This window comes from Nothobranchius furzeri, chromosome 2 (genome assembly GCF_043380555.1).
Source record: "Nothobranchius furzeri strain GRZ-AD chromosome 2, NfurGRZ-RIMD1, whole genome shotgun sequence".
In the NCBI taxonomy this organism is placed as follows: Eukaryota; Metazoa; Chordata; class Actinopteri; order Cyprinodontiformes; family Nothobranchiidae; genus Nothobranchius; species Nothobranchius furzeri.
Genome location: NC_091742.1, coordinates 87,167,756 through 87,227,351, shown reverse-complemented (window position 1 = coordinate 87,227,351; position 59,596 = coordinate 87,167,756). Strand labels below are relative to the sequence as shown.

General features: G+C 41.3%; 1 protein-coding gene across 1 annotated transcript; it reads right to left on the bottom strand.

Moving 5' to 3' along the window:
• Positions 1-515: 515 nt before the first annotated feature.
• Positions 516-56,726, bottom strand: LOC107373187 (uncharacterized). The gene is made up of 22 exons (XM_070542348.1): positions 56,307-56,726; positions 55,307-55,669; positions 43,080-43,535; positions 42,156-42,375; positions 41,484-41,623; positions 35,135-35,200; positions 34,744-34,896; positions 34,092-34,152; positions 33,412-33,455; positions 32,269-32,322; positions 31,564-31,808; positions 31,283-31,367; positions 31,072-31,217; positions 30,764-30,785; positions 29,416-30,265; positions 27,856-27,895; positions 25,395-25,448; positions 15,989-16,120; positions 14,841-14,856; positions 14,360-14,545; positions 13,522-13,884; positions 516-2,903 (listed from the first exon to the last, which is right to left on the bottom strand). The coding sequence occupies exons 1-22, from the start codon at positions 56,476-56,478 to the stop codon at positions 1,585-1,587; spliced, it is 5,187 nt and encodes a 1,728-aa protein (XP_070398449.1). The 5' UTR covers positions 56,479-56,726; the 3' UTR covers positions 516-1,584.
• Positions 56,727-59,596: the final 2,870 nt, after the last annotated feature.

Sequence of the window (59,596 nt, the reverse complement as noted above, 5' to 3'; positions counted from 1 at the left end):
TTGAGATAATATTTGCTCTTTAATAAAGCTCTCAAGCTTGGCATGAAGAGAAAAAGGAGGTGAGCAGTGGGGTCACTGCGGTTATATACCACGAGGGGGCCCACTATTGGTGGGCGTACATTTAAGCTCTTCATGATTGGCTGATGCGGAGATCATCCTTCCAATAGCAGCTAGCTTAAGGGCTAAGACTAGACGAAATAGAACAGAACTCCGTTGGCATTGAACGTCCCCAAATAATTAAAAACCAGGAGGCCAAATGCAAAGTTTAGAGCAGCACATTTGCCCAGAGGCTCTCAGACTGAGCAAACTTGTGAGAATACACGTAATAGCCGCTTAGAGACGGAGCAACATGTCGCTAGCATAGCGGCTAATCGCTAGCATAGCAGTTTGGCCAGTTATATCGATAAAAAAGATATAAAGTCATCTTATATCTTGTTTAAAAATTATACCGATATTTAAAGAATATCGATATATCGCCCAGCCCTTCTTCGTATTAATTCAGACAGTCAGGTATATAGTTTATAAAATGAATTTAATTCTTATTCCTAAACTAATAATTTATACATGACAAGATATGAATAATGAGATGTGAGGTGGTGTGATGGAAGCTAGATGTTTTAGCTGAACCTTCTTTGTATCTGAGAGAACTCGTGAAATCTGGGTTGCAAAAGAATTTGTTGCGTATTTATAAAGGTCATCAGACGCAATTTGTCGTGTCTACAATACCCTTGTGGAGACCCCCAGCAGATCCAGACTGTCAGAAGTCGGGCAGACCTTGACCCCAAGGTATCCGAAGCCTATAGATTAGCTCCGATACGACATGTCCGGTCTTGAGATGTCTCCAGGTCACAACAGGAAGCTGGAATGCTTGTCAGCGTCCAAGGTGGATGTTTGGCTCTTAAAAGAGCCGTTTGGCTGTGTCAGCTTGTAGTGCGCAAAGAGGCTTTTGACTGTATGTCAAAAGAGATGTCTCGAAACTGCTCGTTACCAAATTGGCCAGTTCGAGAGTAAGCTAGAAACTGAAATTATGGGGAATACTTGTTTTAGTAAACCACAATGTTATGAGTTTTGGTCAAGTTTGGCAAATCAGAATTTGACACGTTTGAGTCTTTACCAACATCCCTCAGAAAGCCATTCCTTCTTCAGATACAAAGATGTTTTAACACTTTGTGAATGAGAATCTTTAAAACTGTTATGTAAGGTGATTTACAACCTTAATGACAATGATTCACTTGTTAAATCAAACACATACCGATTTGTGAAATAAATGGGTCATTGTAAGAACAATATTCCTTTTAAATTAATTGATTTAAGCACAGGTTATTCAGACATTTGATTTAAACATCTTGTTCATTCACACACACACACACACACACACACACACACACACACACACACACATTTAAAGGTAGTTTATAATTGTGAAAACACAGATAGTATTTCATGGTTGTTAAAACATACAAACTTCAGTAACCAAATCTGACCACAGGATGTCACTGTTATTCAATACTTACATAGTTTACCTTTAAATAAAATGCTTGGCTGAATCTCGCTCTACGGACCAAACCTAGAAAAGATTTCTCACTAGTGTTGAGTTTTCATGTGTGCTGTCAAGTTACCACTCTGAGAGAAACATTTCCCACAGGTTTCACATTTAAATGGTTTCTCACCTGTGTGAGTTCTAATGTGTTCTGTCAAGGAACTATTCCGTGAGAAACATTTATAACAAGTTTCACATCTAAATGGTTTCTCACCTGTGTGAGTTCTCATGTGTGTTGTCAAGTCACCACTCTGTGAGAAATATTTATAACAAGTTTCACATCTATATGGTTTCTCACGTGTATGAATTCTCATGTGTGTTGTCAAGTGACTACTGTCAGTAAAACTTTGACCACAAGTTTTACAAGGATATGGTTTCTCACGTTTGTGAGTTCTCATGTGTTTAGTCAAGGTACTATTCAGTGAGAAGCATTTACCACAAGTTCCACATTTAAATGGTTTCTCACCTGTGTGAGTTCTCATGTGTGTTGTCAAGGTATTATTCAGTGAGAAACATTTACCACAAGTTTCACATTTAAATGGTTTCTCACCTGTGTGAGTTCTCATGTGATTAATCAAGGAACTATTCCGTAGGAAACATTTATAACAAGTTTCACATCTAAATGGTTTCTCACCTGTGTGAGTTCTCATGTGTACTGTCAAAGTACTATTCAGTGAGAAACATTTACCACAAGTTTCACAACTAAATGGTTTCTCACCTGTGTGAGTTCTCCTGTGTTTAGTCAAAGTACTATTCAGTGAGAAACATTTACCACAAGTTTCACAACTAAATGGTTTCTCACCTGTGTGAGTTCTCATGTGTGTTGTCAAGATACTATTCAGTGAGAAACATTTACCACAAGTACCACATCTAAATGGTTTCTCACCTGTGTGAGTTCTTATTTGATGACTTAAAGAACAGATTTTAAATGATCTCGTACCTCTGTGAACTCTCTTGGGTTTCTTTAGTTTCTGACTGTCTACACTGTCTCTGTGATCTTTGGTTTGCTGCTGTCTTTTATTTTGTATCAGTTCTTCACTGTTGTTTGGTTCTGAGTTTTTATTCCTGCATCCATCATGATCTCGGTGCCCAGCTTCAGTAGAACTCTGACTCAAGGGTTGGTTCCTGTTTGGTTCACAGCAGACTGCTTCTTCAGGAGAAGTCACCATGAAGGTAACATTTTCCTGCTTCAGAATGAACTGCCCTTCATGCTGATGGATACAGAGTTCCTGCTGTTCCTCTTTGATCAGTGGAGGTTCTGGTTCCTTCGGGTCCAATCTGGAGGTTTTCTCCTGGTTAGAGAGCTGCTGGTCAGTCAGAACCTCCTTTTCCCAGACATGATGCTGTGGAAGTTCTGGACAGGCTAAAAGACAAAAGAAATGTTGATTATTTTAAAAGTTTGGATCATCAATTGACAAAACAATGAATCATGATCAGTAGCATGAGTTTCATAGTTAACTCACAATTAACCACATTTATCATGTTTCTAATGCTTTTAAGCTACAGGAGCAGACAATTATACCTCCTTATGAAACTGTGGAATCCTGTTGTGATCACCGGATCAAATATGTGAGAGAAAATTACGTCATAAAAGGGGCATTATTTAATTGCCCATTTGTGTTTTGTCAACACTTAACTTCTCAGTGGCCTAGTGGTATGTAGTGATGGGAACTCTGGCTATTTTACAGCTGGTTTTCAAAGGACACAACTCAGAGTAACTCAGATTGTCTGTGAAGGTTCTCAGTCATCCAGGTCATTGTAGTCTAATGAGCTTTGAAAGAAAAGCGTCTGGACTTCTTTGAGTTGCTTGAAGACGTTTCATGAGCCAAGGTGTGAGCGTGGGTGTGGGTCCTATTCAGCCAGAGTTTCGGGTGAGCTCATTGTGAAGCCTGGCCCCACCCTATCATGTGAATTCCTGAGGTCAGATGGCCCAGGATATGCGTGGGTGTTGAGGCATCTGGGAAGGGATCTCAAAACTGGATTATAGATGGCAGACAGTTGGTGTCGTAAACCACCGCCTCTGCTCAAAGGTGGTTGCTCACAGTGGACATAAATGGCTTCCTTTACTCCTCTTTCAAACCATGTGTCCTCTCTGTCCAAAATGTGAACGTTGGCATCCTCGAAAGAGTGACCTTTGTCCTTTAGATGCAAATGAACTGCTGAGTCCTGTCCCGTGGAGGTGGCTCTTCTATGTTGTGCCATGCGCTTGTGAAGTGGCTGTTTGGTTTCTCCGATGTAGAGGTCTGGGCATTCCTTGCTGCACTGTACAGCATACACCACATTGTTCAGTTTGTGTTTAGGAGTTTTGTCTTTCGGCTGAACCAGTTTCTGTCTGAGTGTGTTGCTGGGCCTGAAGTACACTGGTATCTTGTGTTTGGAGAAAACCCTCCTGAGTTTCTCTGATACACCGGCTACATAGGGGATGACAAGGTTGTTGCGTCTGTCTTTCTTATCCTCCCTCGCTAGTGTCTGGTCTTCTTTTCAGTGCATCTTTGCTGACTTTATAAACGCCCAATTAGGATAGCCGCATGTTTTAAGTGATTCCTTTATATGTGTGTGTTCCTTCTTTTTCCCTTCCGGCTTAGAGGGAACATGTTCTGCCCGGTGGTGTAAGGTCTTGATTACTCCAAGTTTGTGTTCCAGAGGGTGATGTGAGTCGAAGAGGAGGTACTGGTCCGTGTGTGTGGGCTTCCGGTACACTTCAATGTTGAGGTTGCCATTTTCTTCAAAGTGCACAGCGCAGTCCAGGAAAGGCAAGCAGTTGTCCTTTATGTTTTCCCCGGTGAACTTGATGTTTTTGTCCACGGCGTTGATGTGCGTAGTGATGGATTTCACTTCTTGTGTTTTGATTTTGACCCAGGTGTCATCCACATATCTCAGATATAACTCAGATTATTGCAGCTCAGCCTGACCACATTTTCCAAGATCACAGGTAGGTATTTTCCCTCTACTTTTTCCCAATTTTAGTCTCTGCTCTGTCGAGGTTCCTAGCAAGGCTGAGTTGGGACATCATCACAACAGTGGCCGCTTATTGGCTAGGGTGTAGAGTCACTGGTTGCTCCGGAGTTTTCTGCCTGCTGCTTCACTGCCTGCAGCCATTTCCTTGTTTAGAGTCAGACAAAAAGCCATAAACTCAGCAGAATGCCCAACAACACTACCATTTTTGTGCCGAATTGTGTTTCTGTGGAGCATACAGTTTACCCATACACCGTTTACTGATCACCTCATGCTATTTTTGTCATGCCGTGATTTAAGCTAAGATAATAAAAGCTAGAGATTTGGATATTACTACTTTAGTGGTGGGCTGAGGATGAGAGACTATGCATCGGTGGTGGGCTTCAGCAGGTTAAAATTCTCTCTCTCTCTCTCTCTCTCTCTCTCTCTCTCTCTCTCTCTCTCCTCTCTCTCCTCTCTCTCTCTCTCTCTCTCAATAAAAAGTTGTGTCTGGTTCTAGTATTTCATATTTCCTAGTTACTGCATGAGTTCAGATGTATTAATTCATGCACTAAAATATTAATGTTCTGATTTTTCTGAAAAACTTGTTCTGCAATAGTTCCTTTACTATTGTGATCACAACTATTGAATCTCAATTCTGAGAATGCTTGTACATATTTTTCAAATAAACAATAGACATAGCAACTTCTGATCAATCCATATCAGTTTCAGATTTAAAATAATGCACTAATATAAACCACACCCACTTCCAATTAAACCACACCCACATCCGGGTTATGCCACTCCCACTCCGAGTAGATACAGATAATTTAGATGGTTGAACAGATACAGATACAAATAGTGGTGCACTCACTCATCCCTAAAAATAAACATCTAAAATGTAGCGTTAAGGATTGGCTACATATGTACTATATGATCAACAAGATGTGATAATTCCATATAACTATGAAATATCATCTGATTGATATTTGAATGTTTAATCAGAAGACTTTAGTTTATTTTACTTATTCAGGGACCATAAACACACTTCATGTTAATTCAGACAGAGGCAAGTATATAGTTTATAAAAAGGAATTTATTTCTATTTTCCTAAACTAATGATTATAACAAGGTATGAATGAAATGATGGAATGTAATAGATGGAGTGACTGAATGTAATGGATGAAATGATGGAATGGAAGTTAGATGTTTTAGCAAAACCTTTCTTAAGTATCAGAGAGATTGTGGAGTCTGGGGTGTAAAATCAATTTGGCTGTATGCTTTTATAAGCTAGAGATTTATTTATAAAACCATCCAACGCAATTTGTGCCGAGCCTACGCACCCTTGTGTGGTGATTCCCATGCGATCCAGGGGGTCAAGTGGTTGGGATGGACACTGCCGGTGGAGTGAACTTCTGGGTACCAGGAACCTGTAGATTAGCTCTGATACGACTCGTCTAGTCTGAGATATCTCCAGGTGACAACAGGAAGCTGGAATGCTTGTTTTGCTTTTGAGTCTGTTAGGTGGCTCTTAAAAAAGCCGTTGTGTCTGTAATCACTCGCAAGCGTTGCAGAGAGGCTTTGACCTTGAGGTCAAAAGAGAGGATGGTTTCAAAATGCTTGTTCACCGGTTTGGCCGGACCAGGAGGCAGCTAGAAACTGAATTAGATCAGGAAATAATTCTGTTTTATTAACTCCTTCGTTGATAAATTTGGCAAATCAGAATTTGACACGTTTGAAGGCATTATCAAAATGCCTCAGAATGTCACTCCTTCCCTCAGATACAAAGAGGGCAGGGTCCGAAATTAACACTTGCCACTCGCCAAATGCGAGTAAATTGCTCCATTTGGCGAGGAAATTTTTGAGCTCTACCTGCCACCTGGCGAGTAAATGTTTGCACCAAATTAGTTATGTTTATCAGTCATCTTCCACGGATTTCTGATACTCCTCCCGCCTGCATGCAGCGTACACAAACGTAAGCGAAACGTGAACGCCGCATCCAACGTCATTTCCACCTATCCCATTCAATCAGTTTATCAAGTTAGCCGTTAGCTTCGTGTTAAAACTAGCGGTGAAATGTGGCGGTTTTTAACTGGAGTCAGCCAGCCTTCCAAAAGAAAACTCGTCGAACTGGAAGAAAAACCTTTTTTTTCTGTGTTTAAAAAAGAACGAAAGCATGGAAGAAAAACCACCAGGACCAGTGGCAACCAGAAGATTTTGTGAAAAGTGGCAAACCGGAGACGGCGGAGTCGTGAGACAATGGCTACATTATGATGGCCACGTAGCGTTGCTGCCTTTCACAGACAACTGTCCCTCGGCATTCTTCAAATATCCAAAAAAAATGCCCATACTTCCGACTGTGTCTTCTTTGAGGGATAATAAATGTCCCAAGTGCTGCCGTCTCCTCCTGCCATTATTTCAGCTTTAGCTTAAAGAAAGTTTTGGTCGTAAACAACAAAGTGTGCATGTGCCGCCGGCAACTTCCAACAGATGATACGGTGGCTGGTAAGGGTCACCGCGCCTACAACGCAGCCGCGGTAATCCACCGAGATATTTTTTTAAACAAGACGGTTATTATTGTTGTCAACTTTTTTACCGGGGTTTACCGCTACACCGGTTACCGTGACAACCCTAGCCCTGACACACTTTCAGATATTTTCATGGTGCAGCTGTGTTCTCCAGAGATCAAGGACTAGGACCCAAATGAGGCTGTAATGCTTTGGCACAAAGACAGTGTCAGAAGCAGGAGGCCAGACTTAATGGACAGAGAAAACAAGGAGTCTGACTAGATTTCAATGAAAGAGTTCATAAAAACATCTCTAAAAATAAATAAATAAATAGTAAAAATGACAAAAGAGTTGTTTTCCTTATTAATTGATGTTTTAATTATTTTGTCACTCTGTTTGGAATCAACACAATATAGAATTACATGCTTTAGGTAGATCTAAATCATTTAGAATTTTGGCCGGTAAAAAATATGCTTGGCCGGTAGATTTTCATCATCTACCGGCCAACTTGGCCGGTGAGTAAAAAATTTAATTTCGGACCCTGAAAGAGGGGTTGTATTAGTATGACAACTCATATTAGTATGGTGTTCCTAATAATCCTTTAGGTGAGTGTATGTGTATAGTAGGGCTGCAACTAACGATTATTTTCATAATCGATTAATCTGTCGATTATTTTTTCGATTAATCGATTAATCGGTTTGTTACTGTTTAGCTATTTAACCTATACAAGTGATGGATGCATTTCAGTTAAGAAAAAAAAAAACATAAGAGAATTGTGCAGTTGACTGCAATCTATTTTATTGCACATGAACACAGTCAGCAGTAGAAAATGAGCTAAACAGTGCAAAATATCAGTCCAGAATAATTTTTTAGCATTAGCTGGAAGCCTGCTCCTTCCACCATGGATAGTGGCCTCATGTCTTTTACCAGCATGTTTAGAATAGAGTTTGTAAGTGGTATGAATTGCTGGGGGGTGAGTGTCTTGTTCCCCATGTAGTTGTCCATCGTTGCTTGTTTTTTTCTGCATAAGAAACACAAATAGACTGAAATAAGTACACATATAAAATAAAGCAGCACACACAACACTAAATCAATGTTAAATTATTTGAATTAATTAACAATATACAGTGATCATTTATTTTGAGGGTTACGTTCTACAAAATAGCCCGCAACAGGAGATATTAAGAAAAAAAGTCTAATTTTTTTACTATTAAAAAGCTCAGAGTAAGAAGCTCATGAGGTTTTTACTTTGAGTCGGGAGTGTTTAAATTAGCTAGAGAAATGTGAAAAATGTTTATTTTGTGTAATACTGTTTAAGAAACATGATAAAAATGTGTTGTGAGGCGTTTTACAGCGTTAGACAGTAAAACAGCCTTTTAATAGTAAAAAAATGACTTTTTCTGAATTTCTCCTGTATTTAAAAATTGAAAGCGTACAACTATGCTGTGTTATATTCACCTGGACACAGCTCGTCTGTATATTTTTCACCGCAGAGTTGTCCTTTTTTGAATGAGGAACATAGTTATGGGTTTGTGCCGTTTTTCTCTTAACTAGAACATTCTTATAAACAGACGTGCTAAATTTGGCAAGCGCATGATTCACAACACGGAGGAGATTCACGATTGCATCTAGTCAATCAGAAGTAGAACACCGTAGACTGACGCGACAAAAAAACATGTTTAACATCCACTATAACGAACTCAGCTAAAACACTAAGTCCAGCTTGTTTATTTTCTGTTACTTACCGGGCTGGCTCTTCCAAATGACGGCTCACTTGACCGCGGTGCTCTTCCTCAGCCCCCACGTTTTCGTCTCAAATGTTCACTTAGGGACGTCGTGCTTCCGTGCCATGCTAGATGGTTTTTGCATATTTTGCCTTTTCAATGCATCTAGTGAAGTGCTCCCATACTCGTGAGGTTTTTGTCCGGGGTTTCTCTAAAATTTTGTCGCTTCTATTTTTCTTCCGTATTTCCTCGTTCCGCCATCTCTCACAGCAAGATGAGCGTCAGTAACGTGATACGTCATGAAAACCGAGGGCACTCATTGGCTCATTTCTTCTTCTACGGCTCCACTGGTAGATCAGTGGCTCATTACTGCCACACACTGGCGGCAAATTTAACAGCTTGTAACCGATGTCAGATTGTGGTAAAAATAGACTTTATGCGGTAAAATATGATTATTAAACAACTAATCGATGACTAAAAAAGTTGTTAACTATTTTAATAATCGATTATAATCGATTAAATCGATTAGTTGTTTCAGCTCTAGTGTATAGCATGAAGCTAAAATGAAGCTAAGCTATGGGGTTCAATAACTTGAGTTTATAAATCATATGGTGCTGATTAGCTTGCGGTTAGCCAAGAGTTAACAGATATGAAGTGATTGCTGCAGATTTGAGAATTTTTCATCATCCGCTCATTCCAATCACTTCTGATAGTTTGCAACCAAAGACATCTTGTGTTTACCTTGAAAGGAGTGTGTGTCAATGGAATTCTGTAGAACTTGGTTGTTTTGTTGTTTTTATCAAAACGATTTAACAACCAACAGCACAACAAGACACGATTGTGGCTCTTTCTGCATCCAACATGCGCACTAGCAGGAGGTAACATGGACTAGAGGGCTGCGTTGGGCGAGAGGGGGCGGTGTGAATTTTGCTGTAGGCGGGAACGGTCTGCTAAAAGAAACAGTGCGGGATCGGAATGAGTATGATGGAGTCGGCAACTGATGTTGAAAAGAAGCTGAAACAAGGTTTTTATGACACAAAAACCAAGCAAGGCAAGTCAGACAATTGGAGGAGTTTCTCAATTGTTTGTGATGAAGCTGGAAACGAACTGGACTTCATCAGTTGTGATAAATGTCCAAAAATACTAGTCTACAATGGACACAAATCCAGCACCTCTGGCTTGAGGTGGCACAACTGCACTGTTCTCCCCGGTCAAAGTAAGCTGCTTTTCAAGGATAAACCACTTCTCCCTGCACACATTAAACAAGAGACTGCTGAGAAATGTGTGGAAGTGTGCCGCGCAGACATACGGCCATATGATTTCATTGCCGAGAAAGGCTTTTTTGACATAGCGCAACAGGGCAAATTTGATGTAAAAGATATTTTTACCTCATCCAACCACTGTATCCAGACATGTCGAGGGGCGAGCAAAAGCACTGCAGGCGTCAGTGGCAGTGGAGATAAGGCCCATCACTGAAACATACGGATGCGCCATCACAACAGATATATGGACGGAGGATTATCATAAAACGTCATTTATATCCGGCACCATCCATTGTGCAAACGACTTCAACCTAGTTTCCAGGGTGTTATTTGCGGCTCCCTTCGAGAGTGGTGTGTCAAAAACAGGGGAGGATATCAGGAAACTACTGTTCCAGAAACTCCATGAGTTTGGAATAGATGCGACACTTCTGTCTGGCCGTGTTGTGTTTGTCACTGACCGTGAAGCCAACTTAGTTGCTGGCCTGTGTAGATACACGAGGCTGAACTGCAACGCGCACATCCTGAACATCACTCTGTCTAGTGCATTTTCACCAGGCAAGTTGGCTGAAACTGCGGAGCTGTCTGAACTGTTGACCAATGCAAAAAAACTGGTGAAATATTTGAAACATTCAGTTCTGCAAAACAACTTTAAAAAATCTTTCAAGCAGTCAGTCGAGACCTGATGGAATTCAAATGATGACATGCTGGATTCCATACTTCAACAGCATGAGGAAATCTCCACATTACTGCTGAGGAATAACCAATATCAAAGGATTGTGCAGATCAATGGAAACACTTTGAAAACAGTAGTTGTGTTCCTTAAGTTATTTAAGGATGCTACCAATGACCTAGAATCCGACAACTCCACTCCCAGCACATCACTTCCACTGCTGTGGTCCGTGAGACTCATTGAACACTGCCAAGCTGCAGCCCACGAGCCCTTGCTCTCCAAAGTCGCCAATGTGTGTGCCTCATGTCTGGAAGAACTTATGGGCACCATGCTTAGTTCTTTTTTAAAACACAGAGCAGTGTTGTTTACCTGTTTTCCCGCTATGTTTCGTTTGCGGCTGCAAACTTCCTCAGGCTGACGCTGATGGTGGCGTCACTTCCTTCTCCGTTTATCCGCGGGCAGCAGAGGACGTTGTCGCCCTCTACTGCCCGCTCTCCCCTCTCCGACGATGCAGTCCCATGAGCGGTCCAACGTGTAAACTCCATCGTCCCTGTTCATGGTCCCACATCCACGTCTCCTTATCTCCATTGCTTCTTTTATCCATCTTTTGTATTTTTGTTGTTCGGTGTTTATGATCCTTGTGTTGTCCCAGTCCATTATATGGTTTTCTCTTATGCAGTGATCTGTTACAGCTGATTTTTTTATTGTGCTTTCTGCTTCTTCTTTTGCTGCTCTTGTGTGTTTTCGACTTGCCTCTTTCTCGCACTCCTTTCTATGTTCTATTGTTCGTGTGTTGAGTTGGCGTCCGGTTTCTCCTATGTTTGTTTTATTGCATATTTTGCATGGGATTTCGTAAATGACTCCACATTTAAGTCCAATTGGTATCTTGTCTTTTGGGTGCACTAGTCTGTTTCTGACTGTTGTGTATGGTTTTGTTGGTGTGTTTATGTTGTGTTTCTTCATTGTTGCTCTTATTTTTTCCGTTATGCCTCTGATGTATGGTAAGGTTATCACTGGTTTTGGTTCTTGTCTTTCTGGGTTTCTGGTTCTTTGCTTTGGTTGTTCTTTTCTTTCTGTTGTTGTTTGTTGTTTTCCTTTGTTTATTGCCCATGTTGGGTATCCGCAGGTCTTTAAAGCGTATTGTATGTGTTTGTCCTCTTGTTTACAGTCTCTTTCTTCTGTTATTATGTTTGCTCGGTGATATAGTGTTCTGATTACTGACATTTTGTGTATGGTGGGGTGTTCTGATGTCCATAATAGATATTAGTCTGTGTGTATGTTGGTTTCCTATATGTGTTTATGTTTAGGGTCCCGTCGGTCTGCCTGGTTATTTTCATGTCCATAAATGCTATACTGCCTTCTGTTTCTGTCTCATATGTGAACTTTATGCTGCCCGTGTCGTCAATGTTATTCAAGTGTTGTGTTAGTGTTTCGGTTCGTCCTTTTGGTATGATTTCCAGTATGTAGTCTACGTAGCATTTCCATAGTTTTATATTGCAGTTTGGGGGAGAAGTGGCTATGGCTTTTTGCTCTAGGTCTTCCATGAAAAATTCGCACAGGGTGGCTGATAACGGGTTACCCATGTTACCATGTTATTGCTTCAGCACCAAAGTCGGTCGATGATGAAATTTCTGAATATCTCACCTGCTGGCTCTCTGACAACCCAGACCCAGACAATGTGCTTCAATGGTGGAAGTTCAACAAAGAGCACTTCCAAGTGCTCTCAAAGCTGGCACGTTTCATCTTCTGTATCCCTGCATCCAGTGCGCCTTCAGAGCGGGCATTCAGTGTCTGTGGGCACATCTTGGAAGAGAGACGCACAGGATTGGGACCGCAGTCGGTCAGCCACATTCTCTTCCTCCACAGTAATGTTCCAACCAGTGATTAATTAGTAAATTTAATTTTTGTTGGTTTTTATGTTATCTTTGTTATTTATTAGTGTTATTTGAGCCAGTCAATCTGTTGCTATTAGTTAATTAGGTGCCTGTGTTACTGAGTGGCTGCCTAAGTTTGAACGTTTTTATTATTTTTTTTTTTCAAACAGAGCACCTGCAACATATGGCAAAAAACTTTAAATCTGCAGTTTTTCATGTTTATATGGTACTTATTTTGCAAAGCGGCCCATTTTATGTACCATGTGATGGTGTTGATTTTTTATACACATGTATGAAAACGAAGTTATTAAAAGTTACTGCGCTGTGTTGTCTATATTGCGTCAATATTTCTCATTCAGGTCTCTCTTAGAAAAGTGACCTCGATCACTACCCGATTACAGAGAAGAATAGAATATGAAACTGCCTTGATTTCATTAACCCTTTAAGCACCACACAGTAGCTCCTTTATTTATCCTTTGATTTTTCAATTTAAGTAGCGAGGAGTTATTTGAAATCCCATGCGCTGAGGCGTCACCGGTGATCCTGGTGATGCCTCGGCGTTAAAGGGTTCAAAACTAAATGAAAACAAAGTGCGTCAATCCTGACCAATGTGTTAAAAGACGTGCAGGCCTGAGAAATGAAACAAAGATTCATGTGCTTTCTGTAAAGCCTATAAAATGACATGTTTTCTCCAGGACCAGAGAGGACACAAACTCAATCCATCTCTTTTATTGTGATGTAATAATTTTTCCGGGTTTTGCGGTTGCGGACAGGAGTGGACATGCACACTGTGGGTGCGGGCGGGAGTGTAACACACACGTTACGGTTGCGGGCGGTAATGGTCAGAAATTCAGCGGGAGCGGGCAGGAGCAGGATGAAGAAAACAGTCCCACGCAGGGCTCTAACATGGACCGATAAGCGGTCTATAAGCCTAAAAAGTGTTGTTTTTAAAAGTCCATTATCGTGATGTCACAGTAAGGAAAATGAGCATAGACCCCCGCTCTCCTCACCTGTTGACCCTGGAGGAGCAGCAGCTCTGTTCTCAGCCTCAGGAAACAGTGAAAAAAGGAGCTGGTGTCTGTCTGGTTCTGGTTCATCGTGGTCTCTTTCCTCATCAGCAGGAGTCACAAGGGAGGTAGCCGTCTCCTGCTTCAGTACAAACTGCTCTTCATCCTGACTGATGCTGAGCTCCTCTTGTTCTAGAATCTGTAAAGGTTCTGGCTCATCCTGCTCCACTTTCATCTGTGGAGGTTCTGGTTCCTCCTGTAAAGGTTCTGGTTGTTCCTGGTCCAAACTGGAGGTCCTCTCCTGGTTCCAGAGCTGCTGGTCAGTCAGAACCTCCTCATCTCTCCTGGCGTAATGCAGTGGGAGTTCTGGACAGACAAACGGACCAGACTAAGTAACAATAATAGAATTGAATAGACTTTATTGATCCAAGGGTGGGAAAATTTGCTTGTTACAGCAGCACCAACACTTAAGAGAATAATTAAAAGAAAAATATTAACAAAGGTACATGTATATACACATAGGCAGTAGTCTAGAATTGTAACCTTGACATGCTGTTAAGCTTCTTTGGGCTAGATAAAACTTAATGAAAGTTTAGTGGTATATGTTAGACTTAGACATGTAGGTGTTTCTTATTATCCTGTCATCAAAATGAACAAAAATATCTAGTGTGACCTCTAAGATCTATATTTATAAATCTCTCATATATATATATATATATATATATATATATATACTGCCTCGGTTGTGTCAAAAAGCTTCAGAACAGCAGACGGACCCAAGCAGACTGTCCTGAGATTGTGTCCTCAGTAGAACCACACGAGTCCCGCTGCTGTTTCATACCTATTCTGTGTAAGTTGATCTGTGGTTTCCAGCTGATCTCCAGCAGTCTGCGCTGACGATCGATCTCTTCCTCGTAGCGGACGATGGTTTGTTCAAACTCGGAGAATATTTCTGCAGCAGCAGCAGTTAGCCGCTCTCTAATAAACTCTCTCAGAGACTGAGCTGAAGACATCGCTGCCGCAGAGCCTCAGAGGTTCACCTCACACACCGAACAATAAGCTAACGCTGCTAGCAGCTTTGGTTCACGTAGAATCCAAGGAAGGTCCCGCCTTTCTCGCTTCTGATTGGCTAAAAATGCTCTCCACGTTTCCGCTTACCTACATCCGCAGTTCCTCGGAAAAACAGAATGCAAGTTTTTTTTAAACAAGTTTTATTTAACCAATGAAGCTTACAGGCTTACATAAGAATCAGTATTTACAGTTGAATTCTGAGCATGACAAAAAAAAAAGGCAGGTGTACAAACAGAAACAATAATATTAACCTAGCTCAATATCAACCTGCAGGAAATCATAACAAAAATAATTACATCAAACAACATTATTAGGGGTAAAGGAAACCCTCATCAAATTGTTCTAGAGCCAAATGGCTTTCATGGAACTACATAATTTAAGAGAATCCATAAAGGATGCAAGTTCTTTCAAAAAAACAATAAAGATCGGTTTGATATTGCCAAATTTACATTGGTGTATAAAGAATTTGGCGAAAATAATCAAATTATTGACAGTGAATTGCTGCATTTTATTTTCCAAACTAATACCATACTTGATGTCAGAAAAAGATAAGGAGCGTATAATGAAATTATTATGCGTTAACCACGAGTGAATACTATCCCAGAAGATGTATGGGGTGCCATTTGTAAAGTCAAACAGTCATAATCTAAGAGCAATATTTTTGGTCATATTATTTAGCATATCATATGAGAAAAAATTGGGAGTTCACTTTTTCGAAATCATATTTTCATGTTATTCATACATTTATAAAAGTTAAAGTTTCCAAATAAATATTAGCAAGCAAAATATTTAATTTGTAGTTAAATATTTATTTTGCAAACTAAATATTTAGGTCTGATCTAAATATTTAGTTTGTAAAATAAATATTTAATTCACTAACTAAATATTTAATTTACTAATTAAATATTTATTTTGGAACTAAATATTTAATTTGTAAATTAAATATTTATTTTTAGAAATAAATATTTAGATCCCAGCTAAATATTTATTTTGGAGCTAAACATTTAGTTAGCAAAATCAGTATTTGAGAAATAAATATTTAAGTCTGAATCAAAAAATATAAAATATAGTGTGGAGCTAAATAACATCGTGGAAAATAAATATTTAGCTGGCACATAAACATTTAGCTAATATGCAAATTGGCTTGCCAATAAGCAGAAGTTGGTTACCAAAATAAAAGCTGGATCTCGCTAACTTCTTTATAAACTCTTGCTCTGAACCAGAACTTGTTTTATCTCCGGTTCTATTCTTCTGAACATGGCCGACGTATTGGCTGAAGAACTGCCTTGGAGCTAAAAGAGTGGACAGCAGAAGCCCTTGTCCCATCGTGGCTAAATTTGAGCATTTTAAGTAGAAGGATCTTGTTAAAAGCCATGGAAAAGAGCTCAAAGGAAAAGACTTCAGCGTAAATGACCAGTTCCCTAAGGAAACCCTGGATCGGCACCAAGTCCTCTTTCTGCTGCGCAAAAAGTTTATCCAGGATGGGAAGAGGGCTGTCACCTCGGTAGATAAGCTTTACGTGGACAATAAGCTTTACAAGGAGCAAGGAGTGACAGACAGGCTGTATTAGCCCAGCATCAGGTCAGACATTTACTATTCCTATCAGGATTCACTGGGTTTGAGCATGTCAGGATAAAACAGCTGCTAAATCCGTTTTCTAGATGATGAGGTCACCTGTTCATCACCACCTCACACCCCATCATCTTTTCTTTTTTGTTCTTTCTTCTTTTTTAACCTGTATCTGTATTTTCCTTTCCTCTTTACCTGCTTCTGTACCTTTACACCTGTATGGCACAACCACACAACTTTCCAACACTGCGTCAGACTCGACACACGCACGCACACACACACACACACACACACACACACACACACACACACACACACAATATATACATTAAATCCACAGCACAATATCATAATTTATGCGTCAAATAATACAACCACACTGTTGGATCTTTATTATTATTATTATTAGTGTTATTTACTTTTCTGTTACTTATTAGCATACTATTTTATACATTTAGATACTTATTCCATCTTAGTCACGTGAAGGCATCATATTTTAGCTACTCACACACACATCTATGGGTGCACTAAAGTTTGTCTCATGAGCTGGCTCCATAGAGAAAAGATTAAAGATTTTTGATCAGCTAAAAAGAGTGCAAGCAGACGTAATATTATTACAAGAGACTCATAGATCTGCCACATCCACAGATGAAAGGCTGGAAAGTGGAGTGAAATGTTCTCTGCCTGCTATAACTCTAGGCAAAGAGGTGTAGCTATTTTAATACACAAAAACATCAATTTCACAGTATTGGACACAGTCTCTGATCCAGAGGGTAGATTTATAATGTTAAAAATATCTGTACAGAACCAAAGCTTATGTATTGTCAGCACATACTGTCCAAATATTGATGACCCTTCATTCTTTCATAATTTTTTCTCTTTACTCTCCGAACACATACACTGTCCACTTATACTTGGAGGCGATTTTAATTTTTTGATGAAATCTTTAACAGACAGGCTCAGTACAGCTGGGACTCAGCACAATTGGCAATCCACTAACATAGTTAAACAGTACATGAGTGATTATGGGCTTTGTGATGCATGGCAATCTCTTCATCCTAACCGTAGAGAGTATACTTTTTTCTCACACGTCCATCACTCTCATTCACGTTTGGATTATTTTCTAGTCAGCAGCTCATTGTTGGCTGACATTTCAGACACTGAGATGCACCTCATAGCTGTCAGCGACCATGCTCCGGTTTCTTTAACTCTGGTAAACAAGAAGACAATCCCACCAAACAAAAACTGGAGGTTTAATACATCACTGCTTAAAGACGAAGGTTTTATTGTTTTTGTTAAAAAAGGAGTGGGCTTTATATTTAGAATATAATGACCTGCCTGGAACATCAGCATCTATTCTCTGGGAGGCAGGAAAGGCAGTGATGAGAGGTAAAATAATCTCTTTCTCATCACATTAGAAAAAAACAAAAAACAAACGTATTCAGGAGTTAGAGGAAATCATTAAGTCTTTAGAGGCATCCACAGAAGAACAATTAATGAACAAATTACGTAAAGCTAAATTAGAACTTCATGGAATTATTGACAAAAAGACACAATTTTTAGCACAAAGACTACAAATAGAAAACATTCGACATAGTAATAAATCAGGTAAATTTTTGGCTAGCCAGTTAAAAATTAATAAAGAGAAAACTACCATATCTGATGTTAAAGACTCAACCGGGAATATAGTTTATGACCCTGAAAGCATGAACAACACTTTCAGAGACTTTTACCAAACTTTGTACTCACCACAGATAAACCCATCAGATAACGAGATCAATGAGTTCCTTGACAGGATAACACTTCCTAAATTATCAGACAGCCAAGTTACAGTCCTGGACTCGCCACTAACATCAGCGGAGCTCCAGGAAGCCCTTGAATCCATGACTAATAGGAAAGCTCCAGCTCCAGATGGGTTTCAGGCAGAGTTCTACAAAGAACTCTGGATCATTCTGGCTCCAACATTTTTCAGAATGGTGAGGGAAATCGAAGAGAGTGGCAGATTACAGCCAAACATGAACTCAGCCAATATTCGTCTCTTGTTAAAACCAGGCAAAGACCCTACATTTCCAACCAGCTATCGCCCAATTTCCCTTATTAATGTTGATCTCAAAATAATTTGTAAAGCCCTGGCAAAAAGATTAGAGATGGTAACCCCCTTCATAATACACTCTGACCAAACTGGTTTCATCAAGGGTAGACAGTCATCCACAAACTCAAGTAGATTACTTAATTTGATAGATTTCTCTTACAGTAGAAACATAGAAACTAGTATATTATCTCTAGATGCAGAAAAGGCTTTTGATAGAGTTAACTGGAAGTTCTTATTTGCAACTTTACATTATACAGTTCACCAACTGCACGTGTCAGGAAGAACGACCAAATGTCAGCTAGCTTCTGTCTTCAGAGGGGGACTAGGCAGGGATGCCCACTCTCCCCTCACTGTTTGCTATCTTTATTGAACCAATAGCAGTAGCAATTAGGCAAACAACAGGTATTAAAGGGATAAAGTGTAAGAAAATAGAACATAAGATCAATCTTTATGCAGATGATGTTTTACTCTTTCTCTGGAATTCTCAATCATCTCTCTCTCATTGAATAGAACTGATAAACTCGTTTTCAAAAGTTTCAGATTACTTTATAAACTGGTTAAAATCCACAGTTCTACCAATTAATTTCTCTTTTGTCAATTTACTTAATACACAATTGGAGTCAGGGAATATCACATACCTGGGAATTAATGTCTCTCCCAAGTTAGCAGATCTAACCAAACTAAACTACATCCCACTTTTAAAGAAAGTGGAAGATGATCTTGCAAGATGGAAATCCTTACCGATATCACTCATGGGGAGAGTTGCTACAATTAAAATGATGGTCTTACCCAGAATAAATTACTAATTTTCAATGATCCCAAACAAACCACCAGCTGACTGGTTTAAATCTCTGGACTCCTCAATTACCAAATTCCTTGGCAGGATCAACCTCCACGAATTAGCTTAAAAACGCTTCAGAAGACCAAAGACAGAGGAGGACTGGATCTACCCAACTTTCATTATTATTTTTTAGCCAACAGGCTGCAATATATACCAAGATGGTTGCAAGATAACCCACTAGATGAGTCTTGGTTAGACATAGGACAGACACTTTGCAATACGATAGAGCTTTCAGACTTACCATTTATTAGCTCAAGCATAAGAAAACAAGAAAGCTTCAAAAGTATTAGTATCAGCACCTCTCTGACAGCATGGTGGGAGTATTTTAAAATGACAGAGTCTTCACTAGTACCATGCAGACGCACACCTATCTGGAATAATCCTGATATTTTGCTAAATAATAAAATGATGAACCTTCCGGACTGGAAAAATAAAGGAATCCTATACCTGGAACACATATATGAAGGATTGGACTTCATCCCATTTAATAGAATAGTCTCCCAATTTGGAATGGATAAGAATAGCTTTTTAGAATATCACCAAACTAAATCTGTAGTCAAACAAAAATTTAAGCTCAATAAAATAGAATTACAAACACCACCAAGGGTATTAGACTTCTATAATCTCAAACCCCCCAAACTACTGTCTAAAGTATATAAGACACTGTCGAAAATAGACGATAGAATAGCAATCCCTATTGAAAAATGGGAGGTGGATCTATCAGTCAGCTTTGACCAGAACTTCTGGTCCCAAACTTGTTTAAAAACTTTTAAAATGATCAGACACTCCAATTTACAATTAATTCAGTACAAAATTCTACACAGAGTACACTATACAGGTCATCGGATGTTCAAGATGGGGTTTGTGTTGTCCGACACCTGTACACACTGCACAAACAACATTCCTGACAATTAAATTCATGCACTGTTGTACTGTCCACCTGTCCAGGAATTCTGGGGTAGAGTATGTTAAGACTAGGGCCCGACCGATATGCTTTTTTTGGGGGGGGGGCCGATACCGATACCGATATAAAACTGTTAACAAAGGCCGATAGCCGATATAATGGCCGATAAATCTCCCTCACAAAAAAATAAATACAAATGTTCTTAAGATTAAACCCTTCATTCTCTGCCTTTTTGATGCAAACTTATTTCTATATTACACACCAAAGAACTGTCTCAATAACTCACTAGGGTTTCCAAGTAATGCAAATAAGATTTATTTTGCGATCTCAGAAACAACAGAACACACAAACTACTACTGAAGATGAGCAGATGCTGCAGATGACATCACTGGATGGATCTTTAGTGAAGTAGGCCCACACCTTACTACGACCCTCTTTTTCCATCTGTAATAAAATAATCAGCATAAAAGTACAGTTATATATCTGTTGATACTAAGACAAAGTAAAATACATTAAATGTGGCATTTTTATACTTAAAAGTTTAAAAATTATCATGTAAATAAATGATATCAGACATTGTGGCTCAAAACCAATGGCTCTGTTTTTGTTTGGTTCCCCAGCTGTTATGGTTTTCTCATTTAGTATTCGTCTTCCGTTTGTTGTCAGGTTTTTTTCTAGTTATTCTTCTTTCCCTTTTAGGATTATTTCTTCTTTAAAATTATTTTCATTTATAGTTCCTCCTGTGTTCCCCTGCTGTCCTCTGCTCCCACTCATAGCTCCTCCTCATAACTAGTCCTCTGTCATCTCTCACTCCTCAGGGCATACGGTTCCGTTTCAGTCATACTCTGCTGGTTTCAGCATCCTATGATTTTTGGCATTAAAATACTTTTGAGTTTTACACTTTTGTGTTTTGATCCTTCCCAAAGCCGACAGTATTAGGAAAATAAAAATAAGATACGTTAAATGACTAGTATGTGGCAATGTATAAGCCTTATGTAAAATATAAGGCTGAAAAATACAATAGATGTATTCTATTGCAGAGAGGGATGTTTATTTTCTCGTATTACCGCCCCTACTCCTCTCCCAGCTAGGTAGAGGAGGGGGGACTCCCTACACAGCGTTTCATTGCTTTGTTGCCAACCCCCCCTCGCCCGTCCTCAGCAGCGAGAACGGTCGTGTGCCGCCGAAGCGCCGCGAAACGGGGACTCCTTCATTCGTCGCCCTTGTTATCCTATTCTATAGGCCACATGGGCCGCCGAAGCGCTGCACGCTCCGCCCGCACCGTGCAGCGAGTTTCGGCGTCTGCACTATTTTTTTCGCAAGCCGCGGGTGAACCGCGTGAGTTTGAAAAGACTGCTGAAGAAGAGCGGAGGAAATTGTCTGAGAATATTCCAGAATGTCTACCAGAAAAAGGCCAATGTTACTTACTTACTGCCCTGCATGACTAAAGGGGAAGCCGCGTGAGGTCTGCATAGAGCGTAATGCTGCGGCAGTTTTATTTTATTTTTTCAGGTTAACTTTTCAATACGAGGCCACGAGGCACACAATAAACTTAGGAAGCAAGTTGAGGGGAAACATACTTTTGCCATTGCTTATTTTACCGTTCAACTTACCACTGACACAACAAATATGCTTAAAACTGAAGACTTACCTCCTACTTCCTCATCACCGTCGTCTCTGCTTGACTCCGCTGCATGTGTGCTGTGACGGTGGCTCCACCCCCGAGGAGTGGAGCCCACAACATGAGTTCATAAAGCTGGCGCCATATGCTGGATAGGTAGCGCTATATCGGCCGTCTTTTTGGCCGATAGCCGATAGAGTTAATGACCCCTATATCGGCCGATAATATCGGCCGGCCGATATATCGGTCGGGCCCTAGTTAAGACCTGTCAAAGTCTCTGAAATGTCACATCCCAACTTCCCCCTCTCTTTGTTTACTGGGAAACCTGGACGATGTCCCAATTGAAACATCTTTGGTTCACGTGGTTCTGACTGCCATATGCATCGCTAATAGGGATGAGCGAGTACACCACTATCTGTATCTGTTCAACCAACTAAATTATCTGTATCTGTATCTGTACTCAGAATGGGCGTGGCATAACCCAGAAATGGGAGTTGTTTAACCGGAAGTGGGTGTGGTTTACATCAATATATTATTTTAAGTCTGAAATTGATATGGAATGATCAGAAGTTGCTATGTGTATTGTTTATTTGAAAACTATTTACAGAGCAGCCTCAGAATTGAGATTAAATATTTTTGATCACAATAGTAAAGAAACTATTACAGAACATGTGTTTCGATAAAATCAGGACATTAATATTTAAGTGCATGGATTAATACATCTGAACTCATGCAGTAGGAACTAGGAAATATGAAATGCTAGATCCAGACACAACTTTATATATATATATATATATATATATATATATATATATATATATATATATATATATATATATTTTTTTTTTTATTTGAATAAGCTGATTTTTTTCTTAACGTTCTTGGCATTTTGCCCCACACAAAGTTAAACAAAACAATGTTGATTAAGGTGTGTGTGTCTGAGAGAGACAGAGAGGGTGAGAGGGAGAAAGATGGACTTTTTTTTTTTTTTTTATAAACGACCGGAGCGGAGTTAGTGACTGACACAGTACGTCAGCTCTGTCTTGTCAAATGCACCATGTAAGTTACAAAAAAAGTAACTTTAAATATCAACCGAAAAAGAGGCGAGCTGAAGAAAACCTAGGGAAAACTGAAGAAACGCAAGCAACAGTGAAGTAATCACAGCGAGATCCGTTACTGTCTGTGTGTATGCGTGGATGAGCCGGACGGACTGCGCTCCCAGCCGGCTAGAGAATGTTGTGTGTAGGGAGAGGCGGGCGCTCTATGTGACTGGCCAATCACAGAGCGTGAAGACAGTCAGTTACCCAATGAGGATTTTCCTTCAGAACGATTGCAGATATTTACGAGGTTTACTCGTTTCATGCTCGTATTTGTCAAAAATGCTTTATCCGTACTGGATACTCGTCTGAAACGAGTATCCGGCTCATCCCTAATCGCTAAGAAAATCCTCTTGAATTGGAAAAATAGAGAAACTCTCTGCATTAACCAGTATAGAAATCTTTTGTTAGATCATATTACACTTGATTTAGCCTCTGCTTCCACTTCAAATCAATCTCTCTGGGCTCCTTTGATCAGTTCCATCACATAGCGATGATGGGGGGGGGGGGGGGGGGGGGGGGGGCATTGATGTTATCCTGCGGGATGATGTGGGTGGGGGTGTGGAGGGTCTGAGTTTGGAGTATCCGGATGTTCCCTGGGGGTGGGTTCACTGGGGATGTCTGGGACTGGGGGGCCTTTGCCCCCCTCTGGAGGTGCTTGGGTTGCCTCGGGGGGTGGACTACTGGCGGTTGTGAGTGGGGCCCCTTGGAGATCTTGGCGGCAGCCATGGGTCACTGCCTGGCAGCTGCATTGCCCCTGCGTGGGGGCCTGGGGGCTCGAGGTGTTGGGGTGGCTGGCCCCGTGTGGGGATCTGGGCGGGGCCTTGGGGGTCGGGTCCTGACATGCATGCAGCCGGGAAGAAGGCAGGAGCATGCGGCAGTGCCTGGCCTGGGTTCAGGGGCCTCGGGTAGACCTTGGCTCCTCTGCTGTCCCATCACAGGGGAGGGAGAGGTCCAGGAGTGGGAGGACCCAACCTTACCTGGATGTCCTATGTCTTATATATTCTGGAAGTTTTGCAAATGCAGGGATGGGCATAGATATTCTGCTGGGGTGGGGATGGGTTGGTGCCCTCACACTCCGTGAGGCTCTGTAATGTTGCTGCTTTGGGCCCTGGCAGGATGGGCTGGGGTCTCCATGCCCTGGGTGGCAATTTGACACAATTCATTATATCGAAATCGATTGCATTGAGACCCCCTTCCTCTATTGATTTGATGATGTCATTCCTTCTTATATAATGATTTCTGTTTCTTCATATGAAGTTAAAATTGTTTTGGTTAATTTCTTTAATAATATTTTGAGGAATTCTTAGAAAATAAGCCGTATAGATAATTCTTGACAATCCTTCCATCTTGGATAGAAGTAATCTACCAAAAATTGAGAGATCTCTTTGTAGCCATATGTTTAAAATACTTTTACTCTTTTTAATTAAGCTCTCAAAATTACATTTTACTCTCGTTTCTAAGTTTTTTGAGATTGTAATCCCCAAATATACAGTGTATTAAAATACAACTCTAGATAGTTACATCACTCTATTCCGTTACACAGGTATGCCATACAGAGTTGTTTGAGGATGATCATGAATGGCCATTAATTCACATTTATCTATGTTTAAATAAAGGTCAGAGGCTTCTGAAAAACAATTAACTACTTGTAAAGCAATTGGGATCTGCTTCTTATTTTTAAGGAGGAGAGTAGTATCGTCTGCCAGCTGAATTATAGCTAACGAATTACCAAAAACATCTAATTTCTCTATCTGACTATTCTTAATCATAATGCTGAGAATTTCCACGACCATGATAAAAAGAAGAGGGGAGGTTGGACACCCCTGTCGGATGCCTCTTTCAATGTTGAAACGTTTGCAGGTTCCAGATGGCAACAGTACAGTACTATTAATATCCCTGTATACGGTTTGAACAATTTCACACAACTTTGTTCCAAAGCCAAAATGGTGTAACGTGTCTAACATGAAGGAATGGTTGACTCGGTCAAAGGCTTTGCAGAAATCCAGAAAAGAACAAAGTCATCATCCTCAATTGTGTCCCTGTAATCTAACAAATATAGGACCAACCTAATGTTGTTATGTATGGAGCGACCCCTGATAAACCCAGATTGGGAATCGCTGATGATTTGTAAAATATGAATGCAAGTTATTGGGGCTAAAAAACGCTATTTTCTAATTCCGCTTGTTTTGTGCCATGGATTTCACCTATGATGTCCGGGAATAAAAAAAAAAAAAACACATTTTGATACCAAGAACTCGCTTATTTTCAAACGGGGAAAGGCCATGTTGAGTGAAAATAAGTCCAGGACTACAAATGCGCTTCACGAAAGTGACGTCATTGAACCAGACGCACGGAGAAAATTGTAGGTAAAGGGCTGTAAATTCAGCAAACTTCCCACGGGAGGAAAGAACCACCCAAAATCTGGTCATTTGGTAAATAGCAGCTACTTTTTTGTATTTTTATTTTTGAATTGGTAGTTAGCCTTATTTTGAAGGTTAAAACAGAAACATTGTTTTTTTTTTTTTTGCTGTTTTTTTATTTGGAAAATAGAACATTTACAAAATTGCAATAAATTGCAAAAGAGTACAGAAAAGTGAACGAAAGTGTTATAGTACAGATAAAAGTGACACAGGAGGATTAAGAATAGGATGGATAAAGCTGCAGACATATGTGCTCACGTGCAGCAACTTGACGCAAATGAGGACTCCTGTGGACATAAATGCGCACACATTCTGCACAACATGTGTTAGGAGTAAATTTACACTTACAGATCAGTCATCACTGTTTTATTCATACCATGAAAGAGTCACAACAACACTGGTGGCATCCATTTTTTCCTAGTTGGAAGCTGGAATGCAACTCAAGCCTATTATGTCAACACAAAAAGGCTCTCAAAACAATTGAGACTTGTAGATGTTTACACATATCTGTATAATTAATCCCGCTGGCTGAATGTTCTGTTAAATCTGTATGTATACTTCTTGTTCCCTTGATGTATACTTGCACTTTGTTAAATAATTAAGCTAATAAATAAATAAATAAATAAGCCTATTATTTCATTTCCTGCTCAGAAATTCCAAGTTCCAAGAACAACTGGAATGCACGATGAGTCTGTGCACAAAAATTTAGGTCACTAGGAACTGTGACATTTTTTTAAACAAATGCAAGAGAACTATTTTAATTTTTCTAGGTTTTTTAAATCTCAATTTTATTCATAGCTATACTATGTTAGCACGTTGAGGCATGAAAAAAATGTTTTAAGCTGATTTGTTTTTCAAATTAAGGAATGCAGCTTTAATGACCGCTAAGAGACGGAGCAAGCAAGTGGCTAATGCTAGCAGCTAGCCACTATAAATCGAGTGTGGTGTGCTTCTTGAGATTCATAATCATTTATGTCTGCATCTTAATGCATCGATTGTTAGATTATTTTCCTCAGCTCTACCGAGCACCCCAGCGAAACAAACCAACACACTGCCTTAAACTGGCTCTGTGTGTCTGTTGTGCCGACAGAAGCAGACTAGCACATAGCATGACTGGGTTGAAAAAAAAATGTGCCGGTAGACGCATCTAGAAATAACGGTGTCGGTACAAGATCTGCTCGGGTACAGGTTGTAGAATGCAAATAGACGGTTCTGCGGTTCCACCCTGATTTACAAATAAATTCTTTAAAAATCCTGCCATGTGAATTCATGTTTTTTTTCACATTCTGTCTCTCACAGTTGAAGTGTACCTATGATGTAAATTTCTGACCTCTGTCATCATTTTAAGTGGGAGAACTTGCACAATCGGTGGCTGACTAAATACTTTTTTGCCCCACTGTAAAAGGCTCTTTATACATTTATTTTGAAACTAATACGTATAAAGTATAACATTATCTCCCATGTCGCGTGGCGTTATGTGACCGCCATGAAGGCTACGGTCATGTGATGCAAGTCTGTTCCATTTATCAGTTTTCTTTGACCAACGAAGGACAGTGTCCTCGTAAGCAAGGAACCTGGCCTCGCAAGACATCGCCTCGCAAAGCCAGGCGCCTTGACATTGAGAAACACCCATCCATTTTCATCTGCTTATCCAGAGTCGGGTCGCGGGGGCAGTAGCCTAAGTCGAGAGGCCCAGACTTCCCTTTCCCCTGTCACTTGGGCCAGCTCTTCCGGGGGAATGCCAAGGTGTTCCCTGGCCAGGTGAGACATGGTCCCTCCAACGTGTCCTGGGTCTCCCTTTAGGCCTCCTCCCGGTTGGACGTGCCTGAAAAACCTCACCAGGGAGGCGTCCAGGAGCCATCTCAACTGGCGCCTCTTGATGTGGAGGAGCAGCGAATCTACTCCGAGCCCCTCCCGGATGACTGAGCTTCTCACCCTATCTCTAAGGGAGAGCCCAGCCACTCTGCGGAGAAAAATAATTTCAGCTGCTTGTATCCGCAATCTCGTTCTTTCGGTCACTACCCAAAGTTCATGACCATAGGTGAGGGTAGGAGCGTAGATTGACCGGTAAATCGAGAGCTTCGCCTTCTGGCTCAGCTCTCTTCACCACGACAGACCGGTACAACGCCCGCATCACTACAGATGCAGCCCCAATACGCCAATCAAGAAACACCCATGGTGTCTAACTCATTTGTGTGGACCAATAAGGAGGTAGTATTGCTAAAAACAAGCGCTTGGATGATTGATAACGCGAGCACAGCTTCAAGAGCATCCATTGTTGTTTTGTAAACACAGGTCACACATGGGCCGTCAGCATCAGACAGTGACGTGAAACATAAATCTCCAGTTATTTCTCTCCACACAGAAACGCCTAAAACAGACAAAACGCAAATCTTCAATTTGGCTGGAGTTTTTAAAAAGATTGGTTTTTGTAGGGTAAGTATCCTTTTTTGTGTGGATGACAGGCTAAATCGTAGAAAAATATCTTTGTTTTGGGAGATATCTGGCTACGTGTGGACAGGGCCCGAATAAGCAGCATTTGCTTCACAACTTTATAGGGAAGACCAGCCAAAAGACCTCTGCAATAGTCCAACATCCTGGAAATTAATGCATGAATGAGTTTCTCTAGGTCCTTGTCTTGCCATTTCATCAAGACAATACACTAATCTAGTGAAAGCTTTGATGTGACCAGTGAAGCTCAGGTCATTCACACACACACCTTCATATGCTGGTGGCGATGAGCTACGATGTAGTCACAGCTGCACAGGGAAGCCTTAACATATGCAAGGCCTGCCAAACACTTGCGCCACACGCCCCTCCAACCACCATTAGCAGGCAAGACAGTAGGGCTGAAACAATTCCTCGAGTACCTCGAATAATTCGAGTACAAAAAATCCTCGAGTCAAATTCTCTGCCTCGAGGATTCGTTTAATTCATATTTAATTAATTCATGGCTTTGCAAACGCAAGGGGTCATGTTTCACCCGGACCGAAATAAGTGACGCACATGCCCACTGGACTGTGAGTAGCGAATGTAACTTAACTTTCTCTTAAGCCATGGCGGACAACTTGAACCCCGGTGGAGTGCGAGAAAGACAGAAAATGTCAAAGGTGTGGGACCATTTTTCACGTCGTAAGGTGGAAAACGTAGTCCAGTGTAAATACTGTAAAATGGATTTAGCCGACCACACCACCACATCCTCCATGCTGCAGCACCTGTAAATGTCACTTCTGCAAGCGGACTCGGAGCCTCTACAAGATAATGCATTTTAGCCTGTATTTCTATATATTCTGCGGACACTGTGCGACTTTTTCGTTTGTAGCACTCAGTTTCAGCTCACCGTACGTCTGGTAGCAACACGTCGGACTTAAAATGTGCTAAAAAAATAGCAGTTTTTACACAATATGTCGGACTTTTTATTGTGTTATTGATATGTGTTGTCCCTCGGGATTGCTGCAGGACGACACGGGTATTTATGAGAGTGGCGGAGGAAAACGAAAAAGTAAATAAATGTTTTGTGATCAGTATAATTTGCCAAAACCACAGCAAACATGCTTTCTCGACAATCCTTGTTATTGCGTGAGAAAAAAAGTGTAGAAATTAAAACGGACGTGTGTTAATAGGGAAACAGCCGGCGAGCTGTTTGCGCCGTGAGTGGTTCTGGTTCTGCTTGGGCCGCAGCCGCTCGCAGCGCTACTTCAACAGTTATCCTCCTAGTTTCTGTCTGGCTTGCAGGCTAGCAGATTCTCGCACGAGGGGAAAATCGGCTCAGGTTGTTTACTTATTTTTTGCACACGCATTTGTTTACTGTGAAGTAAAGTTGAAGTGCTGAAGTTTTGCAAACTTAATTTTGAATAAAACTTGAAGAATAACTGGCAATTGCTCATTTTGAGAGGTCTTTCATATTTTATAACATGCTATTTTATATAATGGTTTACAAACACAAAAGGGTAATTTATTAGAGTACTCGATTAATCGAAAAAAAGATTCGATAGAGTACTCGATTAATCGAAAAAAAGATTCGATAGAGTACTCGATTAATCGAAAAAAAGATTCGATAAGAGTACTCGATTACAAAAATATTCGATAGCTGCAGCCCTACAAGGCAGGTGAAGTGTCTTTCCCAAGGACACAACTGCAGCCTTGCTTTGGCTTGGCTTTTGTGAGGAAAAACATTTAACAAATGCATGTTATAAATAAGCAATCAAGTGTGAATTTTCACGAGACAAAAAGGTTTGGCTGAATCTCGCTCTACAGATCAATCATTGTAAAGTCTTCTCACCTGTGTTGCGTTTTCATGTGACTATTTAGGCTACCTCTGACAGAGAAACATTTACCACAAGTTTTACATGAATATGGCTTCTCACCTGTGTGAGTTCTCATGTGAGTAGTCAAATCACTTCTCTGGGAGAAACATTTACCACAGATTTTGCATCTAAATGGTTTCTCACCTGTGTGAGTTCTTATGTGTATTGTCAAGTGACCACTGTGATTAAAACATTTATCACAAACTTTGCATCTAAATGGTTTCTCACCTGTGTGAGTTCTCATATGTCTTGTCAAGTGACCACTGTGAGTAAAATATTTACCACACGTTTCACATCTATATGGTTTCTCACCTGTGTGAGTTCTTAAGTGACGAGTTAAATCACTATTGTAACTGAAAGACTTCCAACAAAGTTTACACAAAAATGATTTCTCATCTCTGTGAGCCCGCTTGTGTTTTTTTGGTTTCTGACTGTCTATACTGACTCTAGGATTTGTGGTTTGTTTATGTCTTTTATTTTGTGTCAGTTCTTCATTGCTGTTTGGTTCTGAGTTTTTATTCCAGTATCCATCATGATCTTGGTTCTTAGTTTCAGTAGAACTCTGACTCAAGGGTTTGTTCCTGTTTGGTTGTTGTTCACATTTGTCTGTTTCTTCGGAGGGAGAAGTCACCATGAAGGTATCATTTTCCTGCTTCAGAATGAACTGCCTTTCATGCAAATGGACACAGAGTTCTTGCTGTTCCTCTTTGATTAGTGGAGGTTCTGGTTCCTTCTGGTTCAAACTGGAGGTGGTCCTCTGGTTTGAGAGCTGTTGGTCAGACAGAACCTCCTCCTTTTCCCAGACTTGATCTTGTGGAAGTTCTGGACAGGCAAAAAGAGAAAAAAAGAAAAATGGATTAATATAAAAGTCACAACCATCAATTGACAAAACATTTGAATCATGATCAGTTGCATGAATTTTTTTGTTAACTCACGATTAATCACTAATTTATTACCAATTATAAATGTATATTTTTCAAGTTTCAAATGCTTTCACGCTACAGGAGCAGACAGTTATACCTCTTTATGCAAATGTGGAACCCTGTTGTGATCATTTGGATCGAACATGTGAGAGAAAACTACGCCTTAAAATCAACACGTTTTTGTCACGTTGAGAGCAAGGGGGGTCAAGACCCAAGATGCATAACACCCAGAACGACACAAGGCAGAACGACACGAGGCAGGAGCGGATGTAAAAATAAAAATTCATTTTATTAGGATGGGGAACAAAAATAAAATCCAAAAGGGGCAGGAAGCCAAGCCAAATATCTAAACCCTGACAAAACCAAAAGCTTGCTTTCTGAGCAGATAACTAGTCACCTGGTGGGGGAGCAAAACAACGCTGACATAGACAAAGGACCGACAAACACTGAGAGACGAGACAGGGTTTTATGCACAGAGCTGGGTGATTAGGAGATGAGCAGGTGCGTGGGAGAGAGAACTGAGGAGAGAATGGTGAGATAATTAACTAAATGGGAAGGGAAAACCAAGCAGAGGAGGGAAGTGTGAACCAAAGTGACCAGGAGAGACTAATTAACCAAGGGGGAGAGAATCACATTATACAAAAGGAAGATACTGATTAAATAACATAAATGTACAGAAAACTAAAGATAAGCAAACTAATAAACCTGAAACCAGAGACATCTGGGGGGAAACTTGGAGGGGGCTGGAGAACCAAAGGGACACAGAAACGCTAGGGGGAAAACATGAGGGAAACCAGGAGGGTGCTGGGGACCAAAAGGGGCACAGAGACTAGGGGACACACGAGGGGAACCTGGAGGAAGAACAGGAGGGGAAAGGGGACCAAAGGGACACGGAACAGGAGTTTTCCCTCTCTACTCGTCATAAATGGACACTTGCTCAGATCTGCCCCCCAAAGATGTGCAGGAGACGGAGGGAGGTCCAAGTCCCAGAGATCCAGGCGCTGCCCCAGAATACAGGAACCCCAAGGAGACTGCAACCAGAAAGGCCCCTGCCCCCTCAGGAGGCACAGAGGATTGCCGCGTGGGGCCACAACCAGCAGCCAGCAGAGTCCCGGGAGATATCAGCGGCAAGCCTTCAGGCCTGCCCGCAGCCTCCCACCCCCAAGCCGGCCGAGCCCGGGACTGGGACCCAGCGACCCGGGACCCAGGGGCGACCACCCCCGCCGGGGACCCAGCAGAGCCCAGGGACCCAGACCCCACCAGGTCGCCACCGGGATAGATCAGGCAGACGCCAAAAATCTTAAACCCCCTGACCCGAGAGCCACGAACATTCAGGCAGACCAAGCCACCGTACTCCACACCAGGTGTGGCAGGGGGAGGGGAGATGAAGATATATATCATCAAAATAAGTCCCAGGAGAGGGGAGGAGTCAAAGGCCCCACCTGACATATACAGTCATACACAAACACAGTCACACACTCCCTCCCTCATGCTCACTCACACATACAACCAAAGTAGGGCCCGACCGATATGCTTTTTTTGGGGCCGATACCGATATAAAACTTTTAACAAAGGCCGATAGCCGATATAATGGCCGATACATCTCCCTCACAAAAAAAGAAATAAAAATAAAAATGTTCTTAAGATTAAACCCTTCATTCTCTGACTTTTTGATGCAAACTTATTTCTCTATTACACACCAAAGAACTGTCTCAATAACTCACTAGGGTTTCCAAGTTATGCAAATAAGATTTATTTAGCAGATCTAAAAAAAACAACAGAACACACAAACTCAGTCACATCTAACATTCAAGTTTTTTGTTTTCTGAGTCTGTGGAAGTTAACTTAACTTGGTGAACTTATTCACACTGGACAGGAAATAATAGCACAAACATAAATCACCAGAAGGATCTTTAGTGAAGTAGTCCCACACCTTACTACGACCCTCTTTTCCATCTGTAATAAAATAATCAGCATAAAAGTACAGTTATATATCTGTTGATACTAAGACAACATAAAATACATTAAAAGTGGCATTTTTATACGTGAATTTTAAAAATTATCATGTAAATAAATGATATCAGACATTGTGGCTCAAAACCAATGGTTCTGTTTTTGTTTGGTTCCACAGCTGTTAAAAGGTCACATTTGCCCAGCTGGGTCAAGCTGGGGTCAAACAGTACTTTGAATCCACAGATTAAAGCCCAAGGAGCCACGATGTCTAACCAAGATCATAACATCATCTGCTGTTCCGTCCCAGAAGGACACTTCAAGCAAAGATGATAATAATTAAATAATTATTAATAAACTTATGATTTTATTACTGTTTTAAATAATCATTAATACATGATCACTTGGTTCAGATATAAAGGTATTTTGATTACGTGAAATTGATTATTGTGCTTTGGGTATTATAATAATGATTAATTATAATGTTTATAAAGATGTGTTCAGCAAAGAAGACCTTCACTGTCAGCTAACACAGAGTTCAGATAACAATAACTGCAGCACATGTTTTTTGACGCATGACCAAGCTTTCTTCCGGAGAGAGGGAGGGGTTCTGAGAGAGTTTGGTAAAATCTAACCATCACAGATTTCACGTGCAGTTCTGGAACCAACACCACGAGGAAAGGAGAACGGCCGTTTCCTTGACCCTCTGCAAGCTATTCTGTCATGCCGACAAGAATGGCTAAAGAACAAACAAACCGAAAACCAGCTAACGCAAGACTCTCCCAGAGTCATTGATTTCTGAAGTTAAGTTAAAAGACGAAACGTGCATCTGCCAAACGCTTCGTACAGCCGTGTACCCTGGACATCGTATCAGGAAAATAAAAACTAAGATACGTTAAATGACTAGTATGTGGCAATAAATAAGCCTTATATAAAATATAAGGCTGAAAAAATACAATAGATTTATTCTATTGTAGAGAGGAATGTTTATTTTCTCGTTGCATTACTGCCCTTCCTCCTCTCCCAGCTAGGGAGAGGAGGAGGGACTCTCTGCTATCATAGCGCTTCATTGTCTTGTTGCCAACCCCCCCTCACCCATCCTCAGCAGCGACAGCGGTCGTGTGAGTTTGAAAAGACTGCTGAAGAAGAGCGGATGAAATTGTCTGAGAATATTCCATAATGTCTACCAGAAAAAGGCCATTGTTACTTACTTACTGCCCCGCATGACTAAAGGGGAAGCAGCGTGAGCTCTGCATAGAGCGTAATGCTGCAGCAGTTTTTTTTTCAGGTTAACTTTTCAATACAAGGCCACGAGGCACACAATAAACTTAGGAAGCATGTTGAGGGGAAACATACTTTTGCAATTGCTTATTTTACCATTCAACTTACCACTGACACAACAAATACGCTTAAAACTGAAGACTTACCTCCTACTTCCTCATCACTGTCGTCTCTGCTAAACTGAAATGCTTCTGCTACTCTGTTGCATGTGTGCTGTGACGGTGGCTCCACCCCCCGAGGAGAGGAGCCACACAACATGAGTTCATAAAGCTGGCGCCATCTGCTGGATAGGTAGCGCAATATCGGCCATATCGGCCGTCTTTTTGGCCAATAGCCGATAGTGTTAATGACCCCAATATCGGCCGGCCGATATATCGGCCGGGCCCTAAACCAAAGACTTAAAAAAATGCACGCCGGACACCCACTCATGCTCCCCATACATACCCTATTCACTCTGGTCCCGGGTACTGCTGCACATGGGGTTCAACCATTACCAGTTACCAGAGTTTGACCCTTTCTGCTGGGGTGCTGATGAGAAGGCTCCCCCGCTCAACGCTGAGCACAGCAACCCACCACCCCAGACCCCAACCAGACGGCCAGATCTCCCTCCTAGCCTCCAGCCCCAGGAAGCCAAGCAAGAACAGAGGTGTGCTAAGACCCCAAGTCTCCCTCCACCTGCTCCAATATAGTGTTAGTGTGTGTTGATGAGGTGTATTCCATGGCTGTGGTGAACGAGCAGTGCGGGCATCGTCTGGCCTATGCCAGCTGATGCCACCACACCACCCCACTTGCACCCACAGCCCTCAGTGTCTAAGTGCAGTTTAAAATTGGAAGTGCGCACTGGCACTCGGGATGAGGCTGAAAAATCCCCCTGCCAAGTGCCGTTGAATGTGCTCACTCCCAAGGCCCTAAGTGTGTGTTTGCGTGGAATGTCGTTGGTGAAAGTGTTTAAGGTGCAATTAAAATCGGGGGCAGGTTGCCATAGGAATGCGGAAATGGGTTACCCGCACTCCCTGACATGTCCACCCCCCAAGGTTCTATGTGCATGTTTTTGTGATGATGTGAGGGAGCAGGAGGAGAGAAATGTGTGGGGATGGGGAGGAATGGCTGGTTGGGCTAAGCCCTCCAGGAAGCCAGCTCCCCCACTGGCCCCAATAGGCACCTCTGTTGTCAAAATACCACCCAGGGCATGGATACCCCAGCTCATCTTGCCAGGGCCCAAAGCAGCAGCATTGCAGAGCCTCACGGAGTCTGAGGGCACCAACCCAGCCCACCCCAGCAAAATATCTTCGCCCATCCCTGAATTTGCACAACTTTCAGAATATCTAAGACATAGGACATCCAGGTAAGGTTGGGTCCTCCCCTTCCTGGACCTCCCCCATGATGGGACAGCAGAGGAGCCAAGGTCTACCTGAGGCCCCTGAACCTGAGCCAAGCACTGCTGCATGTTCCTGCCGTCTTCCCGGCAGCATACATGTCAGGACCCGACCCCCAAGGCCCCACCCAGATCCCCACATGGGGCCGGCCACCCCCACACCTCGAGCCCCCAGGCCCCCACCCAGACCCGCCCGGGGCAATACAGCTGCCAGGCAGCGACCCAGGGCTGCCGCCAAGACCTCCAAGGGGCCCCACTCACAACTAGGGCCCGACCGATATTATCGGCCGATATTGGGGTCATTAACACTATCGGCTATCAGCCAAAAAGACGGTCGATATGGCCGATATTGTGCTACCTATCCAGCAGATGGCGCCAGCTTTATGAACTCATGTTGTGTGGCTCCACTCCTCGGGGGGTGGAGCCACCGTCACAGCACACATGCAGTGGAGCAGCAGAAGCAAGTCAGTCAAGCAGAGATGACGGTGATGAGGAAGAAGGAGGCAAGTCTTCAGTTTTAAGCGTATTTGTTGTGTCAGTGGTAAGTTGAACGGTAAAATAAGCAATGACAAAAGTATGTTTCCCCTCAACATGCTTCCTAAGTTTATTGTGTGCCTCGTGGCCTCGTATCGAAAAGTTAACCTGAAAAAATAAAATAAAACTGCCGCAGCATTACGCTCTATGCAGAGCTCACGCTGCTTCCCCTTTTTCTGCTGGCCTTTTTCTGGTAGACATTCTGGAATATTCTCAGACAATTTCCTCCACTCTTCAGCAGTCTTTTCAAACTCACACAGTTGTATGTCGATGGGTTCAGCCACGGCTCGCGAAAAAAGCTAGTGCAGACGCCGAAACGACCGCTGCACGGCGTGGGCTGGAGCGCCGGCGCGCAGCGCTTCGGCGGCCCATGTGGCCTATAGAATAGGATAACAAGGGCGACGAATGAAGATGGTCCCCGTTTCGCGGCGTTTTGGCGGCACACGACCATTGTCGCAGCTGAGGACGGGCGAGGGGGGGGTTGGCAACAAAGCAATGAAACGCTGTGCAGGGAGTCCCCCCTCCTCTCCCTAGCTGGGAGAGGAGTGGGGGCGGTAATACGAGAAAATAAACATTTCTCTCTACAATAGAATAAATCTATTGTATTTTGTCAGCCTTATATTTTACATAAGGCTTATACATTGCCACATACTAGTCATTTAACGTATCTTATTTTTTATTTTCCTAATACTTTCGGCTTCGAAAAGAATCAAAACACAAAAGTGTAAAACTCAAAAGTATTTTAATGCCAAAAATCAGGTGACAGAAATAAAAACAGGTAGCTAGGACGCTGAAACCAGCAGAGTATGACTGAAACTGAACCGTATGCACTGAGGAGTGAGAGATGACAGAGGACTACTTATGAGGAGGAGCTGTGAGTGGTAGCAAAGTACAGCCGGGGAACATAGGAGGAACTATAAATGAAAATATTTTTAAAGAAGAAAGAATCCTAAAAGGAAAGAAAAATCAGTAGAAAAAAAACCTGACAACAAACGGAGTAGAAAATTCAGTGGAAGGAAAAAAAAAAGACTTTAATACTAAATGAGAAAACCTTAACAGCTGGGGAACCAAACAAAAACAGAGCCATTGGTTTTGTGCCACAATGTCTGATACCATTTATTTACATGATAATTTTTAAACTTTTAAGTATAAAAATGCCACATTTAATGTATTTTACTTTGTCTTGGTATCAACAGATAACTGTACTTTTATGCTGATTATTTTATTACAGATGGAAAAAGGGTCGTAGTAAGGTGTGGGCCTACTTCACTAAAGATCCATCCAGTGATGTCATCTGCAGCATCTGCTCATCTTCAGTAGTAGTTTGTGTGTTCTGTTGTTTTTGAGATTGCAAAATAAATCTTATTTGCATTACTTGGAAACCCTAGTGAGTTATTGAGACAGTTCTTTGGTGTGTAATATAGAAATAAGTTTGCATCAAAAAGGCAGAGAATGAAGGGTTTAATCATAAGAACATTTGTATTTATTTCTTTCTTCGTGAGGGAGATTTATCGGCCATTATATTGGCTATCGGCCCTTGTTAACAGTTTTATATCGGTATCGGTCCCAAAAAAAGCATATTGGTCGGGCCCTACTCACAACCGCCAGTAGTCCACCCCCGAGGCAACCCAAGCACCTCCAGAGGGGGGAAATAGCCCCCCAGTCCCAGACACCCCCAGTGAACCCACCTCCAGGGAACGTCCGGATACCCCAAACTCAGAGCCTCCACACCGTCACCCACATCATCCCGCAGGACAATATTAATGGTCCCCCATCATTGCTATGTGATGGAACCGATCAAAGGAGCCCAGAGAGATTGATTTGAAGTGGAAGCAGAGGCTATATCAAGTGTAATATGATCAAACAAAAGATTTCTGTACTGGTTGATGCAAAGAGTATCTCTATTTTTCCAATTCAAGAGGATTGTTTTCTTAGCGATGCATATGGCAGTCAGAACCACGTGAACCAAAGATGTTTCAATCGGGACATCGTCCAGGTTTCCCAGTAAACAAAGACAGGGGGAAGTTAGGATATGACATTTCAGACACTGACAGATCTTCACATACTCTACCCCAAAATTCCTGGAAAGGTGGGCAGGACCACAGTGCATGAATGTAATTGTCAGGAATGTTGTTTGTGCAGTGTGTACAGGTGTCAGATGACACAAAACCCATCTTGAACATCCGATGACCTGTATAGTGTACTCTGTGTAGAATTTTGTACTGAATTAATTGTAAATTGGAGTGTCTGATCATTTTAAAAGTTTTTAAACAAGTTTGGGACCAAAAGTTCTGTTCAAAGCTGACTGATAAATCCACTTCCCATTTTTCAATAGGGATTGCAATTTTATCGTCTATTTTGGACAGTGTCTTATATACTTTAGACAGTAGTTTGGGGGGTTTGAGATTATAGAAGTCTAATACCCTTGGTGGTGTTTGTAATTCTATTTTATTGAGCTTAAATTTTTGTTTGACTACAGATTCAATTTGGTGATATTCTAAAAAGCTTTTCTTATCCATTCCAAATTGGGAGACTATTCTATTAAATGGGATGAAGTCCAATCCTTCATATAAGTGTTCCAGGTATAGGATTCCTTTACTTTTCCAGTCCGGAAGGTTCATCATTTTATTATTTTGCAAAATATCAGGATCATTCCAGATAGGTGTGCGTCTGCATGGTATTAGTTAAGACGCCGTCATTTTAAGATACTCCCACCATGCTGTCAGAGAGGTGCTGATACTAATACTTTTGAAGCCTTCATGTTTTCTTATGCTTGAGCAAATAAATGGTAAGTCTGAAAGCTCTATCGTATTGCGAAGTGTCTGTTCTATGTCTAACCAAGACTCGTCTAGTGGGTTATCTTGCAACCATCTTGGTATATTTTGCAGCCTGTTGGCTAAGAAATAATAATAAAAGTTGGGTAGATTCAGTCCTCCTCCGTCTTTGGTCTTCAGAAGCGTTTTTAAGCTAATTCGTGGAGGTTTATCCTGCCAAAGGATTTTAGTAATTGAGGAGTCCAGAGATTTAAACCAGTCAGCTGGTGGCTTGTTTGGGATCATTGAAAATAAGTAATTTATTCTGGGTAAGACCATCATTTTAATTGTAGCAACCCTCCCCATGAGTGATATCAGTAAGGATTTCCATCTTGCAAGATCATCTTCCACTTCCTTTAAAAGTGGGATGTAGTTTAGTTTGGTTAGATCTGCTAACTTGGGAGAGACATTAATTCCCATGTATGTGATATTCCCTGACTCAAATTGTGTATTAAGCAAATTGACAAAAGAGAAATTAATTGGTAGAACTGTGGATTTTAACCAGTTTATAGAATAATCTGAAACTCTTGAAAAGGAGTTTATCAGTTCTAGTGAATGGGAGAGAGAGGATTGGGAATTCTGAAGAAAGAGTAAAACATCATCTGCATAAAGACTAGTCTTATGTTGTATTTTCTTACACTTTATCCCTTTAATACATGTTGTTTGCCTAATTGCTGCTGCTAGTGGTTCGATAAACATTGCAAACAGTGAGGGGGAGAGTGAGCATCCCTGCCTGGTCCCCCTCTGAAGACAGAAGCTAGCTGATATTTGGTCGTTCGTCCTGACACGTGCAGTTGTGAACTGTAAAATGTTTGTCGCTAGTTTATGAAGAAGTTCCCAAAAACAAATTTATTTAAAGTTGCAAATAAGAACTTCCAGTTAACTCTATCAAAAGCCTTTTCTGTATCTAGAGATAATATACTAGTTTCTATGTTTCTACTGTAAGAGAAATCTATCAAATTAAATAATCTACGTGAGTTTGTGGATGACCGTCTACCCTTAATGAAACCAGTTTGGCCAGGGTGTATTATGAAGGGGGTTACCTTCTCTAATCTTTTTGCCAGGGCTTTACAAATTATTTTGAGATCAACATTAATAAGGGAAATTGGGCGATAGCTGGTAGGAAATGCTGGGTCTTTGCTTGGTTTTAACAAGAGACTAATATTGGCTGAGTTCATGTTCGGCTGTAATCTGCCGCTCTCTTCGATTTCCCTCACCATTCTGAAAAATATTGGAGCCAGAATGATCCAGGATTCTTTGTAGAACTCTGCTGGAAACCTGTCTGGAGCTGGAGCTTTCCTATTAGTCATGGATTTAAGGAGCTTCCTGGAGCTCCGCTGATGTTAGTGGCGAGTCCAGGACTGTAGCTTGGCTGTATGATAATTTAGGAAGTGTTATCCTGTCAAGGAACTCATTGATCTCGTTATCTGATCGGTTTATCTGTGGTGAGTACAAAGTTTGGTAAAAGTCTCTGAAGGTGTTGTTTATTCTTTCAGGGTCATAAACTATATTCCCGGTTGAGTCTTTAACAGCAGATATTGTAGTTTTCTATTTATTTTTAACTGGCTAGCTAAAAATTTACCTGATTTATTGCTATGTTCAAAGTTTTCTATTTGTAGTCTCTGTGCTAAACATTGTGTCTTTTTGTCAATAATTCCAAGAAGTTCTAATTTAGCTTCACGTAATTTGCTCATTAACTCTTCTTCTGTGGATGCCTCTAAAGACTTAATGATTTCTTCTAACTCCTGAATACATTTGTATTCAGTTTTTTTCTTATGTGATGAGAAAGATTATTTTACCTTTCATCACTGCCTTTCCTGCCTCCCAGAGAACAGATGCTGATGTTCCAGGCAGGTCATTATGTTCTAAATATAAAGCCCACCCCTTTTTAAAAAATTCTATAGAACCTTCGTCTTTAAGCAGTGATGTATTAAACCCAGTTTTTGCTTGGTGGGATTGTCTTCTTGTTTACCAGAGTTAAAGAAACCGGAGCATGGTCGCTGACAACTATGGGGTGTATCTCAGTGTCTGAAATGTCAGCCAACAATGAGCTGCTGACTAGAAAATAATCCAAACGTGAATGAGAGTGATGGACGTGTGAGAAAAAAGTATACTCTCTACGGTTAGGATGAAGAGATCGCCATGCATCACAAAGCCCATAATCACTCATGCACTGTTTAACTATGTTAGTGGATTGCCGACTGCGCTGAGTCCCAGCTGTACTGAGCCTGTCTGTTAAAGTGTCCATCCAAAAATTAAAATCACGTCCAAGTATAAGTGGACAGTCCAAGTGTTCGGAGAGTACAGAGAATAAATTATGAATGAATGGAGGGTCATCAATATTTGGACAGTATATGCTGACGATAAATAAGCTTTGGGTCTGTATAGATATTTTTAACATGATAAATCTACCCTCTGGATCTGAAATTGTGTCCAATACTGTGAAATTGATGCTTTTGTGTATTAAAATAGCTACACCTCTTTGCCAAGAGTTATAGCAGGCAGAAAACATGCTGGGAAACTCAGGTGTTTTAAGTTCATCTGCAGATGTGGCAGATCTATGAGTCTCTTGTAATAATATTACGTCTGCTTGCACTCTTTTAACTGATCAAAACTTTTAAATCTCATCTCTCTGGAGCCAGCTCCATGTACGTTCCATGAGACAAACCTTAGTGCACCCATAGATGTGTGTGTGAGTAGCTATAATATGACGCCTTCATGTGCATGAGATAAAATAAGTAATTAAACGCATACATTAATCTTATAGTAAATAATAGAGAGTAAATAATAAGGGTATTATTATAATCATTATTATTATTTGCAACATTAATAAAAAATAATAGCAGCAAAAAATAATAATTCAACAATATTAATATAAAGATATTATTGCTGAAAATGTTAAAGTATAAATAATAATAATAATAAAAACAATAATAATATAATAATAAATACTACTACTAATAATAATATTAAGACAAGCCCAACAGTGTTTTGATGCACACTGTGCAATGAAATGCCTAAAGCCTGATTTATGCTTCTCCGTCTGCGTCAGTACGGAGACACGCAACGCCATTATCCGTCCTTGCGTAGGGCTCCGGCAGGCACGCAAGTACGTACGGAGTCGAGCCCACTTTTTTAAACATCCGTCGAACGAGACGGATTACGCAAGCTTGTGATTGGTTGGCTCCAGAAACCTGAGAGCACTTCCGTCATGACGCAATGTCCTGCGAGGCTGTGATAAAAGTCAACAGTGCCGGAGTCGTGTGTGTCGAAAGAAGTAGATATGGACCAGTTCGAGGAACGTCTAGCGGAGGAAGTACGGAAATACGAACATTTATACAATCCATCTTTAAAGAATTACAAAGATGCCCAGGTCACTTACAACTCCTGGAAGGAAATAGCCCGTATTTTGGAGATGGATGTGGAGCAATGCATGAAGAAGTGGAGGAGCATGCGGGACAAATTTGTCCGAATGAAAAAAACCTTGAAGGGCACCAGTGGCGATCCAGGTGGCAAAAAGGTTCCAGCTTTTTATGTTTTGCTGTTGTGGTTGGAGCCGCACATAAAGCATAGACCTACATCTTCAAATTTCAAGGTAAGTACTTTAGCATGCTGTGTTTGTGCTTCCTGTTTGTCTGTGCTACCAGCTGCACATGGCGCCAACAAGCTGCAGTTCTAGTTAAAAGCTTTCATCAAAGTCATCCAAATCCATCTTATTATGCTACTGTGATTACCTAAACCTATTAATAAGTGTATTAGCATTCTGTTTTTACCAGTGTATGTAAGTAATAAAGACATAACTAAATGCATGTGTTTGTTGAACAACAGGCCCCAACTGAACCACCTCAGGACCAGGCCTCATGTGGATCCTCACAGGATGAGGCCCCATCACGTCAGGGGTCTTCACTGCCTGCCTCTCAGCAGCAGCAGGATGATTCCTCACCGCATCCCGTGTCATCACATTCCTCATCAAATTCATCAAATTCATCTCCATCTCTCCATGCCTCCCTTGCCCGAGAATCCATTTCATCAGATCAACAAACAGCTGATGAGTTGCTACAGTCCACCAGCACACCACGACCAGCTATTAAAAAGAGGCGGCGCCAGCAGCATTTGGATGACTGCTTTTCTGAACAGATGGCCCGGATTGACAAACGTAGGACAGAACTCAGTGAGATACTGCAGAAGGATGATGAATATGACAGGTTTGGGCGGATTCTAGCGGACCTACTGAGGAAGGTCCCTGAACAGAAGCAGGTGGTGGCCAGGCGCAACCTTTTAGCATGTGTGTGCGACCTTCTGGAGAATTGAAATGTGTTTGTGTTGAAAGTTTTTTTATTTGCATGTTATTTTTACTCCTAGAAGTGTTTCATTTGCATGTTTGTTTTCTATTAAAAGCAAATTCTGTTTTCTTCCATTTACAGTTTTGTTTCTCATTTTCAGCTACTTGGCATCAGTTTTCACACAATAATATTTCGCACTCATTGACTAGGCTCCAAAAAGCAGATAAACACGCATTCTTGAAAAAAAAAGATTCATACCAAGATAATGTCAGGTTTTCAGTTGCGATTTTTTAAAGGTTTTATTCACTCAGCTTCAATTTGTAGTTCATTCAACTAGCACTTGCACAACAACATATGAGCAGTAAAATCATGTAAACATCAAGTTAACAAAGCACCCGAAAATAGACCTGGTAAACATAAAAAAAAAGGAAAACAGAACACTACCACCAGGCACTATGATTACGATGGACAAACTCTAGTCTGTGAGTGTGCCACGTGACACAGTGTCCTCCTGCCAGGACACAGCTCCTGCTGGTGACAAAAAGAATTGTGCCAGTTCAGTCCTCACACAAATGGCATTCCTGTTTGAGCGGCTCTTGCTCATCATCTGTGCGTCGACCGGTAGCAGATTGGAGTCACCATCCACCATTCTCCGCCAATCTCCAGGGTGCACCACTCCTGCCGAGTCGCTGTCAGCGAAAGTGGGTGGGATGTATCGGCTCTCTGGTGTGCTCGCATTATCGCAGTATGCCAGATAGTTGTGGAGAACCACACACGCCTTTACAACCTTCACCGCTTTATCTGGGTGGAACTCGATGGCCCGCCCAAGAATTCGCCAACGCGCTGCTAGGATCCCAAAGCTGTTCTCAATGACACGCCGGGCTCTGGAAAGGCGGTAATTGAAGATAAGCTTATCCTTCTCCAAATTATGTCCTGAAAATACAAAACAGCAGCAAAGAGTGTTATTAAACAGAACATAACCACAACTTAACACACATGACACACTCATTTTAAATGTCAAACATATGTCTAGTCGCATACCTGGAAATGGTCGCATTATGTTGCTGTGCAGGGGGAAGGCAGCATCAGCAACTAGCACGTGTGGTGCTTCAGTGCTGGTTCCAGGGAGAAACGCAGGAGGTGGCAGGTTCAACTTGTTGTTCAGCAGTGTTGAACCAAAGTCACTTTCTTTAAATACACCACCATCACTTTCCCGTCCATACCCACCGACGTCCACCATCGTAAATCGATAGTTGGCATCACATGTTGCCATCAGCACAATGGAGTGAGTGCCCTTGTAATTGAAGTAGTCACTCCCTGCATTCGGTGGTGCTTTGATGGTCACATGTTTGCCATCCAGGCTCCCCACACAGTTTGGGAAGTTCCAAAGACGCCAAAAATCTGCTGCGATGGCTGCCCACTGGTTAGTTGAAGGACATGGCAGGTAATCTGGTTGGAGTGCTTCCCACAACGCGCTACAGACCTCTGAAACAATCATCGACACTGTGCTGGACGCCATTTTGTAGCTGGAAGCTACAGCCTGTTGACTGCTACCAGAACTCAAAACACGCAGAGTCACGGCCAGTCTCTGGGAAACATCGATCGGCATGCTGTGTGTCCCCTGGTGATGTATCAGTGGTTTCAATCGCCGAACCAGCTCATCAAATCTGTCAACCGACATACGGAAATACCTGAAATGCATTTCTGCATCCATGTCCCTCAAAGGTTGCACAAGTCCTGAAAATTCGCCTGTTGTCGGCCTAGGCCTGTTTAGCGGACGGACATCCCACCGACGCCGCTGTCTCCTTTTATGCTCTCGCTGGTATTTCATCAGGATAAGCATTTCTTCATCTAGGTAACACTGTTCCAACTCGATCAAACTTCTCTGTCTGTCGTTGCTCGCCATTTTTCAGATTGCGGAAGTGATTTCCAAGGACATAGTACGTCACTGTACGCTACGCCCTCTGTTGCCCTGGCGGAGAATTACTTTGCAACACCCCTGCAGCAAACGGAGAAGTATGAGAGCAAAACGCCTCCGTCAATCCGTGCGTGTCCGTCCGTGTCAATCTCTTGCGGAGCTGACGGAGAAGCATAAACTAGGCTTTAGGCTACTTGTCTGTGTGACTGTGCATATGGAGTCTATATGTGTGTGTGCAGTGGAGGCTGGCCACTAGAGGGCGATAGGGCGCCGCCCCCCAGTGTTTGTAATTTTTATTTAAAAAAATAAATAAAATTAACAAGAATCACATTTTCTGAGTTAATTGTGTGTTTTGTAACAAAAAAAATCATATATATATATATATATATATATATATATATATATCACTGGTGAGAAGCTCCCCGCCGAGCGGTGGAGGCGACAGAAAGATCGCCCGAACAGCAGTGAAGCAGCCAGCCAATTGCTGACAAGAAAATCAAACGCATAGGAATAGGAATGATGGTTGCATTTAAACGCAGAGGCAACAATACCATACAGAGCTGGCCGACACCATCTCCTGCCAGCCCGGCGAGGCTGTGGAGGCACAGGGATCCACCGAGTCTCCTCGAGGGGTCGGGGTGCTCGAGGCTACACCTGTTGCAGTGGAGGACTGCTGGCTACATGTGGGGGCTAAGCCAAAAGCCTCTCGCAGCTCCACGGTCAGCCCTGGCTGTCGCTGCTCCCCTCCATCTGCGCTACCTCTCACCAACCCGTTGAGCGCCTTTGACCAGGACTTTCCTCCACTGACAGCATCCGACCCCCGTAGCTACGCAGGACCAGCTCTCAACCCAGGGAATCCCTTCCAGCCACCGGAGTACCAGCTGACGTCCAGCAGCCGTCCATGTTGCGCCGTTCCCCGGGCTGCCCTGCGCCAAGGGGCGGCGCATTACACCCCAAACCCACTGTGCAAACCCACAGCGCAAATGAACAACCACGGCAGCCCCGGGGAGGCTCTCACCACCCAGCCGGTCTTGGACTGCAAGGGATCCCCTGCACAGCTCCAGCCTGAATGGGCAACCACCTCCCTCATTGTCAGCAATTCCATCATCAGGAATGTGCAGATGAAAGGAGCCTGCTCAGTGGCCTAATGGTAGAGTGTCCGCCATGAGACTGGGAGATCAGGGTTCAATTCCTGGTCGGGCCATACCAAAGACTTTGAAAGAAATTGAACCCAATGCCTCCCTGCTTGACACTCAGCAATAAGGGGTTGGATTGGGGGGTTAAACCACCAAATGGTTCCCGAGCGCGGCCGTGTCTGCAGCTCACCGCTCCCCAGGGGATGGGTCAAATGCGGAGAACAAATTTTGCACACACATCAGTGTGTGACAACTAATGGGACTTTAACACTCTGCGTTTTCCCAAAGCAACAGTCAGACATTGCGGATCAGAACCTGGACATCATTCAACACCCCATTGTGAGTAAAGTTATCACGCACGCCAGCACCAATGACATCCACAAACAACAGTCAGAACCGCTCAAACGGGATTTTATTCAACTTTTTAATCTTTTAAAGAGCACACCTCTGTCTATTTTTATTTCTGGCCCCACTCCTACTGTCGGCAGAGGAGTTGGACGTTCTAGCAGGCGCTTATCCCTGAACACCTGGCTCTCTGCCATCACCGCACTGAACAAAATTGGTTTTATAGACAATCTTCTGGGACAGGAGGGAACTCTTCGACGCTGACTAACTCCACCTCAACAGAAATGGCACATATAACCTGGGGAAGAGCCTGGCCTACCCATGTCCCCCCCTGCTATCCACACTGATCTCTGCTACCCCCCCCCCCCCCCAATCAGCTTGATGCCTGCCCCCGGTACTGACGGGTGTTGTCAGTAGATCCCAGCCTTACAGCCCCACCCTCAGCTCCTCCTCTCTTCCCTTTTTTGGAATTGTCTGGGCTTGATGGAACCTGTGACACGGTCAAAATGGCGGTGGTGGCCACCTCCCATTTGGCCTCAAAAACGTGTTATTGGAGCCTATGGAAAGGAGATGTCCAGTATATTTATGTCGATGGGCAATTTCCAGGCGCGTCCCAGACAGAATCTTTTTCCACCTCTTCCTTTCTCTTTCACCTCTGTCTCCGTGTCTGGTTGGAATTAAAAAGCATCCAAAAACACTGACAATAAACTTTTTAGTATCAGGTGTGACATAAAAGCAGAAGCTTTGATGCTCCACCTGAGAGTAAATCTGTAAGGCTTGTCATCAGCATTCATGAATTCTGTTTGCTTCACACTGGAAAAAAAAATACATTCTCCCTCTCCTGATAATGGAATGTGCTGCTACTAGTTCACTTGTTGAATTAATTATAGATTCACTGAGATAAAGATAATGAAGTTTATCTCTTACTTACTAAAAAGTTACAATGTAGCCATAAAAACACTACTTGGTATATATGTCTGTGTTTGTGGACATGTGGATGTGTGTGTGTGTGTTCTCTGTCTTCTCGATCCCCAGTGAGTCGTGGAGGACGGCTGCTTGTAAAAATTAACTGAATTGAATTGTTAGTTTTCAACAATGTTTTTCTGTAGTTCATTGTGCCAGTTTTTACTGCCTTAGTTTTAGCCTCCTTGCACTTTCAGCTTAATCTTTGTTTTTACTTAGTAATTCCTGGCTGACCACATTTAGCTCTCTTCACTGCTCAATGTTTAATTGATATTCTGTTAGTCATCCAGTGTTAGTCCTGGCTGGCCACCTTTGTGTTAGTTTTCTAGTTTTTGACTGCATTTGTTTTAGTTTGACACCTCACACCTTTAGCTTAATAAATGTTTTCACATACTTATTAATTCCTTGCTGGCTAGTTCCAATGATGGTTTTCTTGTAGTTCATTTTACCTGTTTCACTGCTTTAGTATTATTTGGCCTCAGTACTCCTAGTTTTAGTAATTCCTTGCAACTCAAAATTTTTGGTAGTTCATTGTAAATTCCTGGTTGGCCCTCTTACATACTCAAAGCATCGAAATTCTGTTAGTTTTCAACGTTTTATATAGTTCATTGTAACAGTTTTTACTGCTTTAGTTATAGTCATCTCACACTTAGCAATTCCTGGTTAGCCCTTTTAGCTACTCGAAGTAGGGCTGCTCGATTATGGCAAAAATAATAATCACGATTTTTGTGACTGAAATTGAGATCACGATTATTTAGGACGATTTTTCAATTTATGATGATTTTATTTGTTTTTATTCAGTCATAAAACTGCTCGGGGCACAATTAGGACAAAAATAAGAAACAAGATGATCACTAAAATAACTCCTGATTCCCAGTATAAAAAGACCAATATACTTATAGCTCATAGTCTATGACCCAAGGGCTATAGACCTTGGTTTAACTCATGTAAGTCTAACCAGTACAGACCCAAATACCAATATCTTCCAGATACTGACAGCAAGAATTATACAGTGGCATTTATAACAAATAAATGCAAATAAATGGATGTTCACAAAATGTTGCATAACATTTATTGAGTCGTGTCAAGGTGCTGTAGGAGCACCGTGTCCTCAGAGAGGTTAGTTATTAGTTATCAGCGTGAGGAACTTATTTCTACCTTATTTATAAACTATTTATTTACAAGTCCATCAGTTAATGTAATAATTGTCCCAACCACAGCTGCACCCCCCCACCCCCCCAGGGGCGGCTCCAGGATTTTTTTTCTGCAGTAGCTTAATAGTTGCTTAGTGACAGAAAGGAGTTGCAAATCCTAAAATTGTTCCAATTTAGCCTGAAGTTGTGTACTTAATTAAAAGAAATGACTCTGTATGACTTTTTAATAAGAGGAAATTAGAAAGAAAGAAAGTAACAGGAAAACATACTAATATGATCATAAATAATACTAGATATTAAAGTCATTGTCTTTTCATTACACAGTGAAAAATATTGCACTTTTGGACTGTTTTAACACTGTAATTTAATGTACCAAAATAAACACAAATCACATGCATTATGGTCAGGGAGGGTGTAGTTACTCACCAACTGATGTCAGAGCAGAATAATGCGTCTGTTGTTGTGGTTCAAGGCGAAAGCATCGATGATGTCCTGCTCATCAAGGGCTCTTGCACGTTCTGCGTTGATGGACAACAAAGCCAGGTTGCTGTTTCTTGAGTCCCCGCTTTTGCTCCTCAGGTATGTTTTGACGCGCCGTAAACATGAAAAGCTCCGTTCACAGGTTGCAGATGTGACAGGCAGTGTGAGTGAAATGCATAAAAGTCTGTGCAGATCAATGAATGCATCCTTGTATGGATGAAGAAGGGAGAAAAACTCCTGTGTGGTGTTTACAGTTTGTCCGTTCTGTCTTTTCTGGTCAAGCATCCGTTGCACTTGGTGCAGTTCTGCAGAAAGGTTGTCTTTGCTTACTCCATAATGCTGAGCCATGGGTAACAGGAGATCCATTTGAAGAAAGGACTGATGTTTTGGATTTAAAGCAGATGTGCCTTGAGGAACGCCACATGCTTCAGGTGAAAAGCGTCTTTTCAGTTCACTGACAAGTCTATCGATGACAGGGTAGAAACAGTTGTGTCTAATGGCATCAGGAGAGTTGAGGGCTGGACGTCTTCCTGTTGGAGCTTCAACTACAAAGCCTTCTAACTTTCCCGCAGTTTGCACATGTCGCCTCTCTGGTCTCATCTCTGTGAAGATGCCGGCCTTGGTTGACAGGGTTTGAGCTTTATCCCAAATGTCATGCCAGAACTTTTCGTTTGCCTTTTCAGAGAGAGATGCAATTGTGGACTCAACAAGGTCTGTAGCAGATGCAAGTTGAAGATCTGGAGACTGGAGGCGATCAGACAAGAATTTGGTGGTGCGAAAGAGATCCTCAAACAGAGCAAGCTGCACAACAAACTGAAAGTCAATCAGGCCCTTTAGTGATCTTGCTTCTGTCTTCCTTCGGGCATTTGGCTGCTGCATCATATCATCAAGTGACGCACAGATTGCTGGCAGAGTTTTCTGAATGGCTAACAGTGCAGAATACTGACAAGCCCATCTAGTTTCAGACAACTTTTTTAGTTCAAACAGCTTATCTGCAGCTTGAAGCTCCTTTTGTTTCTTCATGAAAATACTGTGCACAACAGAGCCAGAAAAAAAATTATGCAGCATCTGCACAATTTCAAAAAATTCTCCAGCTGGTTCGACATTATTCACACAATCCACCAAGACCAGATTTAGACGGTGGGCATGGCAATGGACATAAAGAGCTTGTGGGACCTCCTGTCTAAATTTTTCCTGGACACCATTATTACACCCTGACATGACAGCTGCCCCGTCATAACACTGGCCGATACACCTGTTGTGATCAATGTTGCATTTGCTCAGAGTCTGTTTGATGGTTGTCAGAAGGGAGTTGGCATCTAGCCCATCAGCTGGAGTAAAGTGAAGGAACTCTTCCCATATTTCATCATTATGCACGTACCGCACAGCCACAGACACCTGCTCCTTCTTACTCACATCTTTACTCTCATCAACTATCAGTGCAAATACGCCAGCCTCTTGTACTTCCCTGCTTATTTGTTCCCTGACCATATTTGCCATGATGTCAACCAGTTCATCTTGTATGTCATGATGAGTGTACTTCGCATTTTTGGGATTATTGGCAATTTTTGATTCAACTGTTTTGTCAAACTTCCCAATGACATGTAAAAGTTCAATAAAATTGCCTCTGTTAGATGTTTCAGATTCCCTGTGTCCTCTCTGTGCAATGGTCTGACACGCAGTATAGCGTAAAGCTTCCACAACTGCACGCATATATTCCCGGTTTTCACGTACCGTTTTGGAATGTCCCTCGCTGAGTGCATTGCTTATTTTGGAGCCACTCTCTTTTCTCAGCTTAAATTCAGACCACGCATCCATTGCATATTTATGGCCAGCACTGACATTGTGTGTGTGGAATGACTGTGTAGCTTTAACCCATGTGCTGAACCCATCCTGGGTAAACGCGGTCTCTTTCCGAAACTGCCGGCCTGGGTGAGCAAACTGTCTGCATGCAAAGCAAAACACACTGTCCTTGTCGGCCGAGTACTCCAGCCAACTATATTGCTCATACCATCGGCGGTTAAAGGACCGCATTTGTATGCCGCACTTTTTAGCCCGGTATTTTACCAGTATTGGGCGACGTGGTCCTTCATGAGGGGTTTGGCTGATATCTGATGAAGTTGAGTCGTTGTTTGTTCCACTGCCTGGAACAGATAGAAGCGGGTCAGGGCGCGTCTCTTCACACAGCGCGGGCACCGGTTCTCCTCTGTGCTCATCACATTCATCCTCGACCCGTGGATCCTCGCTGCTGTTAAAATCCGTGGCGTGGTCCTTTTCAATGGTGGAAGTAGCTGCATCATCCGTCTCCGTTGATAATCGCGGTCGTTTGGGTGGAATAAGATATTTGTCCATGTTTGCATCAGGCTGCTTTGTAATAGCTATGCGCTAGCAAGACAAATCTCAGTGCTTCTAAAAGCATGGGGTCAAACCGAAGTCTCGCGATAGCACCAGTGAGGCACGTCTTTTTTTGTTTTTCCAAGAAATTTGTTCTCCAAAACTATAAGTAAAACTACCGCTTTTTATGTTAGATTAAATATATATATTTTAAATTATTTAATGTAAAAACTTTATACAATCTTTGTTACAACATAATCAGGGTTGCTAAGCAGTTGCTTGGTCAAATATTGTGGTTGCTATAGCAACACCAAGCGACCGCCTGGAGCCGCGTCTGCACCCCCCAACCCGGTCTCACAGCAATCGGGCAAGCTGCACGTGTGTTTAGCACGCTGCACGCGCACATTTAGCTGTTTTTAGCGGCTCAGGAGTCCGCAGGTGCGGTGTGTGTGTCACTCACTCTGGTTAATCCAACAGGGAGCCGGCTCCGAGAGCTGTCTTTAGCGACCGGACACATCACTACATCATTCCCTTTCCTAACGTTGTGAAGAACGGTCCGGAGCTCAGGCGGAGTGTTTAGCTAACCTGCAGGAAATGTCGACGACCGTTATCCAGAAAGTAGCTAAGGGTTACCAGAGATGTTTCTGAGATGTTCGCTAGGTACTTTTAGGATTAAAAAGTCAAGAAGGGGGTCTGAAAAGCTGCTAGAAATAGCGTCAAAGTCACTAAGTTGGCAACACTGTGGAGGAGCGCTTCATTTGCAACTCAGGGCAGCGCAAGCGGGAGGAGCAAATAATCGGCTTGTTTTGTTTTTTATAATCGTTCAAAACTCAGATCGTAATCGTGATTAAAATTCGATTAATTGAGCAGCCCTAACTCGAAGCATTGAAATTCTGTTAGTTTTCTACTCTTTGACATCAGTGTTTTCTGTAATACATCGTATCAGTTTCACTGCCTTGTTTTAAGTCTCCTGACACCTTCAGCTTATTTTTTACACCTATTTGGGAATTCCTGACTAACCCCATTTAGTTATCTTCTCAGTGTTTTAGTGATATTATGTTAGTCTTCTAGTTTTAGTATGTGCAACTCCGTTGTTCATTTTTGTGCTCATTTTATCTCTTCTTACTGCTGTAAAGCACTCCGAGTTGCCTTTGTGTAGGAAATGTGCTATATAAATAAAGCTGTCTTGTTTGTCTACCAATACTTTATAGGATGTGTGGGTGTGTGATTTATACATGTTAATACAGATGTAAAATATATTCATGTAAAATAATCATAGTACTTGTGATACTGTGATTATTTCTCATATAACGATTTGTAAGTGGTTACTTTCAATAAATTGTCAACAGACTATAAAGGTATTCAATAAAATGTGTAATATTCCATAAAAATATGGATTATCAACATTATTGAGCCTTTAATATTTGATTGATGATGAAATTAGGTAATTTGGGCATCGCCGGGGAAACAACATTTTATAATAATTTGACACGGAGACAAAAATATAGTTTATAAAAATATATAGTTTTTACAAATCTATTGCGACTCAACTTTGGACGAACGGGGAAAACGTTCAACTAGGCCAGTTTATCTTGAAAGGCCGGTGCAAAAAATAGTTCTACTGGTTGAAGCTGAATAAGCATGTGTTAAACTGTTGTAAATGCTTATAACTTGAAGGTTCAAATCTACGAGGAAATCTCAAGTTGAGATTTGGTGGGAGTTTAACTGCCACAATGTAAATTATGTCAATTCGTTTGATTTATTGTGTTATGTATGTATCTTATTTCCCTTGTCTATTGTTGTTTCTTTTGGGGTAGGAACCAAGTTTCACGCTGTGTTGCGCACGGCCCATTTTTGGGTGACGGAAAGGGAAGTAAAAGAGCATGTGAAAAGAAGCTAAGCTATAACCTACGCAGTCACAGGAATGAATAAATAAGCAGTTTAAAGTAAGGGAAAGCTGTAGAGAAGACGAAGAAGAAATTGCGAATTACTTTTGTTACGTTTTGTTCCTGAAGCGGATTCACTCCCTTATGGTTACGTGCAGCCAGCGAGGTACGTTAACTGTGTTTATTTATAGCGTATTTGTTAACTTGGGTTAATGTTTGTTGTAATATTTATGTTTGGTTATTCTGTACTTTGGTGTAATGACAGTTTGACGGTGGATTAATGGTGTTTTGGAAGAGAAGTGTGAAGGAAGAATAAATCCATCAGTGAATGAAGAACCGTGGTGTCGTCTATTAACCGGAGGGAGCGAAAATGCCGCTAAAATTATTCCACTGAAAAATCTAGGATGGTAATTTAGCATGAGCTCTGCTTGGCTGGAACTTAAAGCTCTGGCGAAACTGGGGAGCGTAAGAAGTGACTTCTCTTTTACGAAGTGATTGTTTATAAACTTTGGACTAACCAGATCTGAGAAATTTATATAGGAATTTACCAAGACCCTCAGGTGTCACACATTCCTAAGGCACTCAGAAGAGGCTTACTTCACTTAATGTGATGCAAACGTGTTAAACATTCATTTGTTAATACTGATATTAATATGTGAATGCAACTGATAATAAATCATTATTAAATCATCCGGTTGATGAAACAGAATGTGATTGCAAATAACTTGTAATGTTAGGAAATCATTTTATGGGGCAACATAATAAACATTTTACTAAAAGGGAAAAGGCTCGACTTTTGCATGAGACCATATAGTTTGCAGCTCCTTGTAAACACGGGAGATTATTTAGGCAAAGTATCCAGATGGGACAGCTAGAGAGGGGGTACTGTTTTGGTACGGAAGAACACAATTTTCCTAGGCTGTGGACACATAATCTTGTTGGACTTCTCCAACGCTACATCCATAATATAAACGTACCACCAAAGTTTATAATCACTGCAACCCTGACTATACCACCACCAAACAGTACAGCATGTACCAAAGAAGCTGTGCTGCAGCATTGTTGTTGTTCCATTCCTTCGGCCATTTTTCACATTTTTTTTTACTCCATCTATTTCACTCCCACCAGCATCTGTTTTAATAATAATAATAATAATGCATTGAACTTATATAGCGCTTTTCAAGACACCCAAAGACGCTTTCACACACTCTCACATTCGCACACTGCTAGTGATGGTAAGCTACTTGTAGCCACAGCCGCCCTGGGGAGGTCTGACAGAGGCGAGGCTGCCATTTGGCGCCGTCGGCCCCTCTGACCACCACTAACACAGGCAAGTTGGGTGAAGTGTCTTGCCCAAGGACACAACAGCAGGATACCACTGGCGGGCTGTACTTACTTTTCATGTTTCTTATGGAGAAATGATGATGGTAACAACATCCGGTGAGATACCAGAACTAGCAACGTGTTGGAAAAGAGTTCTTTGCAGCTGCTTTCATACTAAACCTCTTATTGTTTTTTTGTTTTTGGAGGACATGTAGAATAAACAAACAAGATCACAAGCATGACATTATTACATTAAGTCATTTAGCAGAAAAGTCTATCACAAAAGGTGTGAAGACATAACCGGATTAGCGTCTCCGGCTGAAGTGCACCCTCCCAACATAGGGAAACAGAATATTTCCGGGGACTGAGTTTCTCACATGGCCTCTTCTCCATCAACGTGTGCATCTGTGTATACAGAAGCAGGTGTCTTTGGGGCTACCGTGCACCTTTCAGCAGAGGCATAACTGTGCTTTGTCATAAAATAGTCCCAAGTCTAAAATGGCACCTGGGATTGCTTCATATTACTAATTATTTTCCCTTGCAGTCAGTCTGATCATTAAAGGTCACCAAGCAGAACTGGGGTCACTACTGAGGGATGTTAAGGAAGTTTTTAATCACAATGTTAGTTAATGTTAATCACAATGGATTCATTCACTTACTGTGTTTTATGCTAAGCTAAAGCTAAAGGAGTACAGCTGGGTCAGGAGAACGACTGGACTGGTTACAAATTGGTGTTTCCCATTTATCTAACGCCAAAATATGTCAGCAGACAAAACTTAAATTTTCAGTTACCGTTGAGTAATGAAGTTGATATTGGTTTGCTTAAACAATGTAACTCTGCATCACATTGTATTAACCATGGGTTGCCATTTCAGTTGAGCCTGCTCAAGAATTTTACAAACTCTCTCTCTAATTTCCCTCTGGGATTAATCAAGTATTTTTTAACTGAATTTTGAAACAAATGAAACGCAACAGAGAAAAAAAAGCTTTTATCAGGTAAAAGAACTAACGCCACATCATGCAGGACGTGTTGTCAAATCAGCTAACCGTACCCCTATCGTTGTAATCTCGGGCTCGCTAAATGCCTAAAACGTGTCACTTTCAAAAGTCCATTGTTGTGATGTCACAGTATAAAACATTAACATAGGCACCCCTCCCCCCTCACCTGTTGACCCTGGAGGAGCAGCAGCTCTGATCTCAGCCTCAGGAAACAGTGAAAAAAGGAGCTGGTGTCTGTCTGGTTCTGGTTCATCGTGGTCTCTTTCCTCATCAGCAGGAGTCACAAGGGAGGTAGCCGTCTCCTGCTTCAGTACAAACTGCTCTTCATCCTGACTGATGCTGAGCTCCTCTTGTTCTAGACTCTGTAAAGGTTTTGGCTCATCCTGCTCCACTTTCATCTGTGGAGGTTCTGGTTCCTCCTGTAAAGGTTCTGGTTGTTCCTGGTCCAAACTGGAGGTCCTCTCCTGGTTCCAGAGCTGCTGGTCAGTCAGAACCTCCTCATCTCTCCTGACATAATGCAGCGGGAGTTCTGGACAGACAAACAGACCAGACTAAATGAGGAGTAAGGTGACGTTAAGACACACAGGTACTACAGGTTAGTTTTATAGAGACATGAACATCCAGATGGTCCTCAGATGCATCAGTCTCTGATGAAAACAGGACTGAGGATGTTCTCATGGAATCATCTCCCCTTTGATGCTGCTGACAGCTTTATTTGGTCATGTCCACGAACAGATCAGACCAACAGAGCTGTTCTAAACAAGTCTCTGATTGTAGAACATCCGCTGAAAACGTTCACTACGTCTTTAAAGTTTGTCTCTTTTAAACGGATTCAGTGGAGTTCCTGAAAATGTTACTGAAAACTTCCTAAAGCCCCTGAAATGTTACTGCTGTCAAGTGAGACGTCGTTCGTTTGTCCGTGGTCAAGTGAGCTGCACCTACAATTGAAGTGCACATTTACATGGTACTTTACGGCAACACCGTCACGCTGCTGGAGGAGCTGAGATGAGCGACAGAATGGGCTGAAATCATGAATGACAGAGCTGCTAAATGTGCCTTGCAGCTCAGTTGTGTCAAAAAGCTTCAGAGCAGCAGACGGACCCAAGCAGACTGTCTTGAGATTGTATTCTTAGTAAAACCACACGAGTCCCGCTGCTGTTTCATACCTATTCTGTGTAAGTTGATCTGTGGTTTCCAGCTGATCACCAGCAGTCTGCGCTGACGATCGATCTCTTCCTCGTAGCGGACGATGGTTTGTTCAAACTCTGAGAATATTTCTGCAGCAGCAGCAGTTAGCCGCTCTCTGATAAACTCTCTCAGAGACTGAGATGAAGACATTGTTGCTGCAGAGCCTCAGAGGTTCACCTCACGCACCGAACAATGACGGACGATACTTGACTTGAATAAGCTAACATTGCTAACAGCTTCCGGTTTCTTCTTCTGCCTAAGTCACGCCCATCTACTTCCGGACCACGGGTCGCCAGAAGCGTGTTGGAGTTTTTTTTTTACAGGTTTAATTAACTTATTGTCGATACATTTAGAAAATGCATTCAATTATTCAATTCATTATATCCATGTATCACATTTTACAGTTGTATTCAAATGCAATAACATATATGAAACTGTTAAACAAAAATAAATAAATAAATAAATAAACAAAAAACTGACGAAAACATAAATAACTTAGAAACATAACACTTAGGGGTCTGCTGTGTCTAAGTTGAAATGATGAAATAAGTTTATGGTCTTTGTTAGTTTGTTGTTTTTCTTTTTTAATTTTTCAATGCTGTTCCAATATTTCATAAGGTCTGTAATTCTGAAATTATAGAAGGAGGCGATACTTTTCTGAAAAATCATTTTATGTAAATAATATTTTACTAAAATAATGACTAAGTTAATTATGTATTTTTCATTGGATGAAAAATGAGGGTTAGTAACAATAAGAAGTATTTCATATTTGCTTAACGAAATATTTTTTTGTAACTTTTTGGAAATGTATCTTTGTAAATGGAACCAAAATAAAGTTACATGAAAGCAATCAACAAAAACATGTTCAATAGTTTCTCCCTTACAACCACAAAAAGTACAGATGTCAGAAACGTTTGGGGGAAAAAATACAGATGTTTGCTTTTGACGGGTAATATCTATGAACAATTTTGAATAAAACTTCTTTTATCTTATTCACAATGACATATTGGTGAGGTAGCAGAAAGATCCTGTTCCAGAGTTTTGTGTTCATCAAAGTCCATCGGTGTTTACATATTGGGGTTGAGACAGGATCAATTGCTTTTCTAATAACAGAATTATTACATTTCTCATCTGTGATTGGAATCCCAGAAATAGTTGGAGGTCTGACTGCTGCAGATGTTAAATCTTTGAGATGTGCCACACATGAGTTTGACTGAGCTATTGTTGTTTCTATAAAGTGTTTTCACTGCTTTGATGAAAAAATTACCAAAGTTTAAGAAGGTTTAAGTATCAAATATTCATGGTTAATTGTGTCAAATGCCTTTTGAAAGACTAAAAAAAGAATAACTGGGCCCCCAGAGAGTAAATAATTATAATTAATCAAGTCCAAAACTAATCTAATATTGTTGGAAATATGACGTCCAGGTAAGAAGCCATTTTGGGCTTCATGGATAATGTCATTAATTCCATATTTTAGTCGTTTGACTATTACTGAAGCAAGAATTTTGTAATCATTGTTTAATAATGTAATGCCACGCCAATTATCAATTAGAAGAGTATCTTTATTCGGCTTTGGGATTAATGTTATTAGACCTTGTTTCAAGGAGTGAGGTAATTCTTCATTATTTAGGGATTCTATACAGCCAAAAGGAAATTTGAGGTTTCTGCAGTAAACGTTTGGTAAAATTCACCTGTGAGGCCATCATTACCAGGTGATTTGTTGAGTTTAAGATTTCTAATTCCCCATTTTACTTCCTCAATAGATAATGGTTCGTCACACTCTTCTCTGAGAGAGGTGCTTTTGACATTTTCAAGCGAATTAAATATATTGGATGAATCAGAACATGTTTCCATTTTGTACAGATTAGCGTAATATTTGGACACAAATTTGGATATAGTAGTATAGTCTGTTGTTATGGCATTTCCTATTTTTAATTTAGTTAGGGTGCTTCTTTCAATGTTTCTTTTTTCAATGTTAAAAAAATATTTACTGTTTTTCTCTCCTTCTTCCAACCATTTCAGTCTTGATCTTATGAATGCGCCTTTAGCTTTTTCCTTATAAATGTCATCTAATTCAGATTGAAAGGAGTTTAGCTGTAATAATTTTTCATTATCCGTAAGATTCAGAGTAATGTTCGATATACATTTAATTAAAAATTCTATTCTAGCTTTTCTCTTTTTAGCTAAGTCTCTGCTGAGACTAATGGCTTGTTTTCTTACTTCATATTTGAACATTTCCCAGTGTTTCCCAAACTCATTTGTAGAGACTGCTTGTTCCCAATATCGTTTTAAAGGTCTGTTTGTAGTTTCTATAAAGCTACTATTATTCAATAAAGAATTATTGAATTTCCAACAGTTAAATTGTTTTGTTTTATGCTGTTGAGAGGGACTACATTTAATAAAAATTGTTTTATGATCTGTCATAATAGTGGGACTTATTTTCACTTCAGTGACCTGTTCATGAAGGTTATTAGAGACCAGCCAGAAGTCAATTCAGGAACAGCACGATAGATCATTATTATTCCATGTGTATTGTTTCGCTGTTGGGTTATGATGTCGCCAGATGTCCATTAAGTTGAATCTTTTGCTAAATTTGATAAGTTTGTTTTCCTCATCTCTACATTTAGAATATTTAGGGGGGTGTCTGTCCAGTTCTTGAGACCATTTAATAAAAAACAGTTAACAGAGTCTGAGTTATACCCATAAATGTTCCCTAATAAGAAAATATGTGTATGAAGCTCTATTCCAGAAATATGTAGTGACCTTTATCATCAATTCTTTTATCTAAAATCTTTCCATCAAATTTGTCCTTTAATATAACGACTTCAGCAGACCTATTAGATCCATGAGAAAACCAAACGTCTTTCCCCCATTGGTTTTTCCAGAATGTGTCATCCTCTAAGCAAGAATGAGTCTCTTGAAGAAGAATAAAATCAGTTTTTGCCTCCTTGCAGAACAAGAAGAATGCTTTTCTTTTTACAATATTCCGCAGACCCCTGGTGTTTATCGATATTAAAGTAAGCTCCAGAAATAAAACTTAAGAGAAATTACCAGAATATTTTCCACAAACTTCAACTGTATGAAACGACTCCTGTATTAGGTATATGACCCTTTAACATAGTAATATAAAACTTTTTGTGTAACAGATGAACTGCATTGGAAAACCATCCAGCATAGAATGAACTATTTGCACATGTGTAAGGAAACATTTAGGATATTTTTGTATGTAGACAGAGTCTAAAACAATTTGAGTATTGAATAGAATATT

Bases quoted from the DNA above. Each gene is read 5' to 3' on its own strand.
- LOC107373187 (XM_070542348.1), bottom strand. From the start codon at position 56,478: ATGTCTTCATCTCAGTCTCTGAGAGAGTTTATCAGAGAGCGGCTAACT. The intron at 35,201-41,483 runs GTAATCCGTCTC...TCTTGGCGGCAG, and splicing joins CCAACCAATCACAAGCTTGC to CCCTGGGTCGCTGCCTGGCA. The intron at 2,904-13,521 runs GTGAGGAGAGCG...TTTGTCTTTTAG, and splicing joins TGCTCCTCCAGGGTCAACAG to CCTGTCCAGAACTTCCACAG.